This window comes from Panthera onca, chromosome C2 (genome assembly GCF_046562875.1).
Source record: "Panthera onca isolate mPanOnc1 chromosome C2, mPanOnc1 haplotype 2, whole genome shotgun sequence".
Classification (NCBI taxonomy): Eukaryota; Metazoa; Chordata; class Mammalia; order Carnivora; family Felidae; genus Panthera; species Panthera onca.
In genome coordinates, this window is record NC_138347.1 from 146,235,165 (window position 1) to 146,307,253 (window position 72,089).

Below are 72,089 nucleotides of genomic sequence, written 5' to 3' on the forward strand. Positions count from 1 at the left end.
ATATGGGAAAAGCACCCCTCCCCCCAAAACGAGCTGGAGAGAAAGTGGAAAATTGGAAACAGCCGCAAGGACTAAACTAAAATGGGAGAAAGGAGAAAGGAGAGGGTTTAAACTCCATTAAGACTGTAAACAAGGGGAGCACAGACTCTGCAACTCCGCGGCTCCATACCTGGTGGTGCTCTGGTGGGAAGGGCGAAGCCCCAGGAGCAGAGTGGGGTCCGGGAGGTTCTCGGGCCACACAGGGAAAAGCGGTTTCACTGCTGGAAGGACATTTGGTAGAGACTGTTGAAGCCACCTGGTCCCGGCAGACCCCAGAAGGCGGCCACATTCGCTGGTGCTGGAACAAGGTCGTTAAGGGTGAAGCCTGGTGCCGGATGTGTGTTGCGATTTTCCATAATCCCTGCTGCTACACCGTCTCGTGAACTTTTTCCGGGGCGGGTGGCACCTGGCCGCAGTCTCGGGGCACCGACAGCAGCAGGGTCCAGCAAGCGTTCCTGGCTGCGGCCGACATTCAGCCCTTGCTCATTCGGCCACTGCTCGGTGAGACCCTCCCGCAGAGGGGCGGAACGGGTCAAAGCCAAGGTCCTTCGGAAGTAAGGAGCCGGGGAAAAGAGATGCATCTGAGACAAAACGGGAGAGAGGTGCTGCCTGGGACCTGGTCACGGAGAGTGAAAGAGCGTGGAGTGGACGAAAGCTGAAGACAGAGGACGGGTGCGTGATTGCTGACCCAGAACAGCCTGGGTGGCTGGGTGACGCCATTTTAACCGCTCCGGTGGATGCGCATACGCACCTACAAGCCCTGCAACGCTCCGCCCCAGTAGGCCAGCAGCGCCATCTAGTGGAGAGCGGAGCCGTTACACTGAGCCCCGCCCAACTGCGCCAACCTTGCTCTTCAAGAACACAAGTCTCACCGCCTGCTTAGTTTATGGACTCTAAAGCACTAATAGACTGACTTCTAGGGGAAAACGAAGCAACTTCAGTCCTACTTCAATCTGTTAGCAGGTCCATCTATTCAATTTTCTTTCTTTCTTTTTTCTCTTTCTTCTTTTTCTTGAATACAGAAAGAGAAAAAATTCATTTTTATTTCCAATTTTTATTAAATATATTTTTCTTTAATTTTTCTTATTATAGTATTTACTTTTGTGTAAATTTTTTGAAGTTATATTTTACTTGCATCATTTTATTTTAGTCTACTTCATTGTATTCACTTTTTCAAATTTTCAAATGATTTCCTTTTTTTCTCTTTTTTCTCTTTTTCGTTTCTTTACTTTTTCTTGAATTCAGAAAGAGAAAAAATCATTTTTATTTTTAATTTTTATTAAAAATATTTTTCTTTATTTTTTTCTACTATATTCTTTACTTTTGTGTACATTTCCTCAAATTCTATTTTACTCCCATCATCACATTTTAGTCTACCTCAATGTATTCATTTTTTTCAAATTCTCAAACAATTTCCTTCCCTTCTCCCCTTTTTTTCTCTAACCTGTCAAACCGCTTTCAACAACCAGACCAAAACATACCTAGGATCTAGCAACATTTATTCGATTTTGTGTGTGTGTGTGTGTGCATGTGTGTGTGTGTTTTAATTATTTAACTTTAATATTTTTAATTTTTTTTAATTTTAATTTTTCAACCTCATTAATTCCTTTTCTCCCTTCAAAATGACAAAACGAAGGAAGTCACCCCAAAAGAAAGGGCAGGAAGAAACGACAGCCAGGGATTTAACCAACACAGATACAAGCAAGATGTCTGAAACAGAATTTAGAATCACAATAATAAGAATACTAGCTGGAGTCGAAAATAGATTAGAATCCTTTGCTGCAGAGATAAAGGAAGTAAGAACTAGTCAAAATGAAATAAAAAATACTATAACTGAGCTGTAGTCATGGATGGATGCTGTGGTGGCTATGAAGGATGAGACAGAACAGAGAATCAGAGATATAGACGACAAACTTATGGAGAATAATGAAGCAGAAAAAAAAGAGGGAGATTAAGGCAAAAGAGCACAATTTAAGAAGTAGAGAAATCAGTGACTCATTAAAAAGGAACAACATCAGAATCATAGGGGTCTCAGAAGAGGTAGAGAGGGAAATAGGAGTAGAAGGGTTATGTGAGCAAATCATAGCAGAAATCTTCCCTAATCTGGGGAAAGACACAGACATCAAAATCCAGGAATCACAGAGCACCCCCATTAGATTCAACAAAAACCGACCATCAATAAGGCATATCATAGTCAAATTCACCAAATACTCAGGCAAGGAGAGAATCTTGAAAGCAGCAAGGGAAAAAAAGTCCTTAACCTACAAGGGAAGACAGATCAGGTTTGCAGCAGACCTATCCACAGAAATCGACAGGCCAGAAAGGAGTGGCAGGATATATTCAATATGCTGAATCAGACAAATATGCAGCCAAGAATTCTTTATCCAACAAGGCTGTCATTCAAAATAGAAGGAGAGACTAAAAGTTTCCCAGAGAAACAAAAATTAAAGGAGTTTGTGACCACTAAACCAGCCCTGCAAGAAATTTTAAGGGGAGACTCTCTGAGGGGAGAAAAGATGAAAAAATAAATAAATAAGTAAATACATAAATAAGGAAATAAATAAATAAATAAATAAATAAATAAATACCAAAAGCAAAAAGATTAGAAAGGACCAGAGAACACTACCAGAAACTCCAACTCGACAAGCATCATAATGGCAATAAATTCATATCTCTCGGTACTTACTCTAAACGTCAGTGCTCCAATCAAAAGACTCAGTGCTCCAATCAAAAGACATAGGGTAACAGAATGGATAAGAAAACAAGTTCCATCTATATGCTGTTTACAAGAGACCCACTTTAGACCTAAAGACACCTTCAGATTGAAAGTAAGTGGATGGAGAACCATCTATCATGCTAATGGTCAACAAAAGAAAGCCCAAGTAGCCATACTTATATCAGGCAATCTAGACTTTAAAATAGACTGTATCAAAAGATGCAGAAGGGAATTATATCACAATCAAGGGGTCTATCCACCAAGAAGACCTAAAAATTGTAAACATTTATGTGCCAAATGTGGAGCACCCAAATATATAAATCAATTAGTCACAAACATAAAGAAACTCATCGATAGTAATACCATAATAGTAGGAGACTTCAACACCCCCCTCACCGCAATGGAGAGATCATCTAATCAACAAATCAACAAGGAAACAATGGCTTTGAATGACACACTGGACCAGATGGACTTAACAGATATATTCAGAACATTTCATCCTAAAGCAGCAGAATATCCATTCTTCTCCAGTGCACATGGAACGTTCTGCAGAATAGACCACATACTGGGACACAAATCAGCCCTCAGTAAGTACAAAAATATCGAGGTCATACCGTGCATATTTTCAGACCACAACGCTATGAAACTCGAAATCAACTACAAGAAAAAATTTGAAAATGTAACAAATACTTGGAGACTGAAGAACTTCCTACTAAAGAATGAATGGGCTAACCAAGCAGTTAAAGAGGAAATTAAAAAGTATATGGAAGTCAATTAAAATGATAACACCACAGCCCAAAACCTCTGGGACGCAGCAAAGGCAGTCATAAGAGTAAGTATATAGCAATCCAGGCCTTCCTAAAGAAGGAAGAAAGATCTCAGATACACAACCTAACCTTATGCCTTAAGGAGCTGGAAAAATAAGAGCAAATAAAACCCCAAACCAGCAGAAAACAGGAAATAATAAAGATTAAAGCAGAAATTAATGCTATCAAAACCAAAAAACCAAAACAGATCAATGTAACCAGAAGCTGGTTCTTGGAAAGAATTAACAAAATTGATAAACCACTAGCAAAGTTTGATCAAAAAGAAAAAGGAAAGGACCCCAAAAAACAAAATCAAGAATGAAAGAGGAGAGATCACAACCAACACAGCAGAAATAAAAACAATAATAAGAGAATATTATGAGCAATTATATGCCAATAAAATGGGCAATCTGGAAGAAATGGACAAATTCCTAGAAACACATACACTACCAAAACTGAAACAGGAAGAAATACAAAATTTGAATAGACCCATAACCAGTAAGGAAATAGAATTAGTAATCAAAAATCTGCCAAAAAACAAGAGTCCAGGGCCAGATGGCTTTCCGGGGGAATTCTACCAAACATTTAAGGAAGATTTAAGTTAACACCTATTCTCTTGAAGCTGTTCCAAAAAATAGAAACGTAAGGAAAACTTCCGAAATCTTTCTATGAAGCCAGCATTACCTTGATTCCAAAACCAGACAGAGACCCCACTAAAAAGGAGAACTATAGACCAATTTCCCTGATGAACATGGATGCAAAAATCCTCAACAAGATATTAGCCAACCAGATCCAACAACACATGAAAAAAATTATTCACCACGACCAAATAGGATTTATACCTGGGATGCAGGGCTGGTTCAATATTTGCAAAACAATTAACGTGATTCATCACATCAATGAAAGAAAGGACAAGAACCATATGGTCCTCTCAATAGATGCAGAGAAAGTCAAACTTTCACTCTTCACAGATGACATGATACCCTATATGGAAAACCCAAAAGATTCCACCAAAAACTGCTAGAACTTATTCATGAATTCAGCAATGTTGCAGGATATAAAATCAATGCATAGAAATTGGTTGCATTCCTGTACACCAACAATGAAGTGACAGAAAGAGAAATCAAGGAATCAGTCCCATTTACAGTTGTACCAAAAACCATAAAATACCTAGGGCTAAATCTAACCAAAGAGGTAAAAAAATCTATACACTGAAAACTACAGAAAGCTTATGAAAGAAACTGAAGAACACACACACAAAAAAAGGAAAAATATTCCATGTTCCTGGATGGGAAGAACAAATATTGTTAAAATGTCGATACTACCCAAAGCAATTTACATATTCAATGCAATCCCTATCAAAATAACACCAGCATTCTTCACAGAGCTAGAACAAATAATCCTAAAATTTGTATGGAACCAGAAAAGACCCCGAATAGCCAAAGCAATCTTGAGAAAGAAAACCAAAACAGGAGGCATCACAATCCCGGACTTCAAACTGTACTACAAAGCTGTAATCATCAAGACAGTATGGTACTGGCACAAAAACAGGCACTCAGATCAGTGGAAGAATATAGAGAACCCAGAAATGGACCCACAAACGTATGGCCAACTAATCTTTGACAAAGCAGGAAAGAATATCCAGTGGAATAAAGACAGTCTCTTCAGCAAGTGGTGCTGGGAAAACTGGACAGCGACATATAGAAGAATGAACCTGGACCACTTTCTTACACCATACACAAAAATAAACTCAAAATGGATCAAAGACCTCAATGTAAGACAGAAAGCCATCAAAATCCTCAAGGAGAAAGCAGACAAAAACCTCTTTGATCTTGGCCACAGCAACTTCTTACTCAACACGTCTCTGGAGGGAGGGAAAAAAAAGCAAAAATAAACTACTGGGACCTCATCAAAATAAAAAGCTTCTGCACAGCGAAGGAAACAATCAGCAAAACTAAAAGGCAACCGACAGAATGGGAGAAGATATTTGCAAATGACATATCAGATAAAGGGTTAGTGTCCAAAATCTATAAAGAACTTACCAAACTCAACACCCCCGAACCAAAAAATCCAGTGAAGAAATGGGCAAAAGACATGAATAGACACTTCTGCAAGGAAGACATCCAGATGGCCAACCAACACATGAAAAAATGCTCAACATCACTCATCATCAGGGAAATACAAATCAAAACCACAATGAGATACCACCTCACACCTGTCAGAATGGCTCACATGAACAACTCAGGCAACAACAGATGTTGGCGAGGATGTGGAGAAAGAGGATCTCTTTTGCATTGTTGGTGGCAATGCAAGCTGGTGCGGCCACTCTGGAAAACAGTATGGGGTTCCTCAAAAAACTAAAAATAGAACTACCCTACGACCCAGCAATTGCACTACTAGGTATTTATCCAAGGGATACAGGTGTGCTGTTTCGAAGGGACACATGCACCCCCATGTTTATAACAGCGCTATTGACAATAGCCAAAGTATGGAAAGAGCCCAAATGTCCATCGACAGACGAATGGATAAAGAAGAAGTGGTACATATATACAATGGAGTATTACTCAGCAATCAAAAAGAATGAAATCTTGGCATTTGCAACTACATGGATGGAACTGAAGGGTATTATGCTAAGTGAAATTAGTCAGTTTGAGAAAGACAAAAATCATATGACTTCACTCCTATGAGGACTTTAAGAGACAAAACAGATGAACATAAGGGAAGGGAAACAAAAATAATATAAAAACAGGGAGGGGGACAAAACAGAAGAGACTCATAAATACGGAGAACAAACTGAGGGCTACTGGAGGGGTTGTGGGGGGGGGGATGGGCTAAATGGATAAGGGGTACTAAGGAATCTACTCCTGAAATCATTGTTGCAGTATATGCTAACTAATTTGGATGTCAATTTTAAAAAATAAAAAATAAAATTAAAAAAATAGTCAAAATAGAATGTATTTCTAAAACGAATGGAAAACGACACAAATTAAAAGGAAACCTGATAGGAACCGATATGTCACTACACGAAGACGGATTCTAGACAAATACTGACAAATGCTGGTGTGGATATAGAGCAACAAGAAGTCTCATTCAGTGCTGCTGGGAATAAAAAATGGTACAGCCACTTTGGAAGACAGTTGTGGTTTCTCACAAAACTAAAAATATTCTTACACAATCCAGCAATTTCGCTTCTCAGTATTTACCCAAATGAGTTGAGAACTTACGTCCGTACAAAATCCTGCACCTGCACTTTATTCAGAGTTGCCAAAACTTGGAAGCAACAAAGATATCCCTCAGTAGGTGAGTTGATAAACTGTGGACTGTCCAGACAATGAAACATTATTCAGAGCTAAAAAGAACTGAGCTGTCAAGGCGTGAAAAGACATGGAAGAAACTTAAATACATATTACTAAGTGAAAAAAAAAAAAAAACAATCTGAAAAGGCTACTTACTATGTGATTCCAACCATATGATATTCCAGAGAAGATAAACTACGTTGCCTGTGAAAATACAGTTATTGCCAAGAATTAAAGTGGAGGGAAGGATGAATAGGTAGAACTCAGGGGATTTTTAGTGAGACTGGTCTGTATGATACTACAAGGATGGAAAACTGTCATTATGTATTTGTCAAAACCCACAGTTTATATAACACCAAGAGTGAACGCTTATGTAATCTACGGACTGTGGGTGATAATGATGTGTCAGTGCAGGTTCATAGACTGTAACAAGTGTATCACCGTATAGCACAATGTCGATAATGGGGCAGGCTATGTCTTCTGCTCAAAGTTGCCATGAGCCTAAAACTGCTCTAAAAATAGTGTACTTAAAACAAAATAAAAAAAAACAAAATTATCAGCATAGATATATTATTGAAGTATCCATCCTTTCAGATCACGAACTGATATGTGCCAAAAGAGAGAATGAAGTATTTTTATGAATTGTAGAATATGATGTATTACGTAGGTCACCACGAGACAAATGGATTCTAAGGAGTGATAATGGATGTAGGAATGAACTCTTCTTTTAATAAAGGCATTTCAAGATTAAAGGGCACAGCATTTGCCTTTGGAATTGGATGTTGTCATCACTGTCCTTCTCACTGAACCTTTAATTTCCCTTCATGGTTTAACAAATAGAGGTTTCCTCTCCTTGAGACTGGACTGGTTATAGACTTACACATGTACACATAATTCTAAGGAGTTCCGTTCTATATAGGAATATCTATTATTTCCAGCTAATGTTAAGAATTCTATGTCCTTACTGAAATAAGAGATTCTTTAAAAAATAAATAAATAAATAAATGTTTAATTGTTTTTGAGAGAGTAAGAGAGCACAAGCAGAGGAGGGACAGAGAGAGAGGGAGACACAGAATCTGAAGCTGGCTCCAGGCTCCGAGCTGTCAGCACAGAGCCCGATGCAGGGCTCAAACTCGCAAACTCCCAAACTGTGAGATCATGACCTGAGCCAAAGTCGGACGCTCAACCAAAGGAGACACCCAGACGCCCTCCAATTAAGAGATTCTTAATAAGACAATGCCAAATTAAGAAGGAAATGTAAATCTAAGGAGTCAATGGGGTAAACACTGAGCAGAGGTTTTGAGTACTGTGGCTCAGGTTCTAATACCACCCTTAAGAAATGTTCTCATATTGACTGAAATCATCATATTTATATATAAGAAGTTTCATTTAATGTAACATGAAAATATTAGTATCCCTCTCCACTTGTGTGAACAATAGGTAGCAGCTAAAGTCTAATCTAAATAACAAAACTGTTTTTTATTGATTTTGTTCTAAGTGTGAGGCATTGCACTAAGAACTTCATAGATGTTTATCTTATGTATTCTCTTAACCTACAAATTAGTAGTTAATCCCAATCCCCTTTTTCAAATGAGGATACCAAGGATCAGAGAGGATAAGTAACCTGTCCAAGTTTGTACAGCGAGAATTTGGAAGATCATTTTTGAAACTATTTCTGCCTAAATGAAAAATGTGTTACCAGCTTTGTGAGTCTTCTAGTTCCCTTAATATCTCTTTCTTAGGATATCTCATTAAAGACAGAGAGAGATGAAACCAACACTTCTAGAGTCTCCATTGGATGCTTTAGATTCTTTTTCTGTTTTTTTTAATTTAATCCCCACAATAATTTTGTGAGAAAATTGTATTATTTCTGATTTACAGCTGAAAAAAATAATAAATCTGTTAGGCTTAGGTGCTGACTAAACGCACTTTGTCCGAGATAATTTTCCATGTGGTTTGAATGGGACCTTGCTTGACTCCAAATCTCTCGTTTATTCTATTAAATATTGTTTCATTATGTTAAGAAGGGTGTCACAAAATTTTAAGGACATGTAATTTCCCAGGCCAAGGTGCTAACATGGGACTTTACTGAATGAATAATTTATTTTCTCGCTGTACCACAACACACACTTTTCCCCTCCTGCCTCTAAAATCCGGGGACAAATGAACAATCTTAATAGAAAATGCCCTCAGGAATCAGCACAAAAACTCCTATTTAAGAACTGTCCGAGTTTGAAGATGGTGGCAGGCTGGCAGAATGCGATTCTTTGAAAAATCTCATCTCAGAGTCTCAGAAATTCTTCCCAACTTTGAAACCTTCAAGAGAAGGCGCTCTGAAGCAGAGCTTTTCAATTGTGGCGGGATGGTTACTTCCCCGTCATCAGACCCCTTCCAAAATGAAGGGCTTTACAGGTGTAATGAAGTTTTCTCTCAGTCTTGCCGCTGTAGACTTCAGCACAGACTTGAAGATAATTAGTGGACCACCCTAGCAGTGATGTGCTCCTTTCTGCCAGCAAAGCTCTTCAGAGGCAATCATTTGCCTCTCCTCAGGAACATCAGACTCTTCAACTGAATAATGACAGGCTGGAAATACATGGGTCTGAGGTAGGTCAGTAAGAACGGGATCCTTGAAACCTGTAATCACATTTTACTGCTTAGAAAGCAAAAGGTCCGGAAGAGTGATGACACCATGAGCACCGAGAGCCTCTCCTCACAACAAAAGCACAGGGGTGGAAACGCAGGCCTCATTCGACAAGATCCCTCTGGCTGTGAACCCTCTTCTGCTCCCTTTACCCCATTGGCAAATATATCCTACTGTCCTATGCTCCTCCTTGCTAGCGGCCCGTGCTTTGGAATTCTGGAAATCACTTTCCTCCTTAATATGAGACACCTAGACTGTTAGATAAAGCTATCCTTTTATCCACTTTGCTCTATGTAGTAATTATTAAAACAACCCACGTTTACTGTAGAAAATCCTGAAAATATTACCACAAGTATATAGACGATAAAAATTGCCTTACATGGTAAAAGTCAGAGAGTAACTCTCTCAGAAAGGGTATAGAGGAATGCAGGGGGTTATATTGACTAAAAGAGACACAATGGAGACTTCCAGGTAGCTCAACCTGTAGGTTGCCGTCTCTATGACGACATAGGGAACACATGTTTAAAAAATTAATTAAATTATATAGTTTAAACACTTTACACTGTACCTCAATAAATACTGAGCTTTTAAAATCATTCATCACCTCAAAACTCAGTGCTACCTTTACATTTTGGAATATTTCCTTCATATCTGTGTGTGTGTGTGTGTGTGTGTGTGTGTGTGTGTGTGTGTGTATGACATATAGCATGCACTCATGCACTTGGTCTGGAATTCTTCTATTTTTACCTAAAATATATCTGTATACTCAATAACTTTCAACTTGCAAATAGTCATAGATAAAACAAAGCTCTGTGCAGAATGAATGGATACCACCTCTGCTCTCACTGAGAGCTATTAGCTCTCTTGCGTCATGATTCTATTCAAGGACTTTTTTTTTGTTTTCTTTTCCTTTTCCTTTTTCTTTTCTTTCTTTTTTTCTATTCCTTTCCTTTCTTTTTCTTTTTCTATTTCGTTGTCTCTCTTTCTTTCTTTCTTTCTTTCTTTCCTTCCATTTTCCTTCCTTCCTTCCTTCCTTCCTTCCTTCCTTCCTTCCTTCCTCCTTTCCTTTCCTTTCCTTAACTTTCCTTTCCTTTCCTTTCTTTCTTTTTTTTTTAGCCTGCAGGAGTTCTGCTACGGTTGTGTTTCTTTCTGAGGTATTCTACAAAGCTTATGATTCCATTTTCTCCAATAATTCAAAAGCCACTGAGAGTGTTGAAATTATCAGCAGGATGAGGCAAATGATGTGGGTGGAAGGAAAAGAAGAGAAGCCCATGGAAGCGGAGCCTGACTCACGCAGAGATGGTTGGCTGGACTTCACTTTCTCAGGACTCAGACTTGGGGTTCAGCCAAGTTGAACCTAATTTCCCTGCACAGCAGGGCTCCAGGTGACATCTGGACTGCATGAGCAATTAACTTTTCTCCCTAGCCTATAACTTTATATAGAAATCCCCAAACCAGTAACCTAAAAAAGAATCTAATTTTGCAAGAGCATCCAGATTTTGTGGCAGAATGGACTTTATTTTGAAATTGACATTGGTTTATCCAGTGATCTCCAACACTGGATTCTTAGCAAGTGGGAACATTCCATAGTCATCGCATCACCCACGTGTCCATTCTAATCATGCCTCTCCCTAGTGGATATTTGTGTCCAGTCCAGTTCTCTAGATGCAGCCTTGGAGACATGAGCTCGTGTGCTAGCAGTTTATCAAGGAAGCTTCCAGGAGAATCCTGTAATGGCATGGGGAAACAGGACAGGGAAAGGAAGAGTCTAAAAGAGAGTGTGACTTCAGGCAAAGTCCCAGTCAAACTGAGACTACAGGAACTCTGGAGACCAACTTACGTCTCACCATTGTCTGGCCTCAAGGCACAAGAGTTAGGCTTTTGCACAACTGCGGGAGTCAGTCCTAGCGTGGGGGTCTTCCCTAGAGATTATCCTCTCCCAAGCACCTCCAGATTTCCATGCAAAGTGGAAAAGTGGCACCATTAGCCTAAGGCACAAACTCTGAAGGGAGCTGTAGGAGCCCCTCCTCCCCCATACTGGAAGCAAAGGCACACAGAAGCTGGAGGAAGGATGCTGAGTAAAAGGGATCCTGGGAATATGGGTGAGCATGAAGGGTCTGCTACAGTGACCACGATACTTCCTTGTTTTAACTCTGTGTCACAACTCGCCCCAGAGGACGAAGGACCTAACCTCACTTCAGTGACCACAAATGTCTCTTTTGTTTTCTCATTTTCAGTGACCAAGTAACATCATTTCTGTGAATGATTTTGCCTCTACATTGAAGATGTTTGCTGTTCTTAAAAGCCTTAATCTCTACAGAGCAACCTGGAGGAGTCTTGAGCAGTTAAGTTTTATTATTCTCCTTTTACCACTGAAAGAAGTCAAGTCTCACATATGAAAACCTGCTACAAAGTCCATCCTTGTTCCTTCCTTGTGTTCTCAGTCTGTGTGTTGAAAAGAGACATCTAAGGTGCCTGGGGATGCCCCCTACACAGTGCCAGCTGGGTTCTGTACCCTTCCTGGAGGCACCATTCATTCACCCAGACTACGCGGTGCGTGGCCCTCCCTCAAGGTGTCTAACTACACACATTTACCCCCCACTCCGAAAGTGCCAGCGTCAATATTGAAGTTTCTTTGGGAAGAAGAAAGGTGAACTTTCAGTTCTTTGGTGTTACTTAGATCTTTCAAGCCATGCAACATCTTGATCGAAACTTCAATTGTTTTCGCCTATTTCCCTAATCTGAAAACTTCAGACCTCCCTCTTCAAATATTACGGTTTGGCCTCCTAAAGGGACTATATTCTTGTTACAAAATCATCGTATCTTCTCTGACTCTCCATTAAGAAGGTACAGTAAAACTTTGCATTGTGAGTAACTTGTTCTGCGAGTATTCCACAAGATGAGCAAACATTTCTAATAAATTGTAACTTGATAAACAAGCAATGTCTTGCAATATGACTAGTAGGTGATGCCGAACATCGCATGATCCCAACTGAGCCAATGGTTCTCTGTTTCTCACTGTGGGATTGTGGGTGATCCTCAATCCAATGTCACATTTCTGCAAAATCCTCGAAAGGAGGCAAAGGCAAGTATCATTGGATAGTTTCCTGTTTGCATGAAAAGAAAAAGATTCCATTGAGCCAATAGACAGTGGTGATTCCCTTGGTGATAGTGAAAGCCGTCCTACTCAATAACCCTCCTCTGTCTTGCCCTCTCACACTAGCCATAAAGGTTTTGAAAGGTAAGTGCAGGTTAATTTGTTTGTCTTTATATTTTGTATTTTCTTTCTTATTTTGTATTGTATTACAGTATTGTAATCATTTTTATATGAATACTTTTGGGCTGTGGAATGAATTGTCTGAATTTCCATTATTTCGTATGGGGAAACTCACTTTGACATACGAGTGCTTTGGATTACAAGCATGTTTCTGGAACAAGCTATGCTCGCAAACCAAGGTTTTATGTTATTTTGAGTTTCATATCATAAAAACATTTTGGATGTTTTTTCACATATTTTGTATATTCTAAAACTACAAACTTTTACCCCTGAAATACGTATATGTATCCTCTCCTAATATTTCTGAGACTTGATGGAGTAGACAGATCCTGTTTTCTATCCCAGGATAGACTCTAAGAGTTCTTTTAGTAACTGTCTTTTGTGAGTCATAATGAGAGAAAATTAGGCAGTATGATGATCCATGTGTATATACAAAACCCAAAATTTGATGATTTTGGAGATGTCTTCAAAAACCATGCTATGTGCTGCAAAATACTCAGGGCTTTATTCTCTTAACATCGGAGAGCCCCTTGCAAGGCCAGGTCTGCCATAGTGTGTGATGGCCTTTCGCAGTGACTTAAGTTTTTGTATCTCAGTTTCCTTATCTGTAGAGTAGGAAAAGAATTTCTACTTCTCAGAACCCATGTGACCATGTTTGTAAAAGCACTCCATTAAGAAGGTACAGTAAAACTTTGCATTGTGAGTAACTTTTTCTGCGAGTGCTGTAATGCACTGCCCGTATATAAAAATCATCGGCCACCACATATATGTACACAGCAACATTTGTACGTATGTTCACATGGACTAGTGCTCTAGAAGGCACGTTGCACTAGGAAGCAGGGATGCCGCGCTCTGGTGCCAGCTCTGCTCCTTATAAGCAGCTTGCCATGAACACACATAAGCCCTTTTCCATCTGTGGATTGCAATTTCCTCACCTATACTGTAACATGGTTGGATGAGCTTACCACGAGGTTTCTTCGTGACCTAAAAACTTTTTCTAAGGTTTCCATAAATCCAAGTGTCCATTCTCTCCCAAGTATATCCTTCAACCTCAAACAAACAACGGATGATAAGTACACCTAAATAAAGGCTCTGTTTCCTTGTTCTATGGCGACTGATCATAAAATATAGATCTATTTCCTCATAGATGACCAGGAGCAATCCAGAGTATGTGATTCCAGAGTCTTGTAATCTTTGCAATGTTGCTAAGGTAGCAGATACCACATAAAAACGTTAAAGCAATTCAATAGAGACAGATTTAACTAAGATGCATCATTGCTACTGGCAATATCTTATTATTAATTCGAGGAAGGACGCTTACCTAGACACAGATATGTTTGGCATCAGCGACAACATTGAACTATTATAAATTTTAGTAGGTCACTAGATATGCATTTACATTTACATGTCCAGGGCAAGAAATAGTTCACAGCATGCCAGATAAACATTTATTGTAAATTTTTATTTACTTTATTGTCCACCCTCTGTTTTGAGCTCCTTGAGGGCCAGTACCATGTCTCTCGTGTCTGTAAGACATTTATTTACCACTTACTAAGGCTATATACATATAGTAACTTATTTTACCTGTGCAACACAGAAAAGAAGTACAAAGAAGGCAATTAGGCTTGTACGGATGCTCCACTGTGCGGATGCCAGGATCTGGGAGCATTCTATTTTTCTACTTTACCATCCTGGTGTGTGACTTCCAGCCTCCAGACCATCCCAGGGTTCAGTATGGCTGCTGGAGCTCCAGCTATTACGTTCTTGTTCCAGAACGAAAGAGAAAAGAAGAAGGGAAAGGGGATACAACTCTCAACTGTGTCAGAAACTTTAAAGAACCTTTTTCAGAAGTTAGGAAGGAACACTTAGGCTAACATCTTATTGGTGAGAACTTAGTTACAAGGACACTGAGAAACACATGTATTCCTGGAGACCGTGTGCTGGCTTAAAAAAATTGAGAGCCTGTAGCCAAAGAAGAGAAGAATGATATTTAATAGGCAACTGATGTCAATGTCGTCTCCATGTTACAGATGCAGACATTAAGGTTTGTTGTGGTCAAAAAGTTGTGCATAATCATAAGATGTTACAGCCAGTGATCCAGTTATTCCTAAGCCAAAGCACTTTTCACAGTGTAACACACTGTCATCAATGTTACCTTGCAAACAGTTGCCAGGTAGTAGATATTCAATACCCATTTGTGCAGTGAGGTAGCAATGAGCGCCTTGGACCACCAGCAGCAAAATGGTGAAAAGCACCGTCTCGTGAGCTGTTCTTGTCAAACTCCAATGTGCACATGACCTCCGCATCTCTTTAAAATGAAGATTCCGATTCAGTAGAAATGGGGTAAGTCTGAGAGCCTGTATTTCTAACAAGCTTGTAGGTAATAGCTAAGCTGCTGGTCCATGGAACACTCTGAGAAACAACTTGCACTATCCAGTATACTTGAAATGTGGCTACTCTGAATTGACCCGTACTGTGCAGTAAATGTACAATCCACAGGGGATTTCAAAGAGTTAGTATGAAAAAAAGAATACAAAATATCTCATTAATATTTTTATAGCATTTTGGTTATACTGGATTAAATAAGATATGCTATTAAAATTAAATTAATTTCACTTATTTCTTTTTTACTTTTTTAAATTCATTTTTTATATTTTATTTATTTTTGATAGAGAGAGACAGAGCACAAGTGGGGGAGGGGCAGAGAGGGAGACACAGAATCCGCAGCAGGCTCCAGGCTCCCAGCTGTCAGCACAGAGCCCCACGCGGGGCTCAAACACACAAACTGCGAGATCATGACCTGAGCCGAAGTCGGACGCCTAACTGACTGAGCCACCCAGGCGCCCCTCTTTTTACTTTTTAAATGTAAAATTACATATGTGGCTCGTATTCTATTTTTATTGGAGAGTGCTGGTCTAGGCTGAGTAATGCTACTTTGTTCAGATTCTGAATCCCTATTTACTGGCAAAAAGATTGTGATCAGATCAAATTCGCCGAGTTCAGTTTTCCCTTGCAAACGGGGAATAATAAAAGTTTTTTCTTCCTAGAGTTACCATGATGACTCTTGGAAGTTGAGCTATAGCATTGGCATTTCAACAAGGACCACCAAACAAAAATCATTTGAAGCTTCGTATTTTTAAATTATGCCAAATAAAGTAATTAGGCACTTTAGTAATCTTTGTTGCCATTTTTTTAAACAGTTTATTTATTTATGAAGAGAGTAGGAGTGCAAGTGTGAGCCGTAGAGGGGCAGGGGGAGGAGAGAGAGAATCCCAAGCACTGTCGGCAGAGAGCTGGACTTGGAGCTTGATCCCATGAACCAGGAGATCATGACCTGAGCTGAAAACAAGAGTCGGACACTTAACCAACTAAGCCACCCAGGTGCCCCGTGTTGCCAATTATTTTTAAAGTAGTTTTGGTTATACACATCACAGAAACTTTGCTGTGCTCATTCTCCTTATTTCCTGAATTCGATAAAATTGATGAGGTTCCCAGTGAACACAGAGATACTAAGTCACGTTCAATCATCAGCGCTGGACATGACTAGAGCACCTACATATCCAGGCCGGGGATCAGCTGAGCCATGCCACTATTGCTTAGACAGAACTACATTTTACTGTACGTTCCCACGGCAATTTATGTTAAAAAAAAAAAAAAAACAAAACTGATCTCTTCCAAGCTCCATGTGTTCACCAGGCGACCTCTTTTCACAAAACCCAGCATCTGGATGAAGTCAGTAGAAGTCCATTTGCTGAGTGGACAATTCGCCTAAAGCCAGTTAGTAGAAAAGAGAATTCGCCAAATGGCTGATACATCGAATTTACTTAGACTTTTCAACTATTTAGCCGTGGCTCATGGGTTTTGTTTTTGTCCTCGTTACAGCATTTTAAGGAATGCTTAACTTGTTTTTGTCACAGTCACCACTGCTCTCGCTGGAGCCAAAGGGCAAAGAGAGGAAGAACCCAAAGAAACAGGGGAGGAATGAGAACTGGGAAAAGGAAGGCACGGGGCAGAAGAGAAACACTGCAGACGTAAGAGGGACATATTATCAGACTATATTCTCAAATATGAAGCATTCTTATGAATATATTTTTCAAGAATATATCCTTACTCATACAAGCAGACAATGGTAATCGTTCCTGATATTCAAGAAAATATTCCAGAATGTGTATCTTTTTTGAGTATGTGAAGAATCCCTACCAATATAATCTCCTCGTGCATAATGATATATGCGTAGCCATTTTCATATTCAATAATTACCCAGGTGAAATATCTTCCTTATGTCTCCCGTCTCCATGTCTCTGTCTCAGGATAATCAGAGCCACCAATTTTACTCCATTTTATCTGCTGTATGCATGTGTGTGTACATTAGGCTATTAGGTCTTTACAACTATGTTGTGAGATGGATTTTGGATCCTCGTTTACAAGAGAAATAACCAAATCTCAAACATGTAAGGAATACGCTCAGGATATCACAGCTGGACGAAAAACTTGGGTGAATACGTTTGACTCCAAAGTCCCTGGGGTCCAACCTTTCCATGCTAGTGTCTTCTAAGAGTCACTAACAAGTCACTCTTGGGAGGGACAGATCAGTTATCTAAGCCTGATTCCACATTAGGGAAAATCCACACTTTGTCAGGCAATCTTGTCCGAATAATAATATCACCATCACATTACCTACTTGCAATGTCCTGGTTTTCTTATCATTTTGAAAGGTAAGTTATTGTGAGTAATAACAGCTATTTATGTGTGCTCTCTTTTTCTCATAGTTGATATATATTTAGATTATTAAAGCAAAAAACAGCTGGCATCGTTTTTGTTTGTTTGTTTACAAGACACCCATTAACTTCTCACAAAGTAAGAGCACTCTTTTGTTTTATTATTCCTTTAATGTTTATTTTTATTTCAAACACAGAGAGACAGAGAGAGCACAAGCAGGGGAGTGGCAGAGAGGGCTGGAGACAGAATCTGAAGCAGGCTGCAGGCTCTGAGCACGGAGCCTGACGCAGGGCTCGAACCCACGAACCATGAGATCATGACCTGAGCTGAAGTCGGACACTTAACTGACTAAGCCACCCAGGCGCCCCTAAAGTAAGAGCACTCTTAAGTAAATGCATGAGATATGATAACAAAGTGACCTAGACTCCAGTGATCAATCCTTTGGGTCAGGATCAGCTTTTGGCTGAGGTAAGGAGTTATGCCTTGCCAACCACCAAAAGAAGTAACAAAAATAAAAGCAACCAAAAACTGACTAGCACAGGAGTCCAGCCAACAGTGAAAAACAGAAATTCTAGAGCTGACAAAAATAAACATCAAGATGAAAGTCAAAAGCAAAAAAAAAAAAAAAAAAACCCTCAAAACCAAACAAAATAAAATTAGAGTCAAAGCAAAAATAGTACCAGGATTAATATATCGGGATAACCTTAAAAATGCTCAATCATCAAAGCTTCCTTCTTTTCCCTTGTGATATAAATATTTGTCTCTCATAATTTGTGAACCCTTGAGTTAAAACTTGGATCCCTTGGTAGTGAGGACGGACCAAGGGTTTACCCCTTTCTCAGCGAAGAGAGTAGAAGGTTTCACAATGGGAACCTTGATAGGTACATATGATAATTCTCAGAATATTGAATTTATCAGGACATCCTGTTCTTTGGTAAAATAAGGCTTTCCTGACACAAATATTCTTGACCTTGGGAAAGTATTTATGATTGTTATGTGCAAAAGGATGTGTTTTTGTGTTTGCATCTGTGAAATGAGAGCAACGAATGATGCTAGGAAATTGTGGGAACATAATTCATTGGTGGGAGTGCTTCCAATATTTTTAAAGGCTCAAATTGGCATTAGAGGATAACATGAGAATTTACCTTAACACCACTTAAGTCTTAACAAAGGAAGAATGACAACTCACTTAGGAAAAAGGAGTTTCTTTCAGAACACAGGAAACTGAGTCAGAGAAAAATCTGTGCCTCAGATTCCAAGTTTCAGTTTTTTGTTTTTTTTGTGGGTTTTTTTTTTTTTTTTGCATGAATGAGATCACTAGGAAGTAAGAGCATGTGAATGGCAAACTTTCATTTGAAGGAAAGGTAATGATAAGATGGGTAAAGGCATATAATTCAACCAACAGTCCCATTTGGTATTGAAGTATCAAAAAAAAAAAAAAAAAAAAAAAAGGAGGGCAAAACAAATAAAAATAAGCAAGCAAAATATCCAGCAAACAGACAGACAAAAACCAGAACACCGTAGAAAGGCATGGTTCTAAACATAATAGTAGGATCAAAATAATCCCCAAGACAGTCCTTGGCAGGCAATGAAGAAACAGGACCACGGTGGTAGGTGAGGAATCTGAGGCCTAAAAGGTCATATCTACAAGGGCATCAGCCAAATGTGAGCCTCCCTTGGTCCACATTGACCATAACTTCTTTTGACTTGGAAATGGGAAATTAATGTCTAAGGTGCATTAGTTTGTATAAACTCTAAACTCTTGCTAAACAAAAACCCTCACCTGGTGCCATTGGAAAGATGGTTAGTTCAATGAAAAACAAAATGGCAATTTGCTTTATAATGATTCTGTTTTACAGGTAAATTTCCTAAAATATATTGTTTTGTATTAAGCCATTCAAAACCATCACGCTTTTTGGGGGGCAGTATCAGGAACTTCCAATTGTTGGTGACACAGGAGGGCCATTGGCCTCTTTCCCAACTATCATGACCAGGTTGCAATGGAAACAAGTCTAAGAACCAATTCTTTCACACATATAAACATTTATTATCAAACAGGTGTAACAGTTTATAAACTAATGAGTAAACTCAAAAAGCGTCAGCCCGCTGTCCTAAGTGGTCTGACAGCAAGATCCCCTTAGGATAAATGTAACAATATTTCACTGGCAAGAGTCAGGCAAACAAAAAACCTAGGAATCTACAACTGTAAATGGGCTATTTTGGAACCTATCTACACCTCTGTCTATCTATCTATCTATCATCTATCTTTCCTTTAGAATCTAAAGTTCCATTCTGAAGCATACAATCTAGGTTTAATGGATTCTTATACCCTATTCATTTAAGCTTGGAAAGGCCTATAAAATGTGACATATCCTAAGATGTAGAATAAAGTCATCTAATGCAAAAGTATATATACCATGCCATTTCAACTGAAGCACTTCAAATTACAAACAACACTGGAAATAACGCAAATGCCCATGAACAAGAGACAACGTGTTATATTCACACAATGGAATAGTCCAGGAATGAAAAAAAACAGATGACTAATGCCTGCAACAACATGGACGAATCTCAAAAACACTACATAGAACTAAAAAAGCCAAAAGCAAAAAGTGTTTTCTGTATGAGTCCATCTCTATGGAAGTTCAAGAACAGACAAACTGGTTCACAGGGATAAAAGTCAGAATAGGGTTTGACTCCAGAGGAGAGGATGACAGACTGGAAAGAAATACACAGGGACATTTTGGGGTGATGGCAATATTCCATATTTTGATCGGAGTGTTAGTTACGTGGATATCTATCTACCTGTCTGACTAGCTAGCTAGCTAGCTACCTAAGTACCTATCCGCATATGCATATATGTGAGTCCATTCAGGCTGCTATAGAAATATGCGATGTATATAACAATAACACAGACCGGGCAGCTTATAAACAACAACTGTATTGCTCACAGTTTTGGAGGCTGGAAGTCGGAGGTCAAAAAGCCGGCTTCTGTGTTGTAGACTTCTTGTAGTATCCTGGAAGATTCAAGAGGCTAGGGAACTCTGTGGGGTCTCTTTAGCACTAATCCCATTTGTGAGGGTTCCCCACTCATGACCTAATCACCCAACAGGTTTGCCTACAAATATCATCATCTTTGGGGTTAGGATTTCCCCAAAGAATTGAATTTGGGGTTGGCGGGTACAAGCATTGCAGCAATAACAATACACACACATACATATACAGGTGCACATAAGTATACATATACATACACATATTATATGCTGAATAAATAGGTAATGATATTGTGATAAAAAATTACAAATGACATAACACATATCTCTTCCCTGACTAAAACCTCTGGATAGCTTAGAGGTTACCATTTTATTAAGGAAGAAAATATTCATTTGGTCTCTTGAAAGTAGTAACAGTAATTCTTGTCCCGTACTAAGCCCGTACTAAGTTCCAATGGGACAGGTGTTACAGTAGATAATTGCCCTATATAATTCGAATCACTGAATTCTCCCAACAACTTCATGACATTAGATTGATCATTATTCCCATTTTATCATGATGAAATCGACACCAGAGAGGTTGAGTATTTTTCCCAATGTCACAGCCTAGCAGGTGGCAGTGTAGTTCATTAGATCCAGGTGAGTTTTTTTAACTCCGGATTTTTCTTAGTGCCATCATCACAGCTCCACGTGACTCCCATGCTACTGAAAGCAAGAGGAGGAAACTGTTAGAGAAATTTTTTAAAAGGTAGACAAAGAGATGAAGTCAAGGGTAAAGGGAGAAAAGATTGGCACTGAAACAGGCTCTCTCTTTTCTCCTGCATTGTAATAAATGACCTCTCCTGCCGATTTCGAATTGCTAGACAATATTTTTTTTATTATTTAGAAGGACATCAATTCCGACAGGAGATGAGTTTCCATCCTAGTGTTACAGACCACTTCTAACACGTTCAGCTGATTGAGTCACCACGATTTTACCCTTGTTCAACTTAATTCCGGTTTTGATCTTTCCCAAGATGTTTTACCAAAACTCATACTAAAATCTCTGGTTAGTATTACAATCCAGTCTATAAAAATAAAGTCAAGTTTGCTGTTTTTTTGTTTTTTTTTTTAAATTGGGGCAAATTCCTTTTAAATGGTAGAGCACAGGAAAATACCCAAATAAAGGAAAGATCTCACCATTTTCTTTATTTATTCTCACATTATATTTACTAAACGAGCTTCATTTTGAAAGACTTCCCAAGAAACTAAGCAGGCGGGCACATGGCCTAGACCAGTCCCCAGAAGTCCAGTTCTATATGGGTCAATGGCAATCCTTGGGTAAATAACTTGGTTCCGAACTTCTCTAAGGAAGAGATGGTCCCTGGAGTGGTCATCAGTGCTTCCTCAGTGGAAGCAAACATTTGTGATGTTTTTAAAGAGGTATTTTCAAAAGGCTTGGATTTTTTGAGTAGGTTAAATTCTACATCAAAGACAATTGCCTTTCTCTGCTGTTCTTTGCCTACTCCTCCACACGCCCCTTCTTGCACATACAAATCGAATGCTCACACACACCCCTACACACATTCAGCATTCTGAACCAAACTGCGTGTCCATAGGGACAACTGAACAGCATTGGAAGCACCATGTGCAGCTCTGAACTGACAATTTATGCCTGCAGGTGGCTGCTTGCAAATGCAATTAGGCCCTGCTCCCACTGGGAGGGCTCAAGTACACCTCATTAACTGGGCCAAGACTGTATTAATACTAGTAATTTTCCACCTGCAAGAAAAATGGACAGCTTACGCCAAAGGAAGTGAAATATATGGCCAGGTGTCTAGGCCATGTAGCCAGGGCTATTTTGTAAAGACAAGTATTCAAGCCTCAGTCCCTTACATTTACATGGAGTTGGATCATCTGAGGCTCATCAACAGAGGTCTTTCTCAACAGAAAAAGAAACTCCTGTTCCTGCCTGGAATTTTGAAAAGTACAGTGTGTGGTCCTCTCAAAGTAAGATGTTTACAGTTTGGGGGGGGTGGGGACACAGGGTTTGTTTGTAGTAAGACTGACCTATGTTCTGATCATATCTTGAAGATGTTAGCTTAATGATGAGCAGCAGAATCAGATTGCTTTATGCTAGTCTCATACTTTTTTCTTAATGTACCCAGGATCCAGGGCATAAAATCAAATGAATGAATGTCACGTCCTAGGAAATTAATAATTAAGGCCTTGGCCAGTTTCATTTAACCCTTTAAAAACACAGGTTTATAAAGGCAGGTTATGTTATTTTGAAAAAACATCTTAGAAGATCTTTCTGGGATTACAGTGTATCCTGAAGACATCATTCTCAGATACAACATAAAGAATGTTTATTATGATGAGGATTTCTGGCTCGTTGAAGTTGTATGTTTCTATTCTATGTCTATTAGCTGGAAAATAAAACTTGAAATAAAAATCACTGAGATATTAATCTCAAGTGATTCCTAATGTGAGTCAGAAAAAAAAAAGCAGGTGGCTTTGAGGGTAAGAGCTGGGACAAGAATCAAGTTCTTACTGCATGGTAGCAAGAGGGGGAGAAAAGGGCTCCAGGGATAATGTGGAGCATGGAAGGAGAGAGGATGGTGACTCACTCTAGTACACAGCCACACCCAGGACATGAGTCTGCTAGGTGACAAAAATGAGCAGTCAAGGCTGGGCCAGTGCAAATTTCAGATCCACCTGCGTTAGAATCGTAGGCCATCAAGTTCTCTGTTAAGGCAGCATTTTAGCAGATTGAAGAGTTCAGTCTCCAGATTTAGATGGCCAGGATTTGAATCCTTGTCCCATCACCTGCTGACCATGTCTTTTGAAAGCCATGACCATGTCCATCAAAGCCTCAAATGGCCTCACTTGCAGGTTGATGGCAGGGGTTAAAAAGTCCGTGCCAAGTGCTTGGCAAAGAGTAGGTACTCAATGTTCGTTAGCTCTCAATATTACATCCTGCTCATTACCTGAATCTTTGCTCTGAACTATAGCTTGGCTTAAAAAAACACCCCTAAGCAGTGTTCCAACATGTTCCAAAACAAGAAAAAGATGATGAAGAAATATCTATAAGAAAATGAAACAAGAGGTCTTGGTCCAGCCAATGCTATGCGTTCCTTTAAATCAGTTTATCCATCTCCTATCTCCTTTCTACTTATTTTCAAGGCTGAGCTCAATTCACCTTGACCTTAATAAAGCTCCAGCACCTAAAATCAGAGAAATCATTCCTCCTTTCTCTAAATTCCCAAAACGCATTGTTTCTGTCCCTACTTGCATCACTTAGTTCTTTCTGCTTGGTACTGTGGTTAATTGCATTGACCATCTCCTCAGCTAATTTAGGGGATTCTTGAGGACTCATCTCTGATTCCAAATAGAGCCTAATGCTTTCAGCACAACAAATAATGTTAACTGTGCCTTTTTAATTAATATTGAGACCAGAAAATATTTTTTTTTCTTGGACAATAAGACACTGAACACACACACACACACACACACACACACGCAGGTAACTTATTGTAGTTCAGCAAACTTGTCTCAAAAGTGAAAATGTACACATAGCTTCACTGGACAATGCAATATTTTGAAGGGAACAATGTATTATTCTAATCAATGAAAGACACAGAGGCAACTCCACCCTCTTCCCAAATTTGTAGACTTAATTAGCCTCACAGAAAACATCAAGGAAGGAAAACAGACCAATAGTCCTGTACATAGAATCCTATTGCGGAGAGGAAATTCCTGTAGCTCTCTGTAATAAATGAAAGATGGGAATCCACCTGAAAAAAAAAAAAAACAGTTGAAACACAAAGGTAGTGATGAATTTTCTTGTAATTGCAAATGTACATATTTTAACATATGTTTATATTAAATATATTTTTTAAACTTCTGTCTCACAAAGGTTATCGTTACAAACACCTCAACGAACACCTACAAATTCCCAGTTTATTTAAACCAAAAACTGTAGGTCTTGTGTTTGAAAAATATTTCAGATTCTCTCTCTCTCTCTCTCTCTCTCTCTCTCTCACACACACACACACACACACACACACACACACAGTATAATTTAAGTGCACAGAATGATCCAAAATGTACCACCAGTCACCACTAGTACAAATTTTTCTCTTGCTCTGTAAGTGGAATTTAGGTTATCTTTTTAAGTCAGTGTTTGGATCCAGAAAGGCTTTTCTTTTTAGTCTTAAGAAACAATAATCAATTCCTTTAAGAGAGAAAAATGTGTTTTTCCCAAATATGTTGCACAGAAAAGATAAGGCAGCTTCTCCCTGGGGAGACGGGAAGAACAAACAGTGTTGTCAACACAGGAAGGCTGCTACAGAGGTGGACACATCCCCCTGCCACCCTGAGTAGAGAAAGCCAGGAAGTAAGGGCTGTTTACTTGGGAACTGCCATGAGAACCAGGCGGCAGCCCCAACCGCAAGGGGGGCAGAAACAACCCAATCTGGGAAAGGCTGTGATCCCGCCAGGGCTTTCTCCCATCCTCCGCAACATGATCTCTTTCTGAACTTGGGACTGCGGTGCTCAGGAAGAAGCCACCATGCCTGTCCTCCCCAGGACACAGCTGGGAATTGGGCCAGAAGAACCTGACAAGGATTTAGGATAGGGAAAAAATAAATAAATAAGACAAAACTCTAAGACTCTTAATTCAGACTGTCTCTAGGGAGAAATGGGCTTGGGTGGATAATCTATGTGGCACATTGATGCTGTGTCAATTGAACTGAGCAGGAACTGTGTTTATCAGGATTGTTTCCATTGCATAATTCCATGTTAGCATGGGCCACAAGAAATACATATAGTGGCATTTGGAAATTAAGCATAAACCATATTCTTTTAAAGCTCTGAAGGTCAGCACATACACAAGTGGGTTTGGGCAGAAGCCAGGCACACGGGCCCTTCAGGTCCCCAAACACAGCCCCTTTTAGCTTCCCAACTCCCAAGCCAATGCGTGCTTAGCACCGCGAGGAAGCGCAGGTTTCTCCGGTGGGTTGTTCACATCATTGAAGCTGGAGGCTCGAGACACAGGCTGCTGGGCCCTTCAGTTTGTCGTTGGGGATTCCAACTCATCCTCTTGCATTTGTTTGTCTTTTTTCCCCCTCTCCTGCTTCACGTCTGTCTTTCCTTCTTGACTGCCCGCCTCGCTGGCTTCAGACTCCAGCCACAGTGTTAGAAACAACAGCTTCCCGTAAACCTCTTAACCTCCTCCCGTAACTGTGAATGGTTAAATTTCTGTAAAAAGACAGTTTATTCTATATCACTCCTAGTGGTTCTTCTTCTCTGGTCAGACTCTGCCCGACACCATCTAAATTCCAGAAGAGAATTTACCAGTGTTCTTGGTGCTGGGCTTGACCTGGTTATTTACCAGATGATTTGATATAAGGCAAAATGGAGCCCTTGAGCTTTCGGATAAAATTAACTCATGAAAACATAATTACAGAGTTGAAGAATGGGACAGGAGCAGATGGCAATAAACTCTATTCTAAAGCAATGAAACTGACAGCTGAAAACCTTGAGAATTCTGGATTAGATAATGTTGCAAGGAATGCATGTTCATTTAATATGTATAGACCTCTATATATTTATAAACACACATGAGTGTATATACACACACAGAAAGTTAGAAAAACAACATGTTCACTAGCAAACATCTCCATGGGACTCATTGCTGTAAATAAATATGAATTGATAGGCTGCTACAGGAATACTGAAATGTGAACCTTTAATCCAGGCTGGCTTGAAGAAAATAACATTGCTCTCTGTAACTTTGAGAAATAAGAATGATTGGCTACAGTGTTTCATATATTACTTGTTTATACTCCATTTCATTTCCAAAAGTCTTTGAGGGAGCTTGCAAAATAAGTACAATAAAATAAAATAACATAACAAAATAAAATAAAACAAAACAAAACAAAACAAAACAAAATAAAATAAAATAAAATAAAATAAAATAAAATAAAAACAGATGATGAAAGCAGAACAGAGGAAAAATATGACTCAAAATATAAAACAGAGCTAGTCTGAAGCAAAATTTAAAAAATGTACAAATTTAAAACAATACAAGCAATTAATTCCTGTGCTATTGGGTATAACAGGTAACAGCAGCACGAAGGCCTGAAAAACAAATGTAGGGTTAGACTAAATTAATAAAGATTTAGTATCTTGTATGTGGAAATTGATCATTTAATTTTACTGTAAATTAATCAGGTCCTTTCTATAATATTTATTCCATTTATGGTTCTAGGTCCTAAAAGATTCAGGCAATCAGGAAAATGTTCAGTGAAGATTACCAAAATAGTGAAAAGACTTAAAATAGTGCCTTGGGAAGAATGGCTGAAAAAGCTGAATGGTTTCAACCTAAAGAAGAGAGATTTTATGAGACAGAATAACTGTTTTCAATATAAAGAGCTCCTACATAGAATAGGGCAAATTTGAAATGAATTGCCTGGGGATGAATCATAAAGTGAAAGAGTTAAAGGTAGAGGAAATAAGTGTATTCTGAATATAGTATTGATATCCCAAAAAATGTAAACATGAAATAAAATGTTTTGAGAGGTTTTGAGCAGCGGTCTTGAAGGAAGTCAGGCTCCTCCTTTCTGGGGATGTCACCAAGAAGAGGCAAACACTGGGCATGAGGCTGAAAAGAGATGATGTCAACAGTCATTTCCTATCTTAATCCATATCATAAACACCATCCCAGGACTGGTAGTACATGCTCTTTCCAAAAATCAGAGGTCAAGTCCTTACGGCTCAAGAAACAGGACAGAGCCCCAAAATGTGAATACTTGGGCGCTTTGTTCATTTGTCTGGGGAGCTGACAAGCAAAAAGTCACCTACTGGGACACACCTTTTACTCAGTGACACCCTCCCAATTCTCCTTGATGGCTGCTTCTACATTTTATAATCTTTCCAATCTCCCTCCCTAGATTATCCACTAGAGGTTACCCAAGCCAGTTCCAACCCACAGATAGATATGCTTAACCCTACCTGGAACTAATAGTTTTAAAATCAGTTTCCAACATTTAAAAATAAGAAAAAATGGGGCACCTGGGTGGCTCAGTCAGTTTAGTACTCAACTCTTGGTTTCAGCTCAGGTCAGGATCTCATGGTTCATGAGTTCCAGCCCTGCATCAGGCTCTGTGCTGACAGCAAGGAGCCTACTTGGGATTCTCTCTCTCTTTCTCTCTCTCTGCCCCTCCCTCTCTCACATTCTCTCCTCCCCCTCTCTCAAAATAAATAAATTAACTTAAAACAATAAAATAAAAATAAGGAAAATTCACACAAAAATGCCTGACAGTTAGTCTTGAAAAATAGAAAGATCTGAGACTACTGAGCCCTCTTTCCTGTGTGGCATTGTCATGACCAAAGCCAAATTTTATTTCCCCTCTTTATATGAAACTTGGGTCTCCAGTTTACCACCACCCCTGACTGTCTAGTGCATTTATGTTAGCTACCTGGCCCTTGCTTAATTTGCAATCCTTGCCATGTATTTTGAACACACTGGTAGACATTTTTCTTTTTGACTGGGAAACTTTCAGTAAATGTTTATATATATTCTTAAGAATGTCTTAGCTGTGTTCCCTAGAGATTAGAGACTGAGGCAAGGATTAAGTGCTGATGCTTTATTTGAGAGGTGCAAACCTAGGGCAACAGGAGTACAGAAAGAGGAAAGTGAGAGAGGAAATCACAGGAATCAGCTGCTAGGAGATGTATCATGTCGCTGGGCATAGCACTGACCTTGGCAGGTGCAAACCCTCAGCCCTGTGAGATGTCACAGGTCAATTTGTATAAGAAACTGTGTTATCACAGGTGGAAGAAAGAGAGGGATTGGCTCTTTCCCACCTACTGGGTCCCACTGGTCCAAGTTTGTCCCATTGGAAGTTAACCTCTCTATGCTTCTGAGTTAAATGATCTGGTCCCTTCCATGGCTTCTATCATGCCAGATTTATTCTCTGAAGTGCAGGTTTTTTAACCCTATTCTAAAAATGGGAGGAGGAGACAAGAGTTCCAGGTGTGTGACTGGTGAGGCTAGCTCTACAGTAGTAGCCAAGGGCAGTGCAAGTAGGTGCTTGGCCCCAGGTGGTAGAACTCACCATGGACAGATCTGAATGGAATCAGTCAGCCACTGAGGAAAAGCGAGTGAATGAGAGGCATTGGATAGTGATGTTGAGAGAGTCTAAGGCGGGCGTCAACCAACTATGGCCAATAGGCCCAATGTGCCCTGCCATTTGTTTGTGTATAGTCCATGAGCTAAAAATGACTTGACAGCTTTTAAATGGTTAAAAAAAAAAAGTCAAAGGAAGAATGATATTTCATGACACATGCAAATTATATGAAATCCCAATATCAGTGACCATAAATAAAGTTTTATTGGAACACAGCCACAGCTATTCATTATGGATTATCTACGTCTGCTCTCAAGCAACAGAGACCACATGGCCTGCAAACCATAAAATATTTACCACCAGGCCTTTCAGAAACGGTTTGCCAATCTCTGGTCTAAGGAAGCCCATTTAGTGTATCTGAATCAAGAAGCAAAATGCAACATTCTCAGCAAAATGCAATAGGGCTGTAATTGCTCAAAAATTATGGTAAAAGCTACTACAATTTACACACGCCTACTTATGTTCTCATAATTGTGAATGTAATTGCACTCCCATGTGCAATCCAAAGAGCTCTCCATGGTTAATGTCCCATGATCTATTTATTGAATCACCTACAAAAAGGACAAAATAACTTATATGGGTTTAACCCAAATAGCAATACGGTAACTATTCCAGAAGAAAATAATCTCAGGGCATTATTCTTACAGATGACCGAGAAAGAAAGAGAAGTAATGTTATTTATTAAGTTTCTAATTCAAGTCATATGTTTTGAATTTAAAAATCCTACTTGGAAAAAAAAAAGCGCACAAATGGAGAAGCCACCGCCCTGAGCACGTCCTTCCGTACACATTAGCAGGCACACTGCTTCCTGCAGTTATTATCTGAGCTGAATTAAAGGTCCACAGTGTGCCAGCTCTGTGCCAGGTGAAATGATACACAGCCACAGTAATAATAGGACCAATTTTGCTGACAGCTAGAACAGAGAAGCGGTCTCTGTGACTGACTATATTAAGAACTCCAGACAAAGAAAGATTTTGAGCATTTAGAGGATATCTGGTATTCGGGGATTAGCTAAAATGCTGTTTATTTACTCAGAAGGCATCCACTGCAAGCCTACTGTGGACTAGATGCTGGAGGAGACGCTAAGGGTAGTTGAACACACAGGACGCAGGCCCCGCCCTGGCACCGGGGGTATGATCAACTAGCGCTCCAGCCCCCATGACCTGGATGCTGTAAACTATGCATTCCCTCCCAGAATAGCCCTCTCTGGGGACCTGGGCTCCCAGTGGAACGGCATCTAACTATTCTTGGCTCCCCTTCCCGAGACGAGCCTGACCTCTCATGGCAGCTGGAGAGCATGAGTGGCTGAAGTCATGCAAGCCTCTCCCAGGGTATGTGCCCCCAAGCCAAGCCTCTGCAGGGCCTGGGCTCCGGGAGGCCTCCTCTGCACAGTCTGCCTCTCAGAAGCTAGTTTGGGACAACCACGTGTTCTTGCGATCTGTCTAAATGTGCATATTCCTCAGGAGTCTTAGAGGACCTTGGACTATGAAGCTGGGGCTTGATTTATTTATGCGCTTTAAGAGCGTTGGGCTTCTTCCTTTCTGATACGACTGACTGGGCACGGTCAGGGGTCTCTTTGAAACAGCCACTTGACCACACTCTGTGTATATGATAAAATGTTCTCAATACTGGCTCTAAGAAACAGTGTTTTTAAAAGTACTTCGGTATGAGGCAGCATGGAATAGAGCACACATACATGCCCTGTGATTACTCTGCCGTTTTTGGCCACGACACGCACATCATTATTTATTCAGTTCTGCTCTAAAGATGCACGAAAGCCGTATTCCTGTGTGAACTGGAGGAGGAATTCTGTCACTTGAATACACTGAAAGCAGCTTATCTTATTATTTCATAATTTAAAGAAAATTATAGTCATGACATTCTGGAAAAGGCAAAACTCCGGAGACAATAAAAAGACCGGTGGTTGGAGCACACGAGTGGCTCAGTCGGTTAAGTGTCTGCCTCTGGGTTTCGGCTCAGGTCATGATCTCACGGTCATCAGATCGAACCCTGAGTCGGGCTCTGCACTGACATCGTGGAGCCTGCTTAGGATTCTCTCTCCCTCGTTCTCTGCCTCCTCCCACCCCTTCTCTCTCTTAAAAAGAGGGAGAGAGAGAGAGAGAGAGAGAAGATCAGTGGTTTCCAGGGGTTAGGGAGGAGGGAGCGATGAATAGGCAGAGCACAGAGGAGTTTTAGGGTAGTGAAAAAAATTTGCACGACAGTATAATGGTGGATAGATGCCATTGTACATTTGTCCAAACCCATAGAATGTACAACACCAAGAGGGAATCTCCATGTAAACTCTGGACTTTGGGTGATAATGATGTGTCAATGGAGGTCCATCAATTATAACAAAAGTGCCACTGTGGTGGGGGAGGTAGAGGAGGCTGTGCCTGTGGGTGGGGAGGGAGTAGATAGGAACTCTCTATGCTTTCCTCCCCATTATGCTGTGAACCCAAAACTGCTCTAAAAAAATAACAGTAAAGAAGTCTTTAAAAAAAAAAATGGTGGTAACAGAGAACACTGGATGAAAACGAACTGAAGAAATGTAAAAAGAGGTTTCCATGTAGAAATAAAACAACATCTTTGTTTAAAAAACAAAAAGCTTTTAAAATGTGTATTTATTTTTGAGAGAGAGAGAGAGAGACAGAGCATGAGCGGGGGAGGGGGAGAGAGAGAGGGAGACACAGAATCCGAAGCAGGCTCCAGGCTCCAAGATGTCCGCACAGAACTGACATGGGGCTTCAACTCACAAACTGCGAGATCGTGACCTGGGCTGAAGTCGGATGCTTAAACGATGGAGCCACCCACATCCCCCAAAATAAAATCTTTCTAGGAAACAAAGCCTTTGCCTTCAATTATACATTGGTGTCTCATGTGTAACTGAATAAGTTTTGGCCACCTTGGGCTTTAGTGTCCTTATTTCTAAAATGACAAGGTAGGATGAGGCTGCTTGTCTATGAATTTTTGAAGGCTAGACGAGTGCTTGGTATACAGAAGGTACTCGATTATTAAACTTAATTTATTGTTAATTTGATTCACTGAACTTAATCCAGCTCTAATCTTCTATGGCTGGTCTTTTATTTGAGCCCAGAGTACTTTAGGCTAAGCTCGATTTTTCTTTCAGTTGACTGTTGTGCATGGCTTGCCTGCTGGACTCAACTCTTGTCTTTCTGCTTCTGTGTCTTAATTGCCCCTCTGTGGTTTACTGCAGTCCTAGCTCACCAGGCTTCTGACCCATTCCAGCTGCAGGATTTCAAACAAGGCCACAATCTTGAGCCCAAATAAAGCGTTTTGAGGAAAACATTTCCTGGTGTTTTACAAGGATTCTGTACACATTCTGCATCCTGCTGAGTGAAGCTTTATCACACAAACCACTGGGAACAGGAGGACCCTGATTGGAGAATGGGAGAAGCATCATTCTTTCCCACATTATGCCAAGAGTGTCAGAGGCGAGGCTTTCATATGAGCTTTTGGGAGAATACGTAAGTAAAAACCTAAAAATATTTGCAACAGATTCATATTTTATACTGCAGGGTAGGCTCCAAGCAATAAGGCAAAAATCATGGATAGTCAAAATAACATTAGAGAATATCCAAGACTTCCCATAGCTTCTAGTATGGTATAAATTCAACAGATGTGTCTACGGCCATACCACCCTGAACGCGCCTGATCTCGTCTAAATTCAACAGATGCCTTCCACCCCCAGCCCTTTAATTCTAAGCACTGAAAAAAAAAAAAAATCATTCTTTAGTTGAATTCCAGAGTGGACAATTGGCTTGCATTTAGGGGATGGGTTATGTAAAAATATGCATAGTATTTAAAAAAGGACAATTAGGGGCATCTGGGTGTTTCAGTTGGTTAAGTGTCTGACTCTTGATTTCCTCTCAGGTCATGATCTCAGCATGGTCGTGAGATTGAGCCTTGCGTCCGGCTCAGCGCAGATCCTGCTTGAGATTCTTTCTCCCTCTTTCTCTCTGCCCCTTCCCCTTTCATGTGCGTTCTCTCTCTCAAAATAAATAAACTTTAAAAACGTAAAAAATGAAAAGCAGAATCATACTCAGTTAAACAATATATTCTCACTATGGGATGTATGCTTACCCTGGGTCTTATACTCATTCCGTGAAATGACAAGTAAAAAATGAGCTGTTTTCCTCATTTTCTTTTTCTTTTTCTTTGCTGACCTGTAAGAGTTGGGGTTTATGTTAAACGTATACATTATGGCACTCCCCTGTACCTATAGGAAACCTAACATCCAGCCTAAATGGGGTCAGTACACAGAATCAACTGGAAATGTGTCCGGGGGACCTTGAGACTAGGCAGAACATTTACAGTCTGATAGGTTCCAAAAGCAGGAGAAGCAGGGTGCTGAGGACAGGAGATAACCAGTGATGGGTGCTGGGCTCACGCTACGAGGGATGATGTAGGTCATCAGTTCAGAAGGTCCAGCACTGGGTATGAGAATCTGTGAAGCTGGGCCTGGTGTAGAGCCGGAGAGTCCCTAACCCCAGAGAACAAGTATGAGAGATGGGTAGACCCTGTGGATTCAGAGCATCCTTAAGTGAATTCGAATAAGGTACTACTTTGGCAGACAGCCCTGCCCCAAGGCACACAGCTCGGCACCAGCCTGTGGACCAGACTCCTGCCCCATCCCCAGACCCCTGCCCAGCACTCTTGTATAGTGCTCAGACTGTGCCACGCAGTGGCCCAGATGATGAAAGCCTCACCAAAGGGGGAGTGATGGCCAAGATCTGTCTTAATCCTCCCACTTAGTGAAACCAAGTTGGTCTCAGGGCTTGGGGCGTCTCAGCAGGTGGGGGCTGCAGAGCTCTGAGGCAGGCCGCCAGGTCTCTCATTCTGTGCACTGGGCTCCAGAACAATCCTTTAATCCCACCAACAATCCCTGCAACAAGAAACTCGGATTCTCCTTTTATTTAATTAGAGGACCGTTTTCTCACGAGCATTCGGCCTGATTTGTTAATACCTATTGTTTAGCATGTAATTGCGTATTCAGCACTGCTCAATGGTGGCAGCGTCATTTAGGCTTGTACTGCTTGCTTTACATTTTTTAAATCCTTTCCTTAAGCGCATATGATTCATTTTATTACGATGCATGAAATCAAGGCATTCCAGGAGGCACTCTTGTGGTTATGCGTTATTTCTGATAGTTGTTAAGACACATAGAGAAGACCTTGCCAAACCAGTTAGAATACCACCAGGCTGACTCAAAAGTCTTGCAGTTTTTTTGTTTGTTTGTTTATATTTTAACGTTTATTCATTTTTGAGAGAGAAAGACAGAGACAGAGCGTAGGCGAGGGAGGGGCAAAGAGAGAGAGGGAGACACAGAATCAGAAGCAGGCTCCAGGCTGAGCTGTCAGCACAGAGCCTGACACGGGGCTCGAACCTACGAGCCATGAGATCATGACCTGAGCCGAAGTTTGATGCTTAACCAACTGAGCCACCCAGGTGCCCCAAAAGTCTTGTGGTTTTGAGCGATGGCCAGAGCTAAGACTGAGTCTTGGAGATGCCTGCAACCTTCAGACATTTACTCATTGAAAAGTAGACCCATTTTGAATGAATGAAAGAGTGAATCGAGCATTTAGTACCACACAGCAGCAATCAGATCCTTTTTCTCCCAGTTATCTTGATGTTCTCTAGACACCCAGATACATTCTAGAAAAAGCTTTGCAGGTTTCAGGAAAATTGAACATAAACTACCATGGGGCCCGTTCATCTCATCGGCCTTCACTGTGGCATTAGGGGCCGGAATGATGGCATGCAGGCATGTGTGAGCTCAAATGAAAAGGGCGGAGCTATCATTTGATGTTGAATGTCACACAGTGGCCTTATCCTAACTTTATGATTTCTACCATTTTCCATCCTTAACTCCCTCCCTTCCCCCCAGCCCTTACCCTTCAGCCAAAAGGAATTCCTTACTCACTCTTCCCCACACAGAGCCAGGCTGTTCCACACCCTTGCCTTTGGCCAGTGTTGTTTTCTTCTGCCTCATCTCTGTTCCCAAGGCAACGAGAATGACAAAAATGTCCAGTAGGCTAAGACTTATTTACAATTGCAACACTGCATTTAATAGACATGAAGTAAGATTGTCAGCCACACCCTAGTACGGTCACCATCTTCTCCTCTCAGAGAGCAAAATACTCAAATACACATTTACTCTTTTTCAACAGCTATTTACCTGGCACCTATTATGTCGTAAACATTGTTCTGAGAACTGGAGATATAGAACTGAACACAAAGTAAAACCCCTTCATTCACCAAGGGTCCCGAATGAATCTTTCAGTGTTTTACTCTCTGAAACACATTTAGTTCCCCAGTATAACACTAAAAAAATACACTAAGTTATACAGTTAACCTGAAGTCGTTCCATTAATAGCCAGAAACTACTTATAGTTGACATTCATTGTATACATATATATTTAGGTGAAGGGAGTGTTTGCAGAACGTTCTCCAAAATTCTAGTTAAATAGTTAACATTGCTTTCCATTGTCTGTAGGATAATTGTATACACTTTTAATTTTAAAAATAAACCTGTTTTGATTTTAAAAACTGAGCTTTAAAATATTTTTCACTATTCAAAATTTTAAATAAAGTTTTCTTGCTGGTTTTTTAATAAAACACACATATAGAAAAGTACACAGAACGTAATTGTGAAGTTCAATGAATCACACAATGAATTTCTCAGAGCAAATGCCAATGTTACCATCACTAAAATGTAGAGAGAGAATATTACTGACACCCCCAGAAATATTGCTTATGTCTTTTATCAGTCAAAACACCCACCCTTCTCCCCAAAGTTAACCATGATCCTAGTTTCTAATACTCTTGTTAAGTTTTACTTAGTTTGGAACTCCATATAAACGGAATTCACAAATCTATAGTCCTTTATGTCTGGCTTCTTTCTTGGTCTCAACATGTTTGTGAGATTAACTCATATTATGGCACGTGGCTGTATGCCATTGTATGAATATGCCACAATTGATTCCCCTATTCTACTCTTGACCTTGTTGTCTCTGGTATGTCAATTATGCCCCTGTGCCTAGGCTGAATTCATCAAAGCATGGTGTGTGTATGTATTTTAACTACCCTAGATAAGATACTTTACCAATCATTTGCCTTCCCTAAACACAGTAAATTTTCTTCATCACCTCATCCCATACTTCTCAAAAGTCTATTCCCATGCAACAGCACATAGTTCAGATTGATTGGAAATATGCTTCCACCTGAAGAGGGGTCCCATTTGTGGTTTCTAAACATCACGTATTCTCACCCTGTCTTTTAGAAATCTCCAGCTCTTGTTGAGTGGCCGCTAACATTCTACACGTGTTCTCTTCTCATAATGTTATCATCTTTTTGTTACATGGATCGCTGCCTGGTCAGAACTCAGCAGAAAGCAAACAAATAAAATAAAAAATACAAGATACAAAATAAATCACCTCAGCAGGCTGATGATTAAACACAGGCTGGTCACTGGGCAGCCATGCCTGCTAAGGCCACAGGAGTGGATTTAGGATACCTGCTGCCAACGAAGTTGAGTACGACCTCCCAGTGTCTTCTTTATGAAGCACCCTGAGGAAAAGTCCCCGTCAGAGCCTTGTTCCAAAATCAGCTATCCTTTCCCTGGGCAGTTGTCTGTCTTTACCCTAAGGAGCTAAAAAAAAAAAAAATGTTTAAATGTGGTTTTCAGAATACGCAAAGCCAGATTTATGACCCCAGAGTGCATTTTTCGTCTTATCTCCACCTACATCTTAATGCCAATTTTATGTTCTACCTCTCTCCTTTTGCCCTAATTTTAACTTGCAATGATGTGTGGCATTGCCACACATTGAACTTCTGAAATATATATCTGGAAGAAAGTAGAGTATACAGTTACTAGGGCGTGAATCGCCTCTATTACTGGTTTGGTTACCGAATGTTCTTATGATTCAGAAGCACCACCATCTTGACCAGGACACAGGTGTGAGGAATGGAGAAGCCATATTCTATTTGCAAATTTATCATAGTCTTTTGGGTTTAAAAGATGTTATTTTCTTGGGGCGCCTGGGTGGCTCAGTCGGTTAAGCGTCCGACTTCGGCTCAGGTCACGGTCTCGCGGTCCGTGAGTTCGAGCCCCGCGTCAGGCTCTGGGCTGATGGCTCAGAGCCTGGAGCCTGCTTCCGATTCTGTGTCTCCTTCTCTCTCTGCCCCTCCCCCATTCATGCTCTGTCTCTGTCTCAAAAATAAATAAACATTAAAAAAAATAATAAAATAAAAGATGTTATTTTCTCAATCTATGACAATCTTTCAAGTTTTAAAATTCCATTTTTTTTCCCCATTTAGGGATTACTTGATAACTTAGGAGAAAAATTACTAAAAAGTAGGTTTTTCTGAACATTTTAATGCTTTTGCCTCTCATTCCATATTATTGTCTGTTACAGAAAGATCTTTAAGATATTCTATTTAAACAAGAAAAATAGGGGACACCTGGGTGGCTCAGTTGGTTGAGCGCCCAACTTCAGCTCAGGCCATGATCTCATAGTTCATAAGTTCAAGCCCCGTGTTGGGCTCTGTGCTGACAGCTCGGAGCCTGGAGCCTGCTTCAGATTCTGTGTCTCCCTCTCTCTACCCCTCCCCTGCTTGTGCTCTGTCTTTGTCTCTCTCCCTCAAAAATACATAAACATAAAATTCTTTTAATTTTTAAAAAAAATTTAAAAAAGAAAAGAAAAATATGACCCTATATTTGTATTGCCTTGAATAAGCAAAAAGTATTTCTAAGAAGATACACTAGTAACTAATAAGAATAGTTACCTGTTTGGGGGTTGGTGACTGAGTAAATGAAAGAACAGATAAAGGTGAAAGTTTTCACTGACCTTTTCTTCATATTTATTGGGTTTTGGCATAGGTTGGCATGTTTGGCGGGTTTGCTAAATTCAAAAACTTAAATAAACAACAACAACAAAATCATACACAAAATGAAAGCACCTCTACCCCAATAAAACCAAAACAATTGTCACAAAACAGCGTATTTTTATGAAGCAGTGTTTTTATATAGTAACAATCATGAGAGTTGAGAAGTAGATCAGGGATAATTATGTCAACATGCCAAGTAATAGAGTAAAATTATACACACACACACACACACACACACACACACACATCTATATATATCTTCAAAGCGAAGGGAACGAACTTGCTGCCAGCCCTTATGGAGCAAGTAGAACCAGAATACCACCATAAAAACTAGAAAACTGGAAAAAATACATGTAACATCTTTTAAACATTGGGCTACAGGAAAAAGCAGGACATTCTCCTTGAGACAAAGAAACTAATGATGGGAGCCCTAGAATTACCACAGCTCTCTGCCTCGTAGCATATTCCAGACCACCGTGCAGGGAGGGCAATCCAAGTATATTACAGCATTTGGACTGAGCTAAGGAAATGCAGATGAGAGGGGGGAGGCTGGGGCAGCTGGAATCTGCGGAGCAGTAATGGAAAGGAGGAAGCCATGCAGCCAAATAGCTCCAGAGGTCTACATAAGGGTCTTGAATGCGTTGCTGAGTTCTAAGCCACATAATATATAGGGTGAAAATCTATGAGGCTGGGCAAAAATGATTGGAGATCTGGAAACTGATGCTTCTCTGGAGATCTCACAGAGCTGGCAGAAGTCTGCAATTCTGGGAAACCAGTGGGGAGGGTCCTTAGCGAAGCCGTGAAGCCGGGACATTCCGTGGAGACCGAAGAAGAGTAAACAGTATAGTAATAGGACTAAACCAGTCCTAGAGTGAAGGCTACTTGAGGCCAGCTCTGTCCTGTAGAACTTGCTACATTTATGGAAATGGGTTGCATTTGTGTTGCTCAAAGCACTTGCCAAAAGACATCGGTGGCTCCTTGAATACTCAAAATGTGGCTCGTGTGACTAAGGAAATTAACTTCTAATATTTAGTATTAACAAATTTATTTATTTATTTATTTATTTTATTTATTTTTTTAACGTTTATTTTTGAGAGAGAGAGAGAGAGACAGAATGCGAGTGGGTTGGGGCAGAGAGAGAGAGGGAGACACAGAATCCGAAGCAGGCTCCAGGCTCCGAGCTGTCAGCACAGAGCCCAGCTTGGGGCTTGAACTCACGAGCTGTGAGATCACGACCTGAGCTGCAGTTGGATGCTTAACCGACTGAGCCACCCAGGTGCCCCGTATTAACAAATTTAAATAGCCACATGTGGCTCATAGCTACTACCCGTTAGCCACAACCTTAGACTCACTATAGCAACATTACAAAACTTGAAAACAAGCTTCAGAAGGATCAAACTGATTCTGAAGTCACTTAACTTCCTTTGAGAACAAAGTCTAACACTCTTTTGGAAAAGACAACAAAATAGTCGATCACGGCTCACCTGTGTGACAACTAGCAGGCTGTGGAGGTAACAGGGTTTGACCTCTAAGGCTAGATCAGGAAAGCTTTGGAGCCTCCACCTTAGTCTCTTAGACCTCATTAAGAAAAGCCTGCCGTGTTGGGGAAACTGAGACCTCCCCCACCCTTGGGCCACCAAAACCCAGCACCAACTTGCGGGTCATGTGGTTGGGCTATGTTGAAAGAGATCCGCTGACCCCAGTCATACTCTCGGTTAACTGCAGCATGAGGGACTTCTAACCACAAGCTGATGAAAAACTCTGAACCAGGACCGATCAAGCCACTCCTGAATTCCTGGATCACAGACACTGTTAGCAGTATAAAAATATATTTTTTGCTGCTTTCAGCCCCTAAGTTTGAGGACATTTTAAGAAACACAACATCAAATAACTAAGGCAATTGGGAATTATTCAGTGACAATATATTTGGCAACCTAAATGAAAAAATTACAAATTCCTCCAGCCGTACAAATAATCACAACTGTCACAAGAAAAAATAGAATATGTAAATAGCTTGATATCTATTAAAGAAATGGAATTTGTAATTAAAGTGTTCCCACAAAGAAATTCCAGGGTCTGATGATTTACTTCACTGGTGAATTCTATCAAAGTGTTAAGAGAAAATTATATAAATTCCATACAAACTCCCCCAGAAAATAGAGGAGGAAAAAACATATCCAAACTCATTTTACAGGGTCAGAATAGCTCAGATAACATATCCAGGAAACACATTAAAAGAAAAGAAAGCCAGACTAATGTCCCTCAAGAACATAAATTCAAATATCCCTAAGAAAATATTAACAAATTGAATCCATTTATAAATAGGATAATGCATCATGGCCAAGTGAATTTTTGTCAGGAATGCAAAATTGGATTAACATTCAAAAATCAATTAATAGAAAATGTTCTGAAATTAGATATTGGTAATGGTTGCAAAACCTAATGAATACACTAAAAATCACTGAATTGTATACTTAAAAATGATGAACTTTAATGGCGTGTGAATTATATCTCAATAAAGCTATTATAAAACTTTCAATTAGTGTAAATCACCAAATTAACAGAAAAAGAAAGAAGACTCATGATTATCTTCATAGAGGACTAAGAAGTATTTAGCAGAATTCATCCCCCATTCATGATAAAAACTCAGAAAAAAAAAAACTACAATTAGAAGCTCAACCTGATAAGATCTAACAAAGAAACTACAGATAGCATCATCCTTGAAGGTGAAATCCTGAATGCTTTATTCCTAAGATCAAGAACAAGGCAAGGGTATCCACTTTCCATTTCTATTCATCATTGTGCTACAGGTCATGGATAAGGCGACAAAAATAAATAAAAGGCTGAAGTAAAACTGTCTTTATTCACTGACAACATGATCATAGAAAAAGCCCGAATATGATCTACCAAAAGGAAGCTACTATAACTATTTCGCTATTTTGCAAAATAGTCAACTCACAAAAACCTACTGTGCTTTTATACATTAGCAGTGAACAAGTGGAGATTGAAATTGAGAAATAAATTTTATTTACAACAGCAAAGACATCCACTTTTAGCAGAATGAGACACACCAGATTTACCCTTCCTCCCGAAACAATTTTTTTTTTTTAAAGGACAAAGTACATAAAACAAAAGTGTTCAAGATATTTGAAATCAGATAAAGAAGGGCGGTGATCCCCGAGAGACAGAAGAAAATGAGATGAGTCATAATGGCTTCATCTTACTGTCGTCAGAAGAGCATTTCCAGGCTGTACTGAAGAGACAGGGCAGGTTGCAGGGAACCCAGGGAAAGGACTCCCTGAGTTAAGGAGATGGAGTTAGACATCCAGAAGAACCATGGCAGACAGAATTTACTGGACAGCCTACTGGAGTGGAGACAACTGCATAAAGAGAGAACATAGGATTTATGCAGGGTATATAATAGAATACTGCTCAGTGCATGCGAGGAAACTACCAGAAGCCAGGAAAGAGTCACACAAAGAATTAGAGGTAGTAGTTCCCAGCACTCACACAGGTCTAGAAACTATGCCATTTCCCACCCGCCAGAGTAGAAACGTTCCTGATTCCTGGGGCTTTGGGTAGATGGCCAATGGGTCTTGCCCCACTAGTGCCTTTCATCTTCCTGCCCAACAAAACTTGAGAGCCAGACTCTAAAAGATCAGACTGTTTCCAAGGAACTTCACTGCAATCTCAGTACAAAGCTTACAGATATATATATATAGGAATACAAAAGTATCCAGCTCTAATAACATAAGTTTTACAGCAGCTCAAGGTCAATAAAAAATTCCAGGCATAACCTGATGGAACATTATGCGGGTAAGAAAAAAATTTAAAGACGAGGGAAATCTCTTTGAACTAATAGCGAGGGATTTCCAAGACATAGATTCAAGAGAAAAAAATGCTAAACCTTCAAAAATTGTCTGCAGTATGTTAACACTTCATGTAAGAAAGGCATGTAAGATAATACACCCGTATCTCCTCATTTGTCTAGCAGTGATTTTCTGTTTGCTACATTTCTGAAGGAATTTTGGGAAGATAAACTGGAGTCTAAGAAAATGGTTAGCGAGAGGAGTTTGTGTGAAAAGTTTGGGAATAAAGAGATGACGGAATAGGGTATCAGGGTTGAAGAAGGAGTTACGCTTCCTTGAACATAACTTTTGGTAGAACTTAGACTCTTAGAACCATAGTAATGTTTCATATATCCTTTACATACCCCCAAATTAAACAAATAATTAAAAGCAATCAGGACATGTGGGTAACTCAGAGTGGAGTGCAAACACTAGCAAATGAACCTGACTATATTACAAACAAATAACATACCCACACCTAAGGGCATGGGAAGAAAAGAACCATCCAAAGTAGCTATGGAAACCTATACCTTGATGATACTGTAAGGCTAAAGACAAAAATAACTGTACATAAAAATTATAACCTAGTCAGGAACTAAGTTTTTGCTTTTGTTTTTAAACAGCGGTAATGTCTAGCAATTCTGAAATTACTTCGTGATTATAGTGGGAAAAAAAAAGTGAATAGATCATACATAATGAGAGCCAGGGTTTCTTAATGTCAGAAAGAGAATTTATAAATAAGGAAAAAGAGGAGCTAAAATAAACCCTACGGGGGGTGCATGGGTGGCTCAAGTCAGTTAAGCATCCGACTTTGGCTCAGGTGATGATCTCACGGTTTGTGAGTTCGAGCCCTGCATTGGGCTCTGTGCTGACAGCTCAGAGCCTGGAACTTGCTTTGGATTCTGTGTCTCCCTTTCTCTCTGTTCCTCCCCTGTTTGTGCTCTATCTCTCAAAAATAAATAAATTTAAAAAAAAATTAAAAAAAATAAACCTCATGGTATAAACTTAGAATCAGAGATAGCAGTATTAATGTATGTCCATATAGATTTTTAATGTATGTTCATATAGATTCATAATATATAATATGTACATATGGATTAGGTATACATACATAAAAAATCTAGCTCTGTCTGCCTGAAGGTCAGAGCAATGACTCCCCAGTAACAATGAGAGTACCTAACACCCAGATACTGGCTCTAAACACTACATTCAAATAAAAAGAACCAGAGCTCCTTCAAGAGTGATTAATCCTAGGGGTGGAGCCTCGTAAGTATCAAGTGACCCAGTGACATCTTGTGGTGCCAATATGCTCAGAAAGTCGGTGGGTTCTTGATAATAGCACCCAGGAGCCCACTTGAAGGAGGCCTTAATGGCCCCAACTGGGAAAATATTGACAACAAAATTTTAGGAACAAATCTGGATTTTAATCCGTGAATAAACATCCACGAGTCCGTAATGGTAGACAGATAATGAAACAAATAAGTAAATATGGGAGAAGACACAGCTCTTCCTCACAGGAGTGTCCAAATTAATAATAAATGGAGAAAGGACCGTAGAAATAAATGATGCAGACAAGATTTGGGGAATATTGGTTGCTACTCGCCCCAGTATAATTTGCACACAATAAAAGGCCCCATTCTATGTGTACAGCTTGATGAATTTTGACTAATATACACACCTATGGAGCCATCACAAAAATCATGATTTGGAATATCTCTATCGTGCGAAGAAGTTCCCAGCCTGCACGTTGCAGTTCATCTGTCCTATCCCTGGGTCACAACAACCACTGATCTATTCTCTGTCACTGTGCATTAGTTTGGCTTTCTCTAGAATTTTAATTTATGTTACTCTAAAAAGTAGAGTATTCTGACCTATTAGCATTCTGACCTAAATTGTAAACTCAATGAATAAACTCCAAGAGATAATACAAAGGTTTTCTTGGGGCCCCTGGGTGGCTCAATTGGTTAAGCAAGAGGCTTTTGATTTAGGCTCAGGTCGTGATCTCACAGTTCATGGGATGGAGACCCAAGTCAGGCTCCACACTGAGCCACTGAGTGAGGAGCCCTCTTGGGATTCTCTCTCTCCCTCTCCCTCTCTCTGCTCCTCCCCTGCGCAAGCTCCCTCTCCTTCTCTCTCCAAAGTAAATAAAGTTTTAAAAACCCACAAAGCTTTTCTTGTTTTTTTTTTACATTCTCTTAAAACACAACATATAATATCTACGTCTCAAGCCGGACTTCATTTGGAATGAGATTCTCCTGGTATTAGTGAGCCCGGGGAGAAAAACACAGAACCTATGCCATGTTGTCCTGCAGATGAAATTTAATACTGGACCTATCAGCTACTCCCTGCCCCAGGCCTGGAAGGACAGTCAGAGGAGATGTTGTAGCAGAGCTAGATTAAAACCTCTTCCAAGACTAGAGTTGTCTGGAGAGATTGGGACCATGCGGGGATGGCTGTGTCTCCCTTCTCCCCCCACCTCAGTCCTTCCCGTGTCTCCTGGTGGCTGAGTGGAGTGGAAGCAGGTGGCAGAGGAGTCCAGGAGAGGCGGCGTGGTGGGTACAGCCCCTACAGCAGCAGGGAAAGCAGGGGAAAGCAAGGAAAAGGGTTTGAGAGCAAACGGGCAAATGACCAGTCCACTCCCAATATGAATTGCTTCTTCACCTTCAGTGTTGAAAAAAACGGAAGGGAAAATGGGCTAGTATGGAAGGTTTGAGGTTCTAAATGTTTTATCTTGACCTTCTCGAGCAAGGAGAAAGGGGACAAATCATTTCGTTTCAAAACACCTCCCAGGGGTGTTTTGTAAAATAGTGAAAATATGCCAGGAACTTATCACAGCGCCAGATGAACACGAAGTAATCTCTGTGCTTGAAATCTTACCTCGGAGGATCATTCCATTTTGAGTAGAAAATGAAGCAAATCCTAAGTGAAAAGAGAACAAATATTTTAACATCTGAGCATTCCTCTTTGTAAAATTAAATAAAGCAGAGAGACTGATAGAACAACAGCCAAGGCATTTATCTTTTAGAAACGCTGAAGTATCACTAAGCAAATAATAAGCCAGAGAAAGCAAACATTCATTTTCCTGCTATTTCAGGGTGTGATCCTGATTCTTTCAATTCAGCATATTTGTGAACCGCCTTGCCCTCTTTCCTGCATTCTCTCGAGTCTTCCGTCCTTGCAGGATGCTGTTCTTTCACACATGTTGTTCTTTCTTAATAAAGTAATAGCCAACACAATCTGCCCTCTACAGTGTAATTATGTTAGCCTGTTGTTATTGATTTTGTTGCTAAGGTCTGAGAATCTGCTAATGCTCCACTGAGGGAGTAGTAGGAAGTGGGGGAGGGGAGAACATGTTCTTATGATTTTCCCATAAACCAGATGTTTTCTTTAACTCTTACATCTTTAAAATATTTTCTCTTGAGAGAGGGAAAAAAGGGGAATAGAACAAGTTTCGGATGCCAATTCTTATTTTCTCAGCATACCACAAGTACACACCCACATAACCGAGGGCTCAGAATCCGAGTCTGTGGGTACTTGTGTATCTGTTCCTCATTTGATAAGCTACACATGTGATACAAGTCAAATCTGGCTCTGCAGTTGACTATGTGTTCTTCTCCTTTTCCCCATAACTCTCTTTCAATTGCCATTGCTGTATTAATGCACTGTCCTTCCCATAGTGGGGTAAAACAACAATTTCGTCATTTCGCAGGTTTTGTGGGTTACCAGTTTGGCCAGGACTCAGGGGAGACTACCACCTGGGCTCAGCTGGAATGGTCCCCCAGAATATTGCCTCTCCAGCATGGCAGTTTCAGGGCAGTTAGGTTTCCATAGCAATTGGTTTCTCCCAGAACAAGTGTCCCAAGAGAACCAGAATGCTGAGTGGCCTTTTACGATCTATCTTTAGACATCCTGTAACCTCATTTCCACTATACCCTATTGCAGTGGCTCTCAGTCAGGGGCAATTTTGCCCCCCACAGGACGTTTTGGTTTGTACAAGTTGGGAGTGGTAGGGGACAAGACCAGAGGCATCTGGTGCCTCAAGCCCCAGCTGCCGCCAAACATTCTGCAGTGCACGATCCTGTCTGTTACGATAGCCCCCAAGAGTAAAGAAGCTGTCGCCCCAAATGCCAATGGTGTCAAGGTTGAGAAACCCTGCTTCATTGGCGGGGGCAGCCACAGCCTGCCAGAGTGAAGGAGAGGGAACACAGATACCGATTCTCAATGAGACAAGAGTCAAAATACTCTGTGGACAGTTTTAAAAACTGCCACAGAGCCAACAATTTACATTTTTTCTCTAACAGAGAGACCAAGTTTTCTAGTCACCTAATTCACTGGCGGTAGATTCTAAAAAGAGAGAAGAAAGCTGTAATGGTTTCAACACCCTGTAAAACTAAATGTGAATGTCAATTCCTAGATAAAGTCACACGGCCAAACAGGAAAGCCGAGGCCCAGATACCAGTTCTATAATTTGATGTCCTCAAGACATTATTTGCTCTTGACTTTCATGTTTCTACTTCTTTTCACTCATTCCAATATTGTCCAGCTTTAGATGAATGCTATTTTTAGACATTAGTGTGGATATATTTAAACGTAACTTCAAGCCAACCTGCCTGAAATGTAGAACACATTTTTAAACCCCAGAGCTCCAGGAGGGGAATAGCATTGCTGGATGGCAACCTGTGTCTCAGATGTCAGCAGCCTGAGGAGCCCTGGAAAGTTTCTCTCACAGCCCCTTCTTGTCGAAGAACGGCTGGCTCAGTGAGGACAGAGCCTCCCTGGAGACTGTTCCCTAGAGCCAGGGTAACATGTGGGGTGGCAGGACTGGAGGCAGCGAATGCCAGTGAGTACACTGGCCAGTTTCATAGAATGGGCAATAGAAGCTGGAGAGAGTTAATTGCACCAACACCTTTTCTTTCGAGTCGTTCCTCTTTTACTCTTTCCTAAGAATGTCTATGTACATTCCTTTATTTTTTCTGTCTTTCCTGCTGTCTTCAGACAAAGCACCTGACTTCTTAATCATATTTTCTTCTGTTGATAAAAGAGGGAGATAATCTGGTTTCATTCTGGTATTCGCCAGATATTTCTGGAACATCTCTTAAGTTCTGGGTTCTGTACAGGGTATTAAAAAGTGTAAGAGTCAACAAACAGACCCAAACCCACTGACAGAACCCCAGAGGCCACCTGGCCCCACATAGTCTAGTGGGAGATAAGCCCAACTTATACTTACATAAAATAATAGTATATAATAATGCATATTCTGTAATACGTATACTCAAACATACATTCATATTTCTATGAATTATAAATGAGGAAAGAACCTATCTATGCTAAAAGTGCCCAGAAGCCTTCCTGGAGTCAAAGAAATCTAAATCAAGAGTCAGTGAGATGCAAAACAGTTGGGGAGAAGTTGGAGGGGGGGGCGTGGAGAGAGAACAAAATAGATGAATTCCCCTTTTTAAGTTCAATGTTGTTGTTGTGGTCATTGTGGTTGTTGTTGATCCATTATTGGATTTTCTACCTGTTTGCATACAAATTTAAGATAGTGGAGACAAATTCCTAACTCTTTATACAAAAGTGGCAAGTAATTTAGAATGGGTTATTGGGTATTTGCTCCATACATCTTTATTTTTCTTCACGTGGATATGTGCCTTCACAATATTACATCCTTTTTGCCTGTTTTGACCTATTTATACAACCCAGGAAAAACTAATTTTATCCCTCTTCATTTCAGGTAATTTTTTTTCTTTTCAGATCAACCTGATGCTCGCCAATGATCTAAGGTGTGCCTTGAACCAAGCTCTTGAAGCAGACTCCATGCCCAGAACAGTTAGCTCTCACTTCTAACAGCTTAGCATTTTCCCTGAAAAAGCCACAAAGCTATTTTAACTTTCATCTCTGGATAGTGTCCTGAATAACAAACACATTTGTTAGTAGTGTGAACAATGGCCAGTTTGCTAATTACCTTCACTTTTCAAACACTGCCTGATTGAACTGGGCTCTGTTTTCCCGCACAGTTCAATCACTTCTGTACAGAAAAATAGCTTCTCCACCTTCATGCTATACTTAATAAAAATGCTCCAAACTGGCTTGTTCCTAATACCAGTTATACAGACAGCCCTCCAAACTGCAGACATCAATGCTTTGTGGATCATCATAAAAGAAGGAAGGTTTTCAATGAGAAGGAAAGATACAGTTTAACTCTAAAGATAATCATCAGGGTTTTCAAAATCTCTCTTTTCCCATCCCTCACCCAGGCAAGCAGAGTGAGAATCAGTAACCACCCGGATGGAAACATCCTCCTGTAATAACTCTGAAGTTCAAGATTTCCCAGTTGGGGGGCGCGGGGAAGGGCACACAGTCTAGCCCAGTGCAAGTCCTCTACATTCTCTTCCATGGTTGCTCCCAGACCACAGTCTTTGACCTGACTCCTGAGCTCCAACCCAGTGCTCACCTTTTACTCCCTCTCTGATATTTATTTTTATCCTTCTGACATCTGTTCTCATTTTTTGCTGTTTTTTCACCCTTTCCCCAAGATTTCAACTTGATTGATTACAATGTAATCATAGCTATAGATTTGGCCTTATGACTATCAAATATGTGGTTCTAGGTTCCAAAGTTCGTGGCCTCAGGCTGCTTAGAGTACTCGTTGTTTGACCCCCAGGACTCTGTTCCTAAGACTGCCTCAGTCAAGGAGAGAGTCTTAGTATGTCTCAGGCAATCCCTAAAGTGGAAATTTATCTGGAAATAATATAACACCCTGGTTAAGATTGTGGAATCTAGAATTAGACATACTTGGATTTAAATATCAGCTCCATAAAAACATAAATTTAAATATAAAAAATAAAAATAAATAAATACCAGCTCCATGAATTACCACTTATGTGACATTTACAAGTTTAGTTACAATCCTTTAGATTTAATTTCTTCATTAAGTGTTGATGTTGATAGTACCTACCTTTGGGTTTGTAAGAACTAAATAAGACAAAGATAGCAAATGATTAGCCCACAGGCAAATAGATATCATTATTAATATCATTATTAGCATTGTTGGTAGTACTGTATTAGCAATAATGAATTACAACAAAGGGCATTTAAAATTATCTTTTTTTATAATTCCCACAGTAGTTATCACATACCTCCTATAGGGTGCACATTCAGTAGACACAAGCAGATTGACTTGATATGTTCATAATTAGTGAGGCCATTTCAAAGTGGGAAAGCAATTTTTGGTGCTGACACAAATTGTGGCCATTGAAGATTTTGTCTAACATGGAAACAATACCATTACTTAACGATTGTGTTTGCCGTAGGAGTGTCACAAATATTTCATTGAAACTACAAATGAGGAAATTGTCATTTAATTTTAAAAAATTCAAACTCACTTCTCTACCTTTACAATCCTATACCTTTCCCTAAATCAGGAAGTGTCAAACGTCAATTTATATCAGGACAACTGAGGATTCCCCAAACCTGCCTCCAGATGTATATGTGTGTCATGAGCCAGGAATCTGCATTTTTAACAAGTATCCCATATCATTCTTCTTACAGTACTGCCCAGACCTCAAACCTGAGGACAATTTTTTTGAATAGAAAAGGTCAGAAAAAAAATCAAAACCTCCTTTGCTATTATTTTTAATTGAGATATAATTGACATATTAATTTCAGGTGTCCAACATAGATCAATATTTACATATGCTGTGAAATAATCAGCACAGGAAGTCTGATTAATATCCATGACCACATACAGTTACAAACTATTTTTCTTGTGTTGATAACTTTTAGTTATCTGCTCTTAGTAACTTTCAAACATACGCAGCAGTTTTGCTAACTAAAGTCACCATGCTGTACGTTTCATCCCATCATTTGTGTTACAGCTGGAAGTTTATACCTTTTGACCCCCTTCACTCACCCCATACCCCACCTCTGGCAGCCACCAAATATATTCTATGTATCTGTAAGTTCGATTCTTTAAAACATGTTTGATTATCAAGTTTTGCAACTGAATTATCTTAGTAATTGTTAAAGTCTCTATTTAGCTCTTTGCACGTGGATGAGAGAAAAGGATTGGTGCAAAGAGGTATTTTGCTGCTTCCCTTCATGTGTTAGTTTTAAATGCCTTCAAAAAAAATTTTTTTAATGTTTATTTATCTCTGAGAGAGAGACAGAATGCAAGCGGGGGAGGGGCAGAGAGAGAGGGATCATCTCTCTCCAAAGCAGGCTGCAGGCTCTGAGCTGTCAGCCCAGAGTCTGATCGGGACTCAAACCCACAAATGGCGAGATCATGACCTGAGCTGAAGTCAGATGCTTAACTGAGCCACCCAGATGCCCCTAAAAAGTCATTTTTGACTTCAAAAAATTGTTGCTATGACCTCCTTGGACTTGCTTCACATGTAAATCATGGGTCAGAATGGCAGTCCCTGTCATGAACAAGGCCCACGCCTTTCCCAATACATCCATTTCCTGCTATTCTATTCTATCCTAAATGCATGTCTAAACCCCATGCTCAGAACCAGTTTATTATCCAAAATGTCGCATCATACTCCATGCAATTGGCTTCCATATATATAAGAACGTGAAATTAAAAAAAAAAAAAAAATGTGTCTCCACAAATTCAGAAAAAAGTTTTCTTTTGGGCAACAAATAGGCCCCAAAGAGGATAAATGAGCAAGAGGCGATTCTGTGTCCACAGTCTATATTTTAATAACTTGTTAGACCCTTTATGTATGATACTAAATTCTCTGAAGGCCACCAGATATACACCTAGTGCTGGGTCAGATCAATGCTCTAAGGAATCTTCTGGAGCTTTACTGAATAGTAGGAATGAAGCAGAAGCTTAGTCTTAGCTGAAGTAGAGATAAATTTAGGAAGGAGTTAATTATATTTCTCTTTTTTGATACCTCAGCCAAAAGATGCTCTAAAATATAAAGATGAATATATGTCACAAATGGGAAATGTGTGGAGATTATCCCATTCTGGGTCTCCTAGGGCAGTCACATTTCCTAAAAAATGTTCCTAAGAGGTAGGACTATATATAGTAAATAGGTTAAAGCAAAAAGACACAGGCCCATCTCATTTAGCCCTGAGGATTTGTTTGAGCTAAATGAATAAAGGCTATTAGAGCCACTGTGATGTAATCCTTATGTAGAGGAATTTCCACTTGCTGAATTTATTATATATGTAATTACATGCTCATTGATTGATGTCTTTATTATCTGGAGATTAGGTGGTATTATTCAAGTGTAGGCACAGCCAGACACAGAGCATAACCCACATTCTCCTGATATTTACCTGCCAGAGTATATAACAAAGTTAAATTTTAATATCTAGCAAGCACATTAGTCACTGGGATAATACTCTGTTTTTTGTTTTTCATTCCTTTGGAAAGCAAATCATTTTCTGTGAATGTAAGGCTTCCCTGAGGGAAAGAAAGTAACAAAAACTACCTTAGGTAGTTGAAACAAATGGTTTGACCATTGTGGTATACTGAATAATGGCCTCCCAAAGATGTCCACATCCTAGAGCCCCACACCTATGTTAACCCGTGTGGCAAAAAGGACCTTGTGGATGTGACTAAATTAAGGATTTTAAGATGGGAAATTACCCTGGATTATCCAGATGGGCCTATCTAATCAGGGGGTCTGTCTAAGAGGGAGTCAAGAAGATTAAGATCAAAGAGAGGACAGATGTAGAGGTTGGGGTGATGAGCTTTGAAGGTGGATGATGGGGCCACAAGCCAAGAAATTCAGGATGCCTCTAGAATCTGAAAAAGACAAGGAAACAGATTCTTTCCAAGAGTTTCCAGATCGAATGCTGACCCCTTGATTTTAGGTCCACAAGACTATTTTGTACTTCTTACCTCCAGAACTGTAGGATAATACACTTATGTAGTTTTAAGCCATTGCATGTGAGGCAATTGGTCAGAGCAACAACAGGAAAGGAATGCAGCCATTGTGCCTTATACTGAGACCTGCGCGGTCTGGTTCATAAGACAGATGTGGTTCTGGTTAACAAGGTTTATAAAGATTAATCACTATGCAAGATAATGCTAATTGAGATATGCATGTAAAGAGAAATGAGGTGAACACAGGACTGGGTAAGCAAAATACACAAAGAGTTATTAACATGAAACCACCAGAAACACAAGATAGGGCCAAGAAGAATAAAAGTAGTTTAGAAAAAAAAAGAGAGCGAGAGAGAGAGAGAGAGAGAGATAAGTTTATTACAAGCATCATTGGATAGAAGTTCTCAAACTATAACAATATGAAAAGTGAGACACTGAGCAAACTTCCCCACTATTCCACAGCTGGTAAATGGTAACCCGAATTTTCCCCCCAGAAAGTCTGGCTTCAGGGCCTGTGCTCTTCATTTCTCTGCTCTACAATCTTCCTACTTATTTTAATGGGCAAGTGTTTTTTTAACATGGCAAAGTCTAAAGAACTATGTTAGGATCATTGGCTGCACAGGAGTGCTTCAGACCAAGATGGCAAACAAGGACAGGAAAGACAAGAAGGGAAGGGAAAAACAGGAGGGATCGGACCCAAGAAATGTCATCGGAACAACAGAACCAGCAAACAGTCAGATGAGAGAGTAGTCAGATGACAGAGAGGAGGACAATGAAGATGCTCCAGGAAGGCAGGGGGTCAGAAAAGCAGCAATTTAAGAACACTTGAAACCCAGAGGAGCCTCTACCTCAGAGAGGATAATGAGGACAGCCCTTGTGATGGCATCCAGGAGTTCTGCTGAACTCTGCATATGGCGAATCTCTTAGAGTGGATGGTAGGAATAATTGGGAAAGCTCAGCGGATACGCATTCATGTGTGCGCCAAAAACGATGTACAATAATATTCCTAGACACACTACTGATAACAGCTCTTATACTGGAAACTACCCAAATGGCCACGAACAGTAGATGCATAAATAAATTGTGGCAGTTTTACACAATGAAATCCTAGTCAGCGATGTGAATAGAGGGTTCACAGCTATACTTGAAAATATGGTTGAATCTTATAAATATGATGATATGTGCGAGAAAGTAGAGATTGAAAAGATCTGATGATTCTATTTAAATGAGGCTCAAAAGCAAGCAAAAGTATTTAAAGTCATGAGAGCTGTCACCCTTGCAATGGGTGGGCAGGTAGTGTCCAGAGGGAACACAGAGGTAGCAGACATTCAGGACAACTCTCCTGGCTTTTGATCATAGGTGTGTTCAATTTGTGAAAATTCAATGAATTGGACACTTACCTGTGCACTTTTCTGTATAATTTTATACTTTAATGAAAATATGAAAAAAAAAAGAAATATAGATCTCTGGGATGATAGAAGATGTTGAAAAATGCATTTATGTCTGAATTGAGAAGTAATCAAACTATGCTTACATATTTAATTCACAATGTGGAGAAAGTTTTCATAGCTGGTTGAGAAGAATCAGGATCCCATGTTTTTGTTAGCTGAATTGTACTTAACACTGTTTGCAGCATACATGCTCACTCACTGTATAAGGAATAAATCCTTGTTGCTTGCTATTACTAATTACTAGCCACAGATCAATTTACTTATTATGTCTGACACAGATTACTTATTTTTTTCTGATGAACAGCTAATTCATGTCTGTGAATGGTTCAAATCACACATGTCCTAAAAATGTAATCCACACCAATTGTAAAAGAGATGGTTTTACAGCTCTATGAAATAAACCAGTATTTGTGTTTCACTGTCCAGTGACTTGTATGAACATTCTGTCATCTGGGTACACATCTCTTTCCTCTCCTGTTTTGGAATAGTCACTGCTTTCCTGTTGTGCTCGAGATCTCCTTGTCTGAAAAATTTTTCTTTAATAGGATGTCACTAGGGTAGCCAATAAATATATGTGTGTGTATGTGTGTGTGTATGCATGTGTATATATATATATAATATAATTATATTATTATAATATTGTATGATATATAATATATATATATAATAATAATGGGGAAACATCTATTAGGCACTATGGGTGAACACAAAAGATGGTGGTATGAATGTGTCTAAGCCAACACTCAGTTCCAGCCAGTTGTAAGTTTTGCAGTGTTTAGATTTAAAAACAAACTGGCAAAAATCTGAATTATCTAATTTTTAACTATTATCAACAAATTTAAAAAACTTTAAACTTTGTATAAGAGAGGCAAACCATATTGATGGGCAGGATTCAGCTCGCACATTAACAACTGGAGCCTTCTACAAGTATGATTTTATTCACTCCTCACAATGCCCTAAGAGGTGGGCGTTGTACAGAAAAGGAAACTGAGGCACATAGAAGGGAAGTGTGATGGTCCAGTTCACACAGCTAATAAGGGACCAGGCCAGGGTAAAATTCAAGTCTAATTATCCAAGTTACTATTCTTTTCCCCAACGAGAAAAGTCTCATATCCTAGCACTGATATTTGACTTACCAAATTGCTTTTTTATTTATAGGGAATGAAAAGGTGGAACAAATATTTGCATTATTTGCTAAGAGATTTATTTTTAAAAAATTAATTTGAAGTGCCTTACTACTAATAGAAAAGTATTACCCAGTAATGGATTCCTCATGATTATTGTGGCAACAATATTCATTATAAAGCCACAACAAATAAACCATTCACCTTATCTTAGACAACTCAGTGAACACAAAGACATGGTTTAAAATTGTATCTGAATAACAAATGACAAATGTCCTCTAGTGGAACAGATTTGTGAGGAGTCAGAATCCCCTTGTTTGGGTTTGAATTGTATGAATCTTTCCAAATTCTCAGTGCAGTCTTCCAGACCAAAGTCTTAGATCGATGTCAATTGGACCATCCAAGTTTACACCCAGTTTTCCTGAAAACACTTCCTCTTTGACAAATAAAAGAATAGGAAAACATTTATTTGGTGAACAGAAAATATAGGATTGCTAAGAAATGCTTCTTGCTTTGTTCATAATGTCTGAAACCGACATGAAATGCATCTTGTCTTTGAATAGAAGTGAACCCATTTGCAAACATAGTGAAACAGGGTAGATAAAATAAATGTGAGGAGAAAAGATGATCTATTTATTTTAAGCAATTTTTTTCAGGTTTTGTTTAACATGGAAAGGAGTAAGCCACACCTGGGGCGGGTTCCAGCCCCTTCAGATTGCAGTGTTAGGACAGCTTTCATCCTTCCTAAAAATCACAAGTTTCTTTTAAAAATGGGATGCTTGTTTGCTTCACACATTGTTATGGCTTTAGTATTTCAGTTATAACTTTCCATTTTTTAGGTTATTTGGTTAACATATAGGGGGAAGTGGGATCTGTGTTAATATCATTCTCCATATGTTTAGTATTCAGCAAGCCACGCGGGACTGTGCTGAATACAAATTTATTCTCAAAACCTGCTAGCCAATGAAATGCTGCTTTTTCCTTCCTTTAGCTTTACTTGTTAGTCTTTTTGACTTTTCAAACATGCTTTCCTAAAGACATTGCCATATACACCACCTTCTTTCCCATGACTCAGGCCTCGACAGTAAACCAAGAATGTTAATTATGTTCCCTTCACATTGTTTACTACATGAATTGGCTTAGACTCAAACATAAAGATATTTCATTATGAGCATAGCATCACCTTTTACTGTAGGCATTTATAGTTTCATGGATAGAGCATGTCAGGCACTAAAAAATGAAAACAGACTCTCAAAGCAGCTGATACTTGCTTAGTATTTTCCCCTGAGAGAAATCGTCAATATATTCACCATTTCAAAGCTAGTAACTATATTGGGAGCTGAAATGCTGAAAGGAAAAAAAAAAGTATATAGTTTAATGTTTTGTAAGATATTATTATACAATATTATAATTTATAATACATATTATATATGTACATATATATAAATAAATCTATAAATAAACTGATGAAATAAAAAGAGTATAAAACTGTTTTTTTTTAAATGTTTTATTTATTTTTGAGAGAGAGGAAGTGAATGGGGGAAGGGCAGGGAGAGAGGGAGACAGAGGATCAGAAGCAGGCTCTGAGCTGACAACACTGAGCCTGATGCAGGGCTCAAACTCCGGAGCCATGACATCATGACCTGAACTGAAGTCGGATGTTCAATTGACTGAGCCACCCAGGTGCCCTGTAAAACTCTTTTAAATGCATGTGTATCTTGCTTAGATTTCTGTTTAAAGTAGAAATTAACACACTCTTCTACAGCTTGGGAAACTGAATAAATATAAGGCAGGTAACAGATTATTTCTGAGAACGCGTTACATGCCTATTTCATATAGCTTTTAATCTGACATATGTCAATTTAAAAAAGCAATGAGATAGGGAATGTTCCTCTTTAAGGGCAAATTGTAAAAATATTTCTTTTATTAAAAGAGGTGTGCAACACTTGCAGAATCAAAGGCCATTCTAGAGGGCTCCTTTCGACCTTCATCCTTAGCCAATACTGAATTTTGTGGTGTTTCAAATGTTGATCATACACCCAAACAATGTGCCAAATGCTATGCTGTGTCCATAGGGCAATTGTAATGGTAAGAGGTAGTCCCCACCCTTAATGAACTCCCTTATCCAAATGGGAAACACGATTGTAAATAAAAGAGAAGTAGACCCCTCATGGTGGGGGGAGGTGCTGAGTGCATCACCGTCCAATCTGTGAATTCCAAATTCGACCCTCCCATGTGGTAGGAGTTGCCTACAAATCCTATCACAGCAGCACATGCCACGGGAAGCAGCTGCAAACATTAATCATTTCAACATCGACATGCCAGCTCCATGTCAGAGTTTCAAGACAAATTAAATTTGTGCTTCTAGCTCCTTTTATCCTTGGCTTTTGCTCCAAATGCAGTGCCCACTTCCAATATTGTATCCTTATTGACCCTTTGGGCGATTGCTGATTCTAATCTCTCCTACTAACCTTTGTCTTTTCGTCCTGTTGATTAGAATACTCCTGATATATTCGGACTAACAACTGCCATTTTTTTTTTGTTGCAAATATCTTCCAGGATAACATCTGTCAGCTTTGGTCGGTGTGACCTGCACTAAACACAAACTTGCTGTAGTAGTAATTTTGACTAGTCAAGTTCATTAATCTTTGCCTTATGATTCGTGAAAGAGGGCGTAGTGTTTATTTATAAAATCCTTTCCCACCACACTGCCTCAAAGACTTTGATCGCTGGAGCCCTTCTTCTTTGTTCTTATTTTTCAAATTGGCTAGACCTCCATTCTTCAATATGAATTTTAAAATAAGTTTGCCATTTTATTCACAAATATCTTTCTGGAATTTTATTGAATGTATAAGCCAACGTTGGGAGAACTGACATCTTTATAGGTTGACATTATAGAATTGACATTTTACAGGTCTTTGCAAATATAAACAATGTATAGCTCTCCATTTATTCAAACTTCTTACCAATGTCCTATAATAGAGCTTAAATATTTCCTTTCTATGGTTCTTTTGTTGTCTTTGTTAAGTTTATTGCTAAATATTGTAGCACATTGAGAATGTTATCTTATTTTTGCTTATAATTTCTCCTGGATTATTACTGTGAAAAGAACACTATCAATTTCTATCTATATTATCTTTGGCAACCCTGCTAACTCTCTTATTAATTCTAGTAATTTGTGATTTTTAATGGCTCTATGCAGATGATTAAGTCATCTACAAATAATAACAGTTTTATCTTTTCTCTTCCTGGGTTTGAAACATTTAGTGCTTTAATTGGACAGACTCTTCAAAATTATGTTGAACAATAATGGCGATACAAGGTCCTTCACCTTTTTCTGGATTTTAAAAGAAAATGCATCTAAGGTTTCTCTCATATTTGTTGTTTATCTAAGTTTTGGATGTCCAGCTTTTATGAATGAAAGTAGTTCCCTTTTCATAATCATTTTCTGAGAGTCTCTGATACAAATTGGTTGACGTTTAATGCTGTTTAATGCTGTTTATGTAGCCGATGTGAATTTTTTCTTCAATCCCTCATATGGTCATCAGAGCCAGGACTAAAGAAGGCACACCAAGAGTGTAGGGCACAAAATGTAAGCAAGTTCTCAGCCTGGGAGTGCTCAAAGAGTACACCGTAGATCCCCCACGTACCTCACTTGGGCCCAATCCTGGAGGTGAGTAACATAAACAGATGTTCTAATGCTAAACTTTCTTTGCACTCCTTGAAGAAGCCCTAATTGATCATGATGTATTTTAATATTTTACTAAATTCAGTTAGTTAATATTTTAGTTAAAATGTTTACATCTATTATCATAAATGAAGTGACCTGATAATTACCTCTCTTTTATAGTCCTCATCCAGTTTTGGAATTCTAGCATCTTAAAAAGAAAGGGATAATTTCCTTTTTATTCATATTTTTTGGAAGACTTTGTACATGGCTAGTATCTGTGCTTCTAGTCCTTTCTAACTCTGGAAAATGCTATGCAAGATGAGTTTGTACAAGTCATTTTCTCTCTCTAAACTTCGATTTTCATCATCTGTAAAATGAAGACCATGAAACCTGTCCAGTAGATTTGTGAAGAAGATAAAAGGGAATTTCTTAAAAGTACAGAGCAGTGAGGCTGACACAAAACAGGTGCTTCTCTAGGTTTACATTATACTGTTGATTATTTTCTAGAATCTACTTTCATTTAATTTGTGCTATACTGCCTGTGTTCTCTTCCGTTTCCAATCACAGTCCAGCCTTAACTCTTTTTTTTTTTTTTAATTTTTTTTTTTTCAACGTTTTTTATTTATTTTTGGGACAGAGAGAGACAGAGCATGAACGGGGGAGGGGCAGAGAGAGAGGGAGACACAGAATCGGAAACAGGCTCCAGGCTCCGAGCCATCAGCCCAGAGCCTGACGCGGGGCTCGAACTCACGGACCGGACCGCGAGATCGTGACCTGGCTGAAGTCGGACGCTTAACCGACTGCGCCACCCAGGCGCCCCTTCTCTTTATGACTAATTCCTCCATGTTGGAATGTGGTCAAATAATATTTTTGAAAAATTAACCAATGTGCTTCCCATCTTATAGATTTCTTGTTACTTCGTGATCCTTCTTTTCACGCAGATGTTTAGAGAGGTCTATGGCCATTGCCTCAAGGAAAGGTGGACATGCTAACAGATAAAATAAAGGAACAAAAGATGGATTTACTCTGAATAAGAATCGGGATACACTACCCTCCCCAAACGAAAACCACCTGGTGAGGTAGAAGAAAGGATTGAAAGAGTTAACAAGGGGTGGAATGGTGGTATAAGCCATGGAGGTATGGGTTGGGCTGGAGCCTGCCCCTTTCTGGCATCAGTTTGGGGTATACAGATATGCAAGTCACCTGAGATAACTTTGGAGATTCCAGTGCAGGGGAAACCTATGCTCCCTTTCACAGACCAAGCTCAGGGTAATAGCAAGATGTCTGAATAGAAATGGCTGTGTGGACTGTCCAGGCACGAGGCACTGACAGCTTCAAAATCTGCCCACTGCTCCATTGTGACACAGGCACAGTAGAGGTGTGCAAGCATCCAAAACAAACATGGAAATAACGGGAGAGCCATAGGTGGTCCAACCAAATTTCCTAATCCCAGGGTAGTCTGGATTTGGGAAATGACTCCAAATCCCAAGAAGGTTCTGAGAGTTAAAGGAGAGAGGGCTGGATCCAAAGGAACCTGGCTATGGGGATTGAGCCTGGTTATTAAGACCAACTCAGGAAGGACCTGCTTGGATCAGCACCCAAAGACAGGCCGAAATAAAGCCACCCTAGTGGATGCCAGCTTGGAGAGTTGATGGCCCACCCTCTGTGTTTCCTTTGAAGCACTGATATTGCGACACAAGCCCTCCAGGAATTAGCACTCCAAGAAATAGGCAAGAGAGAAAGAATTGACCAAAATAAATTTCTACCAAGGAAAGGGCAAAGAGGAGGAATCCAGAATTGATGGAGCCGAAGGTTCTATCAACTGGTCAGATGGAAGATTTATAGTGGAAATTGTGTTCTGTGTGGAAACCTGAAGTTATGTTTCTTGCCCACCTGAGTCTGGGAACTGAAGGTCCTACCCACTACACACCTGTATCTCCAAATTAAGGGAAAAAAGGCTTGTCAAAGATGTGGCAATGTGCTTACTAGTTGTTATGGTCTCTAACAAATTATTTAAACTTCCTTTGCCTCAGTCTCCACATCTGTAGATGAGAGTATGGGCTTTATTGTAGCTTGTTTAATAATGAAATGAAATAATACATGTTTCACAGTGACTAGTGAATAATTAGTATTCAGTGTTTACCATCTAGCTTCCTAACTCCAACTCCAGAGAGAAAACCCAGGGAAAAGAGCTATAGGAATTGAACAGAAAAACAAAGAGCTGGGTGAAGGTGTTTGTCGGAAGATTATTAATGCTGTTCCCACTCATTATGAGATGGGGTCTGTAGTTCCCAGACAGGCCCTGCAATCAGCAAAATTTGCACTTTGACGCTCACTACGATTAGCAAGGCCAGGCCTGTTGATTAGCCACAATTCCAAAATCTCACCAGCCTTTTTTGTCCTCATTTGTAGCATCTGAGGCATCAGCTGTTTAAAACCATGCCATTGCTATCTTCCCCAAAGGACACCCACCATACTGGTTGTTCATCTAAAGGAAAGAAGAAAACCTCCCAGATCTATCCTAGTGACAATAGGTATTTCCTATAATGTGCCATCACAAATTTAGTCCATGAAAACCAGAACTGGGTTTGTGTGCTCACTTTTTTTGTCCCTCTGAGATTCTGAACAGAAAAATTATAGGAAGTTGGCCTGACTTTGTTTTCTTCTTTGTGCCATGTGGCATTTGTGGTTCATTATAATGCCTGTAATTAAATGTCATGTAATATTCACTCACTTGTGTTCAGAATTTTATCAGTGGAGATTTATTTATCTATATCCTCTATGGTATTCCAGTGTTAAGAGTTCCCTCTCGAAATGTGGTAGAAAAACTATTTGCTCTTACCTGCCTAATACCTTGTGAGAATTTGTGAATGGCAGTATGGAAGACTGTCCTGGAACCACTAAGCAGTGCAACCTTGGGCAGTGTCTGAGGCTTTTGGCTTTCTCATCCATAAAACAAGGTATGAAGCAAAGTCATTTCTGGTTATGATGCCAGCAGGCTGGGTCCAAGGACCCAGAGGGGGTCCTACAGGACCCTCCAAGAGGGTATGTGGCTTTCTTGCAGGATGGAAATCAAATGCAAGCCAGCAGGAGGTGAAAGCAGAGTTTATTGAAGATATATAAAATAGACACTCAGAGAATCTGGGAGATTTGGAAAAGGAAGGGATCTCATCTTTGTCTCGGGTCTGGGGTTTATGGTGACCTGGTGTATGCATCCTCTCAGGCATCCAGGAACCAGTTAGAACAAAGATGAGGACCCAGGTGCTATTTCCTGGAGCCAAGGGGGCCTTGGTGTAGAGATGTCTAGCTTAAGTGGTCTGGAATTTGCATATGATAGGTTCGTCCTATCATTCTCAACTGGTCCTTCCTTAGATGCTATTTATTTTAAAGAATCATTAGCTCCTTGTCCCTCACAAGGAGGACACATGCCATCTGTATTACAAGGCATATGTAAAGTGGGGTTGGGGTGCAGGTCCTAGTGAGAACAGAAACAAGAAAAGGAGCAAAAAGCAGATTTTTATGGAGTCCTTCAGTTTCCTTGTCCCAGTAACATGGGACATATATCATACATTTTCTGGAATAGACTCAATTTCAAACATCCTGTCCCTCTGTTCTCACCAGTGATTTCCTTTCTTTCAGACCAAGAGTTCAAAGAAGAAACTCAATTTACTCTAAAGATTATTGCTGATCAAAATTTCTGATACTGTGCAATTCCAGAAAATGATGTGCCTTGGGAAGAGAAAATATGAAAAGCATGTTGGGGGTAAAGGGAGAAAGTTAGAAGGAAAAACATTTCAGAAGAGAAAAATGAACAGTAGAAAGGAAACAAGGAAGATACCAAAGACAACTTCCTCACAATTTTGCGTAGACTTTTCCTGGTTACTCCGCAGCAGATATGAGCAGATAAATGCTTATTGACTTCAAGTGCAGAGCAACAAGATCCTTTCTATTTCCTTGTACATTAAAATCTAAACGCTTTGGTAACTACTTTAAATACAAACAGGAGTATTTAGTGGTCTCAGAATCAATGGTACATTCGAGATGCCCATGAAAAAGTATGGCCGCCATTAAATGAAACAGTCTATAAACAATCACTGTGTGTCTGGTTCTGTGCTTGTTGCTGGGACAACAGGGATGAGTGAAGCCGGGTCTCTGTTCTTAAAGATCTCATAGTCTAGGGGAAGAAACAGATTTACAAGTAAGTACAACAGAAATATAAATAAACATCCAAGCAGCTCATAGGAAGTGAGTAATTCTTAGAGGGAAATTTTACAAAGGGATTCCTAGATAAGGGGATATTTGAGCCTAATTCAGAAGATGAGTAACAGTCTCTCTGGAGAGATGAAACAGAATATTGGTAGAAATAACAGTCCGGGTAAGTGCACCTAAGACATGGTACGGAAATCACATTTAGGATACTACAAGAGGCTTGATATTTTAGAGCATAATGTGCAAGATGGGGCAGTGTGGTGGGAGGCCATAGGGAATGTAAGCTGGGTAGGTCATGAATGGGTAAGAGTTGAATGTCAGGAACCTCTTACCACATTTGAAGTAGACCTAAATGCCTATGAGGCATCAGTGAAGCATTTGAAGCAGAAGAAAATAGGACTGGTTTTGCCAACGGGGTTGTGAGTAGATGCAGAGATGAGTGGATGACAGGTAGAGGGAGATGTTTCTGGGTATATACATAAGCTGAGAGATAAGAGGATCTTATCGGAGGCAGTAGTAGTGGGAAGGAAAACAACAGCTTAATTTAAGAGATGGTCAAGAAATAATCAGCAGAATCTGGTGATGCCTAATGTGGGGCTCAGAAAGACTTCAGTTCTGTGGCCCATGTAAATGAAGGGATTTTGGTATCATCAGTTGAGAAGGGAAAATAAGGAGAGGGGGCATATTGAATTTGGAGGGCCAGTAGACATCCAGAGATAATTGGAGAATGGCCCTACAGAGATTAGGAGAAACAATTGGTATCAAGATATGGATAGCACCAAATTCTATCACTTTTTTACTTAATGCCTGCCACATAATGGTCACTAAACTAGACACCCAGTGGATAAGATCAAAAATGTCCCTACCCCCAAAGGTATTAGAATCTAGGGGATTTATGAGAAGGCAAATGTAGCAGAAGATACTCATGCTATTGGAGGAAATACAAGGTATGACGAGAACATAGAAAGGGTTCCTTACAGAGTTTGGTCTCCAGGTGGCATAGGTGGGGGGAGGGGAATGGGGCAGGCAGCCTAGGAAAAAAGAAAATGAAGACAAGACCTGAGGAGTTAGTAGAAATGGAAAAGTTAGTAAAGGAGGGAAGAAAAGAACTTTCTAAGCAGTGGAAGCTTTGTGTGCAATGACCAGAAAGCAGGAGTGAGCACGGCAGTCTTGAGGAGGACGAAGAAGTTCCATTGGCTGGAGTGTCAGGTCTAAGAGCAGAATGGCAGGAGCCGAGACTGGGAAAATTAGCTCAGGCACAATCATGGGGAAAACCTGCTTTATAGAGTTTAAACTTTATCCAGTGTGCAAAACTTTGTCCCTCGTGCAACTGACGGGATTTTTAGCAGGGTAGTGATATGATTAGATTTGTATTCTAAAAACCCACTCCAGCTACCATGTGGAAAAGGAGGTATTAATTAAAATAGTGAACCTGCATGTGATTACCTAGGGCAAAGACCACAATTCAATTCAACCTGCTAATGTGCTTTGGCCTATGGAGTGCTTTTTTTCCCCTTTCCGAATTAGTTGGCAAGCATTTAAAAATTGGAAGATCTCACATAAAAGCAGCATAACAGGCTTCTTTTGAAAATCAAAAGACTTGGCAAGGCCAGGTCAACATTCCTGAGCTGTCAACAATTGGCTGAAGCTTGAGGTGTCTCGAAAGTGACTCTGTTGGACAAGGCGGGTGTTCTCCTGCATGCCACAGTCTAATGGAGGCATTTAATTTGATTTTACTGCTCCTGCTTTACCGAGAGAGAACATGTAGACAGAATGATGAAATGCTGTGTGTGCCTATCTAAAACCAAACTCATGTAGTGGATCCCTTACTCTTGGACTTTGTTCCAGAAATTCTGTCTTTTCTTATCTGATTTTCCCCCTTTTACTGGATCATTGCCATTGGAAAATCTTGTTATTTCTTCCATCTTAAAAATACATATTTTGGTCCAGTTTATTACAGTTAGAGAGATTGCACTCAAACTCAGCCTCCCATAAGTTTGTCAGGAGTTAGCAGTTGGCTTTTTTTTATGTTTATTTATTCATCTTGAGAGAGAGAGAGGGTGGAGGGTGGAGAGAGAGAGAGAGAGAGAGAGAGAGAGATCTGGGCAGGGGCAGAGAAAGAGGGAGAGAGAGACTCCCAAGCAGGCTCCACGCTGTCAGCACAGAGTCTGATGTGGGGCTCCATCTCACGAAACATGAGATCACGACCTGAGCTGAAATCAAGAGTCAGGCGCTTAACCAACTGAGCCACCAGGCACCCCAGCAGTTGGCCTTTGTAGCAATTTTTTGTAAATACCTATGACCTAGACCTAGCCGGCTTGACACCTCAGAGATCTGTTTATCCTTACTGGTAAGACTGCTCTCTCCCTCCCCCCTCCTGTAAAAAGGAGGACAAGAGGAGAGTAGGTCCCTTCTCTTTAAGCTAATCCATCTGCTTCTTGGCCCCAGAATATCCCTTCATAGACAACCTAGGAACAGAGAACCTGTTCACCTGACGACCTTCTGTCACTCATGTCACTTGAGCCCTTTGCACATCACTCTTGGCCCATTTCTCTTTCTCATTTCCTACATCCTCCTGACTCTTCCTTCGAAGCCAAAGCTGACTGCTTCTCACCACTTCCACCACTAGCACCCTATTCCAAACCATGATCCCCTCTTACTCGGAATACAGCAATAACAGCCATATGGTTATCTATTGCTGTATAACAAATTCCCCCCAAACCTTAGTGGCTTGAAACAGCAACACTGATTACCTCACGGTCCCCGTAGGTTAGGAATCCAGGAGTGGCTTGGCTGACATCTCTACTCTGCAGTCTCTCACAGGCTCCAAGGTGTCCGTTGGAGCTACCTAGCATGGCACAAACGTGGAAGGATCTACTTCTTAGCTCACGCATGAGGTTGCAGGCAGGATCCATTTCCTGTGGATTGACGATAGGACTGAGGGCCTCAGCTCCTCAGTGGCTCCTGAGCAGAGACCTCCTGCAGTTCTTTGTCATATGAACCTCTCTGTAGGGTGGCTCACAATACGCCAGCTTGCTTCATCGGGGCAAGTGAGAGGAATTTATTACCTAATCTGGGAAGTGACATCGTTATTTGCCATAGTCTGTTCATTAGGTCCAGCCCACATTCAAGGGTAGGATATCCCATGACAAATGTGAATTCCAGAAGTTGGGAATCACTGGGGGCTCTCTCAGTAGTCTGCCTACCACAGCTTCCTCTCTGGTTAACTTGCTGCTGCATGTGGTTCCTAGCAGCCTATTTGCAACACAGCAGCCAGATGATGTCTTTGTAAGTCAGGTCATGTCACTCCCTTTTAGAAAACCTTACAATGACTCCCATTTCACCCTAAGTAAAATCCAAAGTTCTTACAACGGCTTCCCATGCTCTACATTATCCAGTCCCTGTTACATTTCTGCTCTTGTCTCCTACCACCTTCTCCACGCTCAGCATGACCAACTGCACTGGCCTCCTCACTAGCCTTCAAACATGGTAGCTAGTCATGCTGCTGCCTCAGGGCCTTTGAACCAGCTCTTCCCTCTGTCAGGAAATCTCCTCCTCCAGATGTTCATATAGAGAATGCACTCACCTCCTTTAAGACTTTATTAAAATGTCACTTCCTTAATGTAGTCTCCCCTGGCAAACCCACCCCTGTTCCCAAAACTCCTGATTTCTCCAATCTTCTTTTATTTTTTTTTGCATAATATTTCTAATACGCTAATTTACTTATTTATTATGTAATACCATAATGCTGAACCCATAAATGCAGGTACCTTTATATGATGTCTATTAATGAATCTCAACTGCCTAAAAAATAATAGGTTTGCAATATATATTTCCTGAATGAATGAAAGGATGAATGAATATGTAGCATTTGATTGAGGACTAGCCTTGAGGAACACCAATATGTAAGTGACTAGTAGGGTACAAGGATCCAGGAAAAAAATGAACATTTCTTGTGCCCTATTGATTTCCTTCCTTCCTTCCTTCCTTCTTTCCTTCCTTCCTTTTATAATTCTGCAGACATTTATTTTATTATTTCATTTTTTTTGTTTTTGTTTTTTTCTTTTTCAAGTTTTCATTTAAATTCCAGTTAACACACAGTGTAATATTAGTTTCAGGTGTAGAATGTAGTGATTCATCATTTACATACAACACCCAGTGTTCATCACAAGTGCCCTCCTTAATCCCCATCACCTGCTTAACCCATCCCCCTGCCCACCTCCTCTCTAGCAACTCTCAGCTGTTTTCTATAGTTAAGAGTCTGTTTTCTGGTTTGCCTCTCTCTTTCTTTTCCCCTATGTTCATCTGTTTTGTTTCTTAAATTTCACATATGAGAGAAATCTTATGGTATTTGTCTTTCTCTGACTGACTTATTTTGCTTAGCAGAATACTCTCTAGCTTCATCCATGAGCTTGCAAATGGCAAGATTTCATTCTTTTTGATGGCTGAGTGATACTCTACTATATGTATATATAAACATACATCTTTATCCATTCATCAGTCGATGGACATTTGGGTTCTTTCTATAATTTGGCTATTGTTGATAATGCTGCTATTAACATCGGGGTGCATGTAGCCATTCAAATTAGGATTTTTATGTCCTTAGGGTAAATACCTAGTAGTACAGTTGCTGTAGCATAGGGTAATTCTATTTTTAACTTTTTGAGGAACTTCCATACTGTTCTCCAGAGTAGCTGAACAAGTTTGCATTCCCACCAACAGTGTAAGAGACTTCCCCTATCTTGGCATCCTCACCAACACCTGTCATTTCCTGTGTTGTTAATTTTAGCCATTCTGAGTGGTATGAGGTGCTGTCTCATTGTAGTTTTGATTTGTATTTCCCTGATGATGAGTGATGTTGAGCATCTTTTCATGTGTCTGTTAGCCATCTGGATGTCTTCTTTGGAAAAATGTCCATTCATGTCTTCTGCCCATTTTTAACTGGATTATTTGTTTTGGGGATGTTAGCTTGATAAGTTCTTTATAGATTTTGGATACTAACCCTTTATCTGATATGTCATTTGAAAATATCTTCTCCCATTATGTAGGCTGTCTTTTAGGTTGGTTGATTGTATCCTTTATTGCACAAAAGCTTTTTATAGTGATGAAGTCCCAACAGTTTTTTTTGTATTTTGTTTGTTTGTTGTTTTTTGTTTTTTGCTTTTGTTTCCCAATAGTTTATTTATGCTTTGATTCCTATATGTGTCAGAAGACATATCTAGTAAGAATTTGCTATGGCTGATGTCAAAGAGGTTACTGCCCGTGTTCTTTAAGATTTTTATGGGGTCCTGTCTCACATTAGGTCTTTCACCCATTTTGAATTTATTTTTGTGTATGGTGTAAGAAAGTGGTCCAATTTCATTCTTTTACATGTTGATGTCCAGTTTTCTCAACACCATTTTTTGAAGGGACTATCTTTTTTCCATGGGATATTCTTTCCTGCTTTGTCAAAGATTAGTTTACATATATTTGCAGATCGATTTCTGGGTTTTCTATTCTGTTCCATTGATCTATGTGTCTGTTTTTGTCCCAGTACCATACTGTCTTGGTAATTACAACTTTGTAATAAAACTTGAAGTCCAGAATTGCGATGCACCCCGCTTTGCTTTTCTTTTTCAAGATTGCCTTGGCTATTTGGGGTCTTCTGTGATTCCGTACACAGATTATTTGTTCTAGTTTTGTGAAAAATGCTGGTGGTATTTTGACAGAGATTGCAGTAAATGTGTAGATTACTGAGACATTTTACCAATATTTGTTCTTTCTATCTATGAGCATGGAACATTTTTCCATTTCTTTGTGTCATCTTCAGTTCCTTTCATCAGTATTTTATAGTTTTAAGAGTACAGATCTTTTACCTCTTTGGTTAGTTTTATTCCTAGGTATCTTATAGTTTTTGGTGCAATTGTAAATGGGATTGATTCCTTGATTTCTCTCTCTGCTGCTTCATTATTTGTGTATAGCAATGCAGCAGATTTCTGTATGTTGATTTTGTATCCTGTGACTTTACTGAATTCATGTATCAGTTTTAGCAATTTTTTGGTGGAGTCTTTTAGGTTTTCTATATAGAGTATCCTGACATCCGCAAACAGTGAAAGTTTTTCTATATAGAGTATCTTGTCATCCGCAAAGAGTGAGAGTTTGACTTCTTCCTTTGTTGATTTGGATGCCTTTTATTTCTTCTTGTTGTCTGATTGCTGAGGCTAGGACTTCCACTCTTAACCTTGTCATTTTTGGAGCAACCAGCTGAGCTCAAATGTAATCTGAAAGTATCTTGTCACAGCTATAACAAGTAACTGGAAATTTTTGCTGTGGGGATTTGCTGCCATCAGCAAGAAGGGCACCTGCAAGGATCCACTCAACAAGTCTTCCACTCATGGAAGCATAGAAGCACAAGGTTGTTAACAGCCGATGGAGCAACCCTTGACCAGTGGGGATGGAAAATGGTGAGTAAATATGACTTTCTTATGAACCTCAGGATGAACATTCTCAAGTGCATCCTCATAGCTCATTACACAGTTGTTAGCAAGATGAAGTCCTATGGCTCATAATTGTGATTTCCTTAGTCAAGGTTGGAACTGTTAATCAGTTCACTGAAGAGGTGGGTGGGGAAGCAATAATGAAATAGACTGTGGAGTAAAGTAAGGAGAGGTAAGAAAATGGAGACTCCTCTCTTCTGAAGGAAATGGACAGACTGAGGTGACAGGATGGAAGCATATACAGGGCACACCAGGAAAAGACAGATGTTCCAAGAAATAGATACTGTCTAATGGCGTAAGTGCTTTAAAAATGTGGAAACACAAGGACTTATGTGCCACATCTGCTGAGGAAAGAACATAGGAAGGCAATTTTTGAGCTGAGTCTTACAGGATAGTTTTGTCAGGGTTAGGGGGTTTCAGGCAAACTCCTGGGAATGGCTTTTGCAAAGATACTGAATTCTGGAAAAGGAGAGTGTGTTTGAGTAATTTCAAGGATAGCAGCCTGGCTGGAACACATATTGTTATGATGGTTACAGATGGTGCTGGAGAAGTGGCAGGGCCAGGCTGTGACAGGTTGTCCACAGTAGCCAAATCCTCTGCCTCCCACTCAACAAATTTTATTTTATTAGAAACTCGTAAGTTTGGAAGGAAGAATCAGTGCTGTGATTATCACCCTAACAAAATCAACAATAATTCTTTGGCATCATATAAATCTTAGCCCATAACTAGTTTGACCAACTCTCTCAAAAACCTTTTTTTTTATAGCTGGTTTGTTTGAATCTGAATCTAAACAAATCAATGCTTTATATTTGCTGAAGTCTAGTGACTTGTGAGTCTAGTGAAGTAACGTTCTCACTTTTTTTTCCATGACAACACACACACACACACACACACACACACACACACACACACATTTGGAATTTATTGAGGTTTTCTTTACTAACCAGACATGGTAATTCTTTGCAAATAATTAATGGACCCTGGAAAAAGAAGGCCTATTTTATGTTTCAATGGTTTTGTTAATGCTTTCACAGTCCTGTGAGGCCAGTAGCTACAGGATGTGTTCACTAAGGGGAAGGTGAACTTCAGTATTGATAAAGGAATCCATACTTGCCCTAAATCGGCCCCATCTCTGTGCTGAACAAGCACTCCTTTGTTTGTCAAAAACATAAAGCTAATTATCACCAAGTTCTCCATGTCATGGAATTGCATGCTTTTCATCAGAATTCTGTAGAATGTGCTCAAGATGACTCCATAAGTACAGTAAAATACCAAGAGGAAGAGGTAGATAAGGAAGAGTCCTTATCTCACATTTTGCCACAAATAATTACAAGAGGAATTACTATACAAATAATGAGAAGAATAACCCCTTCGTCCTGAAGGATCACTCATAGTGATTGGCAGACAATACAAACTCCTACCAGAGGTGTACCGTGTGACATTCCTAGGCAAGCCTAAGGAGAACTAACGGCTGATGTTTCAGGCCACCATCAGCTAAGCCAGCCGCTTACTGTCCCGGCCCTTCCTGCTAGCCTATCCACAAACCACTGTGCAGCATCCCCTGGCATGGAGGTACATACTCCTCATCTCAACCTGGTGCCTCAATCTTGGCCTTCCCAGAGGAATGCACACCGATCAAACTCTGCCCATGCTCACCAAAGTCTTGGACATTTTCTAGAGCCAACCCTCCTCTGAGTCTTATGACTACATTAAATCAGCTTCAATTCGCATTCAGATATTAGTAATAGAAATAAAAAATTCCAGTGGCCTTAAAAAGATTAAAGTTTGTGTTTCTTTTCCATATAAAATAATTCTGAATTAAGTAGTCAGGAGGGTAAAGTGGATACAGTGAGCCCGCCATGAATATTTGCTTAGTGCTTGCTATTTCAGTACAAATCAGCCTTACATCCAGTTGCTAGCATGGATTCTTCCTTGTCCCTGTCTAGAACAGGCCCATAATGCTGAGCAATTAAAGCCTCCTCCCACCGCTCCCATGGGCAACCTCATCCAGTAAACATCCCAGGTCTCTCATCCCTCAGGGCAACTCTGAAGTTCATGGTCTCTACTGGGATAAAATCAAGCTCCGGTTGCTCTCAGCGGTAACTTGCTTCATAACATGCCCTTTGTTTGGCGTCTGTCCATTTTTTGTCTTGATTTTCATTTCCATGTTAGTATTTCCTATGATCACTTCCCAAATAAACTACTTGCACTTGAGTTTTTGCTTCAGGGTCTCCTTCTGGGAATCCAAACTGAGATGGAGGGACGGAAAGTATTTAGAGCAATGATACAATCTGCCACAGAGAAGAATGCCTTTGGGCGCTAATTAGTAGTCTCTGCCAAAAATTCCAACACAAGAACGGATCCGCCCATCTTCTCTATGCTTCTGTCCTCAAAGCTGTTCATCTCTTGATCGGACCGGAAACACTGTTTCCCAGAGGGGATGAGGACTCTTGTAAAGGATTATTTTCTTCCACTTCTGGACCACAGGAAGCAGGAGCAATCATTTACTCTAAACAGACTCTACCACCCTGCCTTTCACAGGGCCTCAGGATGTTTATGCATGGATTCCCTTTATAGGCACGTAAGCTCCCTTCTCCCAGCAGTGAGGCCATCACGTGGGGATGGCGAGTGCAGGTACATACAAGCCCTTTCTGTGACACTTTCTCCTACTTTCCTTCCATCCACCAAGTGCACCCTGCCTACAAAAACCACCTTGTTAGTGTTATCCTGCATGAAACAAGCCTGACACATATGTACAATGCTTTATGTATACATGCATACATACAAACTAAGCAGAGACATAATAATTTAGGTGTGGGTTTTTTGGACCAAAAAAAAAAAAGGGGGGGGGGGAATCCAGAAAATGACTAAAGAATTATCTCCCTAGATTCTCTCTTCCTCTCTCTTTCCCTCTCCCCCACAAACATCCGAAGATGCCAATATGATACTCATCATTCCGCCATTTTGAAATACTTTGAGATTAGTGAGTGTGATACTCATAATTCAGTACTGTTATCTTTTATGACAATGAAAAATAAAATTTAACTTGCTCTTTATGGCATAACTTGATTTCTTACCTTTAGGAAGAAAGTGAATATAAATAGATTTAAAAAGGAAAACAAGTACAAGAGTAAAGACTTCTTATTCCATACTATCCAGAAACCAGGACTTAGTTATCAAATATTTTAAAACCCAGTAATTAAAAAGGGTGGATGTGGCCTATTATTGCAAAGTTAGAAATCAAATAACTCCTTAAGATAAGAAGAATATCATGGGAGTTATGAGTGGAGAGCAGAAACCTGGATCACTGCCATCACTGCATATATGCCCAAGATGCTGCAGCTGTCATAAAATAGGAGAGAGAATAATCTTACTTTCTAATGGAGAGATACATGCTTTTACATCTAAAGAAAAAAATTTTCTCAGATATTTTGTGTAATATTTCAATTGTTTTGTATTTTTACAAGCTGTATCCTAAGTATTTTCCCTTCCCTCTGACCTCTTGTCATTGATGCAAGTGCTGGTCCTAGGTCAATTTCTCAGGCACATGGAAGGGGGGCAGCACAAGGATTCATGGCCCTCCAGTCTAGAACAAGCTCAGAGGAGATGGGAGGAGCCTGTATTCCATCTGCATAGGACCTTTGATGAAGCCAGAGGCAGCTATCATTTCTTTGAAGAGATGTCGTCAGAGGGGAAAAATGGGTTCAATGACATGCAGGAGACATTTGCGGATGGATGACACAGAACAAGGGCTGACAAATCTGAACATTGAAAACCATCATGTCCCTTATACTAAGGCTACCAGGCTTTAGGAATGAAAGAGAGGTAAAACTAACAATTAAAAAATGGGTGACCCAACACAAGATTTGCAAACTTCTAATTTTACTGAGTGAAGACATTTA

At 39.9% G+C, this 72,089-nt stretch overlaps 1 long non-coding RNA gene across 1 annotated transcript; it reads right to left on the reverse strand.

Annotated features, from left to right (window-relative positions):
• Positions 1–28,767: 28,767 nt before the first annotated feature.
• Positions 28,768–44,684, reverse strand: LOC132682993 (uncharacterized). The gene is made up of 5 exons (XR_009611986.3): positions 44,294–44,684; positions 40,793–40,948; positions 33,389–36,330; positions 32,763–32,845; positions 28,768–32,055 (listed from the first exon to the last, which is right to left on the reverse strand). It is a non-coding gene; the product is annotated as an uncharacterized LOC132682993 (long non-coding RNA).
• Positions 44,685–72,089: the final 27,405 nt, after the last annotated feature.